This window comes from Pygoscelis adeliae, unplaced genomic scaffold (assembly GCF_000699105.1).
Source record: "Pygoscelis adeliae isolate BGI_AS28 unplaced genomic scaffold, ASM69910v1 Scaffold166, whole genome shotgun sequence".
In the NCBI taxonomy this organism is placed as follows: domain Eukaryota; kingdom Metazoa; phylum Chordata; class Aves; order Sphenisciformes; family Spheniscidae; genus Pygoscelis; species Pygoscelis adeliae.
In genome coordinates this window covers 2,582,645-2,634,883 of record NW_008825156.1, presented here as the reverse complement: position 1 = coordinate 2,634,883, position 52,239 = coordinate 2,582,645, and the positions used below count along the sequence as shown (strand labels likewise).

At 43.0% G+C, this 52,239-nt stretch overlaps 1 protein-coding gene across 1 annotated transcript; it reads left to right on the top strand.

Annotated features, from left to right (window-relative positions):
* Window positions 1-9,843: 9,843 nt before the first annotated feature.
* Window positions 9,844-36,186, top strand: PTPRJ (protein tyrosine phosphatase, receptor type, J). Its single transcript, XM_009328602.1, has 23 exons — window positions 9,844-9,877; window positions 10,485-10,652; window positions 11,434-11,697; window positions 12,258-12,524; window positions 16,324-16,590; window positions 18,174-18,440; window positions 19,613-19,879; window positions 20,807-21,073; window positions 23,431-23,718; window positions 23,974-24,108; window positions 26,831-27,041; window positions 27,183-27,301; window positions 27,884-27,971; window positions 29,621-29,662; window positions 30,509-30,517; window positions 30,608-30,695; window positions 31,796-31,886; window positions 32,762-32,835; window positions 32,986-33,120; window positions 33,528-33,647; window positions 34,410-34,570; window positions 35,056-35,191; window positions 35,912-36,186. The coding sequence occupies exons 1-23, from the start codon at window positions 9,844-9,846 to the stop codon at window positions 36,068-36,070; spliced, it is 3,657 nt and encodes a 1,218-aa protein (XP_009326877.1). The 3' UTR covers window positions 36,071-36,186.
* The last annotated feature ends 16,053 nt before the right edge of the window (window positions 36,187-52,239 follow it).

The window sequence follows — 52,239 nt, the reverse complement described above, 5'->3', positions numbered from 1 at the left end:
AGGAACTCCTTCATGTATCTTGGAAGGAAGAAGAAGCCATGGATATTATTTTTCTAGAATAAAAAGTTTGCAGCTGGTCAGGCTGCAGTGTCAGTTTGATCTCGGGTTCTGACCCTGCATCACCCAGCCTTTTTCCACCATAGCTGGTCTTCCCAGATGGCCATGAAGTTGACCTTTGATAGACATGTCTATTGACTGGTAAGTGAGAGAGAGCCCATGTTGTTGTCAGTGAATAACTTCTCATGCAGCCTCAATGTATTCATAGAGGCGAGTCTGGCGATGGGGTGATGGCAGAGCCAATTCTCATCCCTGTTTCTATTCAGCTTCTGTTCAAAAGAGGAGGAAAAGAGAGACTCTACCAGAGCCCTAGATGAACTTACTGGAGCTGTACAATGAGATCTTTTGTTCCCTCCCAGGAGTACTACTACATGTTTTGAACACTTGCAGTCCATTTGTCTTTTGCTACAGTTTAAATTCATTAAAGGATTAAATGGGCTGACAGTTGCAGGCAAACCTCGAGGGTGTCCCCCCGGCCCCATGTTGCTGCATGTGAAAACGGCATATGGGAAAACATTGTTTAATCAAATTGTTTGTGATAATCTGATCCTTGTAGATCAGCCAGATCTCTGACTTATTTTAGAGTTGGAAAAGGTTTAGCACAACGTTTTTGTGATGAGGCAATTTGCATTTGTTTGAAGAAGTTGATCAAATGCTACTTTGCTTTTAGGGCCCATCAAAAAATGTAGATACAATACAAAACAGTGCAGCTGAAGATGTAAGATATAGTAAATAAGTGCCGTGAAGAAATTCTAAGGTCCAACCAATAATTTATTGTATAAAATTACTTCCCTCATGACAGGTTTGTGATGCTTGAAGATGCACTGAGCCTGCCTTAGCCAGCTTGGCACGGTGTCATTAGCTCCCATGATCTGCATCTGAGCCAGCGTTTACATCTACATCCACACTTATGCTCTAGTGTGGTCATCCTTAGCCTTGTACTTTCCAGAATATGTCAACTTTTTGGGAATTTAGGCATATTTCACTGGTCTTAGTCGCTCCGCCTGAAGTTTGATGGTTTTATTGGGGCCTCTAGTGGTCTCAAGACTGTATTACCAAACCAGAGCTGCTGTTTGGGGATGGTGAAGAAGGATTGCTTTCCTCCCTCCCTTTGGGTAGATTTACCCAGCTACGGGGCAAGGGCAGTGCCATACAGATAATTTATTTGGATTCTAGTGGAGCATTTTACGTGGAGTTACAACTGAATGTGCTGAAGGAGCATAAATAAACGGTAATAAACAGTAACAGAGCGTGAAGGGGGAGATGAAGGTTAGCCTGAGAGGTCTCTGTGTCAGGCAGGTTTCTCCCAGCTGCACACCTCATTGCTTTTTAAATTAGGAAATTTTCAGGACCCTGGTAAGGGCAAGAAGATAAACCTGTCCTAAGAAAAGTGTAGAAGTAAGGCAGGAAGCAACAAGCCCTTCATGTACCAGCATCAAGACTGCCACAAAAAGAGGATTTTCTGTCTAGCAAAACAGTTTCGAGCTCTTTGTGTGCAAGCTGAAGGCTGTCACAGGCCATGGTTCTCCTGCCCCCAGACAGGGTGTCATAGATCAAAAATTTGGTCTTTATTTTCAATATAAATCATCTTTCTTGATGTTGTATTTGAGCTTTTGTATAAGTTTTATAATCCCTTTACAGCTAGTTTTACTTGGAAAATTCTCAAACCAAATCCAGCTCAATGTTGTTCTTATAAAGTGTCTTTTAACACTTTCCTGAGCAAAGACTGTGTAGAGTCTAAAGTGTCCAGCTCAGGAAAGTGAAATCTACTTGTGATAAGAGAGAAACTTGAGAGTCTGAATTGCTCTCAGCTAAGCAGATCTGAAATAGGGCCCTGTCAGGAAATGCCCCTCATTTTCATGACTCTGCTGCAAAGGCCAGGCGGCTGCTGGCTCTGGTACACATTTTCCATGTTGCCTGGGTGGCCAACCCTGCTGATTTGGGGACAGTTAGCATTGTGTCATTGCCTCAGGATTCTTTTTGTTGTTTTTTATTCTTTTTTTCATTGTATCCTTCTTCCAGGGTGTGCCTGAGTAATGACTCAGAGTGAAAAAATAGTGCTGTTAGGCTACATGCAGGAATGTGCCTTGTTCACATGAAATAAACGTTGATGCTTTCTTAGTTTTGAAAGAAAATGACCGGCAGTATTAACTGAAAATTCTTATTAAAAGAGGAGGTTTTTCAATTCAGGCACTGCTCATTACATACCCAGCTGCAGTTCCACCGATGTTGGTATGATGGGCAGCTCGAGTAGGATAACAATTTGGGTTTTAGTAAGTAGTTGTTTTAAATATTACTCATTGCCATTGTCAAATAAGCACACTGTTCTCTTTGTAAACTCCTTTAGCAGGATTGTCTCTGAAGAGACATTACATGTAGGACTTGTTGGGTTACGTGAATAATTTAAACTTGTTGAAACTTCTCAGCCTTTCTCTGGGATGAAGTTTTGTTCTTGTTTTCTCAGTTGGAAGATTGAAGGGTGCTTGGAGGGATGCTACTGAACCGTGAGGTGGTTTGCAGCACCTACTGCCTGTAGTTCATCAATCAGGATCTGCAGCTTTGGGGGAAACAGGGAAGAACTACTGGGTTGTATGGAAAAGTTTTAAACTGATGTTTGATCTGGAAGCCATTGGAAAGTCTAATGGTGCTTCCTAGGGTCGGTGGTGAGAGAGCTAACATTTGCAATGCAGTTGTGTTTTGTGTCTGGGCCTATTGTCAGCCTGTTACCTACCAAAATCTGTGCTGCTTGGTCTTGGCTATTTCTGTTGCGTGTTTGTTTTGTATGTGCACAGGTAGGTGAATCACTTCCTTGTACCAAACCACAGGAAAACTTACCCGAGAAATCTTTTCTTGAAGGTAGGACTGAGGAAGGGGAAACAGATCTAACAGGTACAATTCAGATGAGATCCATTCTATATTTTTCCTCTTTATTTTGGATATGTTGCCATACGTTGCGAGGAGAAAACTCCTCGCTCCTAGGCTAGCCATCTGAGAAGCAGATACAGGTAAAATCTGGAGAAAAATGAGGAGAGGAAGAAAAAACTTTCTCCAGTATGTTTCACCACAAATTTTCATTCGGTGTCTCTTCTTGGCTTTCCTACAAGGCTTTGTCTTCCACAACATTTTTAGTTCACTGGAGGTGCTGCACAAACCAGAATCTCCTCATCTGTTTTCATAAAAGCCAGTGGAAAAAATGATATTTGGTCCCTCTTTGGAGAAAAGCTTGCTTCAGAGAAGACAGAATTTAGAAATGTCAGGGGTAAAATATAAATACATGCAAAGTGGAAATAGTCTTTCCTCTTTCACATAATTGCATAATAGCTCAAAATAAGCCTGTGCACAGTTGTGTATGGCTGTCGACTGCTTTAGGGTTTTACATAGCTTCCTAATACAATGTGGTGCCCCAAGAGGTTCCAGCCCTACCCAATTAATAACAAACATCAGCTGATGTTTCCTTCTTCTGGGTTCTGGATCTCATCTGGTCCCATGCAGTCTCATTAGTGGAGCTGCTCATTTAGAGTTACAAGAAGAGAAGACTCCAAAGATCTTGCAAAAACTTAGTGCACTGCTTCTAAAATTAGAGCTTTTTTCCCCAGGATAAACCCATGTAAACCAAACATTCTGTGAAATGGTGTTCTGTGGATGGGCCGTGAGTGCCTGCCTAACATACCAGAGGGAGAACATGTGGAACTGACACTTGCCACAGCATGTTTTCAGTTTTTTTGGAAGTGAATGTGTCATATTATTGACATCATCTACAGTTAATTTGAATCGAAAAACCTGTTGTGTGTTACAATTAAAATGAATTTAGTAGAGTGTGTGTGACACTGGAAAAGGGGGGAGGGGAAAAACCCCCAAACCTCAAACCCTAGCACCAAATCCAGAAAGTAATCAATCTTAAATGAAACTATATAACATAATTAAATGTTAGCTTCTGACTTAGCCTCCTGTTGACTGTTTCCTCCTTTGAGTAGTAAGGACCTTAGTAAGGACCTGATACAGGAGGGCCGAGTATTCACAAATGCCACTGGAGTTGGTAACTGAACTGTTAGCGTAGCTTGGAGCGAAGCTACAGCACACAGGCTTAATCTACATTGTCTTTTTTCTTTTCATACAATTAGCACAGGGAAAAACGTTTTTCTTGGCTCGGTGTATCTTTAATTGCATATGAATTTCTGTGCATTTTACAGTAGTGTAACAGTATAACGATTTGTGCTTAGAAGTCTGCTTAAATGCAGAGAAATGCTTTGTAATTGAAGACACAACATTTTAGGGAGAAATTAGAAAACAGGGCAAAATATTACACAAGTATATTTTAGCTCATTTTCCAGTATGATATTTTTTCACCCCCAAACCCAGTGATTGCCAAAGTAAGGCATGTTACTTGAACTAGGTTCATATAGGTTTAGGCATATAGTTCCATGCCCCAGTTCAGGTGATCTCATTTTTCTTGCCCGGTGCTTTAAGCCTACAAACTTCATTAATTTGGACATAATGTGGAAGTAGATGAGGTGAAACAGCCCTGAGATGGGTTGCAAGAGACAGAAACATTACATCTTTCCAAACCCCATCCTGTCCCTGAGACTGTTGTCTCCTGCAGGAAGGTGTCACTCCTGCTGATTTAGACTTTACGCTCCCAGTGAAGTGGGAAGGTGTCCCCAGCTGGAATAGCAGTCAATGCCTTACAAATCCTAGAACATCAGCAAGTATTGGAAAGCTGTATCGGTCTGTGGATGCAATACCTGGGCAGTCCCACTTCCATTATTGTGAGGCTTTCCAGTGGCATTGCAGGGTTTAATTTTCACTTACTTTGTGTGATCTTGAATAAAACCTTTCTGTGGGAATGCTTTCAGAAGAAACTATGCCAATTATGAAATATCAGGTGACAGAGCAGTCTGCAGGTGGCCAAGTTACTGTGTCTTTGCTGGCTAACGTTTGTCAGCTGAGCAACGATGACTGATAACATCAGTGAAGCAAAGCCTGGAGTCTTAAAACCATTGTGATGGGTGCAGTGTGGTGGCTTGCCCTAAAGCCCATAGTTACGGATGATAATAGGAGGGCATAGCAGGAAACAAAAAGGAAGCAAGACCAGGGTTACTGGGGCAGTGTATGCTGTTGCTTTTATCAAAGGGTGTTGAGAGAGAGTTTGGAGACCACTGTGATAGCTTGGTGGATTTTTGTGGAGCTCCTCCAAACCTGAGAGGATGTGTGGGTGGAGAAGAGAAGATCTGAAGGTACACATGTGAAGGATCGTTAGCTTTGAGAGGGGTGTGATTAATTTCCTGTCTTTTTGCATCTGAGTCACAAGGCACACACTGGTGAGCACACAAGAAATAGTAAGCAGCAGCCTCAAGTAGTGTTCTCGGAAAGGATTTGTGGCTAAGGGGGTTTTTTGGTTAGGATTTTTTGGTTTGCTCACTTTGACTGTTTAGCCAGCTTCTTAACCTTGTATTTACATGAACCAAACCACGTTGTTTGTATTGGAAACTGGAGCACCCCAGGCAGGTGGGCTGCTGTTGACAAGGGTTTTCCCCCCGGTGCAAGAACCCTAACTTTGTTAGAGGGTACAGTTTGGCAGCAGAACCAAGCTGATCTAAAGTCTTGCGGCCAGCAGAAGGGGAGGCACTCACTACTGCTGCTGACCAGCTCCCGTGGCTCCCCCAATGCATGTGTACAGCAGGCACACTTTAAATCCTGCTCCTGAAAATATCTTAGTCTTAGTCTAAGTCTTATCAAAATATCAGTGGAACTTGGGCTTCTCAGTCACTTAGTATTTTTGAAGTTGTTTTCCTGCAGCACAGCTTATTTCTTCCTCAATAAGGTTATACCTGTGAGACATAATAATTCCTCAGTTAGGCGATCCGCTGTATACTTGAGGAGGATGGAGCTGAATCTTCCATCTATTACACATGACCAGCTCCTGGTCAATAATCAACTGCACACGTAAGGAGCACAGGACAGACCTTGCGCGAGTACAGATTAATTATTCAGCTCCTCTGGAACATACAGCCTTTGATCAGGCTTGAAGCATGGCTGTGTGACACATGAAAAGATTCATTTGCCGTAACAGTTGATGACGGTAATGAGTTTGTGTATACACATCTCTCCTGTTGTACAGTTGAAATGTTCAGTGTTTCGCATTTTGCTGTCTTTTCTTGATCTGTTGAGTATTTTCTTGGGGACAGATATTCCACTCCTACCCCAAGTTCCATTTTTTTGGTTAAAAAAATACCCAACTCTATACATGAATAATATGGATTCATGTCATTCAAAAGAAAAGCGGAAATGGCAAATGCAAGGAGAAGCAGGTATTCAGCACAAATATCCTCTGAAATAATAAACAAATGTTTGGTATAAATAGCATCTCATTAAGTAATAACATAAGGCTGGAGAACAGTTCAGTTCATGGCTTGTGTTGGAAAAATATAGCACGGAATGACTGAGTCAGGCAGGCTGACGCTGGGAATGGGATCGTTTGTTTTGCGTGGTTTTGCGTTTCAGAAGGAGGCTTGCCTGCTGCCGATGGGATGTGCTTTTTTTTGAATTTGGGTTGCACATAGGGTTCTAGAAAGTCAGAGAGATATTGTGAAGGGGGTGTTGCCAAAGTGTGTGATAAACAAAAGCAAGTAAAATGATGGGAAGCTGTTCATTCATCATGTGACAGGAGTTTTAGCATAACTTTTGTTGTTTGAGCATCGTTAACAAAACCCACACGTGACAGTACAACCAAGTTTCTAGCAGCTTGGTAATAATTTGCGGTTAGATCAGATGGCTATAGCTGGGGGTAAAACAGGAATCAACATGCTTCTTGTTTTAGCTGACAGGGAAGAAATGGGGAGGTGAGAAGCAGGGGTGCAGGGGACTTGGTAGTGGCATACCTGTTTCTCAGTCGTATGATGTCTGTTGCTCAGGAAGGATGCTGTGCCCCTGAACTCAAAATGGGGGGAGAACGAGATGAGAAACTCCCTCATCTTCAGGCAGTTTTACAGAAGAGAAAGTAACTGAAGGACAGGTTGTGAATGATGTCAGGCTTTTGCTGTTACATCTGTAGGGCTGCAGAAATTAGTGACTTAGTCCTGTGGCATTTCTTCTTGTTGCTTTTGTTCTTCTTTTTGCAACTTCCCTTTCTTATTAAACAGCATTTTTTTGGCTTTGCTTTTAGATTGCCTGATTTTTCAGGGAATCTCACCTCTTGCTCATCATTCAGCAGCTGTTTCCACATAGCTTAGCACTTCTACTGTGAACGCTGCACGGTAGTGTTTTCCTGCCTTAAGAGTAGCTTTTTCATTTGTAGTCTCTTCTTCCTTGGCCTCTCCTTTGTGAAAGAACACAGAAGGGCTCTTGACCTAAGTGCAGCCGAATGTTTCCTCACTTCCGAATAGCCTTGCAGTTTGGCTGGGCTCTCAAATATTCAGAAAGGTTGAGGAGGAGCCTCACACTTGTATGTAGGACATCTGCATCCCAAGTAATGTCCTTTGGGTCCTGAGTTGTCAGTAGGGCTGTGCTAGAGAAGACCAGGTGTTAGTTCTTTGATGCTTACAAGTGCTCTTTTGCCTAGGAAATGTGCCCAAACTCTTCTTGCTGTGGCACCAAGACCATCACAGGCTGGAAGGGGGTCTCCGCTTGAAGCTTGCTTCTGATGCATTTCTCCTTACTGTAAAGCTGGGGGCGTTGCTTCTAGTGTTGCTTCTAGTCAGCTGGCCTGCCTCAGCTTTGTGGAGAGTGCTTTTTGTAGTCTCTCATACGGAGAACAAGATTTAGTGGTATCTTCTGACTACTTTTTGAGGACGTGTCTGCTTAGGCCCATGCCTTTGATGCAGGGAGCTACTGCTGATGGAGCTACTTGTGGCACTAGCAACATGAGAGCTTGGGGGGTGAGTGATTTGGGATTCAAGCTTTTCATTGGGTGGTTGTGATATGGCTACTTATTTTGAGTTAGCTCGTGGAATTGCAGAAGCAGCTGAGAAACTGTCTAAGAAAACAGGGTGGAAGGAGAAAATGAGACAATTTTAAGTGCTTTAGATAAATGTGTCAACCTCTGCAATCAGCAGGCTTGGTGCTTTGTGTGGGTAACGCGCCATCCGGCATAAAGCTAAGCTGGATTTTCTAGGAGCAACACAATATAAGGTCCAACCAAAAGACTAGCCCTTCTGCAGGTGATGTTAGCGCCACCGGGGCTGGAGACTACCTCTGCCTGCACCCACCATGATGCCAAAAACAGGCCCAGAGGTGCATGGGCAGAAACCTCCCATGCCTGCAAGCCTCCCTGGCACAAGGCACTGTGACCTGTGGATCTCCAGCACCACACTGGGGACCTGCCTGTTCTTGGGACACGTATCTCTGCATGCTTGCTTTTTGCCTTGTCATGTGTAGCTTTGAAAGGTGAATAGTTGTATTTAATCCCTGATAAAATTGCTGAAGTAATCTGTTTGTTACATGACAAAAGTGGCTGCTGCAGTCGGTTGGCGTCAGCTGGCTACAAGCCTCTCAGGAAATCAGTTTTCCTCTCAAGTGCCTGCAGATCTCAGTCTGGGGCTTTTATTTCACTCCTTTAGAAACATTTAATGCTGCTACCTGGAGGGAGATGAAGAAAACAATTTACAGGCCAGTTTGCATGCTAACAGGAACGGAAATGGCTTATTCAGAAGTAAAAGCATGAAGTTGAAAGACTAAAAAACATATTCAAAGCAAAATTCTGGTGTGCTTGTCAGTATTACTAGCAGAGTAGTTTCAAGTTGCAGTTAGATGGCAACTGCTGATACTTTATGGATATGTACACGTGTATAAACTAGATTTCAGAATATTTACTAAGTGTTTTGAACTTTGACTATGCTGAGTTTGTTTCAGAAAATGTAAAATATTATTTTGTGAGAAGTAATAATAAAATTTATACAGCAATAGGATGAAAAGGAAAATCTTACGAATAAAAAAGACCTAATTCGCATCTACTGCTTTTTGTGGGATGGTGTCGAAGGTACTAACTAAACTATTTTTACTAAGATCCTGTAGGTTTTTTTTTTTTTTAATTTATATGTGCAAAATAATCAGCATATGTTATGCAAGCTGGTTTTGTGACAAAATGAACTGTTTGGTTTTAAAAAAAAAAAAAGTGGTAACTAACATTTTACCAGCATGTTTGGTTTTTTTTCCTCTAATAGTTTGGTATACTTTTGGTGTTATTTTTATGTCAGTAGATTTTTAGGGGTATCTTTTGCAGGTTGAAAAGTCTGGAGCACAACAATAGATTATTTTTTTATTATTATTATTTTTAACTGATTCCCCCCCTCCCATGTGGGGGAAGCTTCCAGTAGTTTTAAAGTTTTAATTTCTATTATTTATTTTTGTTTCCCAGGTCAGATGTACGATTGCCTGTAAGTATCATTCTGTTACTCAATTATATTTTTTTAAATATAACTCCCATTAGCTTTATTTCTTTTAAGAAAGATTGAACAGTGTCAACTAAGTATTTAAAAAAAAAAAAAACTTCCTGAAAAGAATTTTTAGAAATAGCATTCAAAAATGTAAACTCGCTTATTTTAGTGACTGTAATTCCTGCAATGCATTTAAGGATATTTAAAGATATAAATGTGCACTGTAATCCCTTTGCTTTTCAGTTTGTAAAGAGTTCTGGTAAAAACAAGTGCAGATATAACGTACTTAGGAAGATTAGAAAACATTCTTAAACGCAATACAAAACAAACAAACCCCAAAACAAAAAAGACACCCAAAGTGATGTGTTAAGGATATTCTGAAGTGAGTATAGCAACTGCTGCTGTACTTGCCAAGATGACAAGTTTTCATGTGGCAAAAATTTCCAAAAGTACTTGCAGATGAGTTCTACCTTAATATTGAACAGGAGGCTTGCATGAGTTAGCCTTGAAATTTTAGGGCCTCAGTCAACTCATTCCACACTTTGAGCTGCACTCTGTCAACCTAAAGTTGTTTTCTGTAGGTGTACCATGTCTCTTCCTTACCTGTGGGAACAGACTGTGTGAATATGAGAACTTTTTTGCTCATACACTGAGGGGAAGAGACAAAATTGCTATGCCAGGTTAAGTAAAGCAGCTAGCTTCTGATAATATGTGAGAAAAATACACACAGAGAATGTGGCTGCGAGTTTGTTCTGTTTTCAAACAAAACTGCACTGAAAAAAAGAGCAGATCGTGGTAGCTTTCATCCAAACCATGAGTAGAGTCAGTGAATGACCGAGATAATGTGGAAATCTCTTAATCTAAATCAAGTCATCTGATGGAAGTTAAAAGTGGTAAAACCAGGAAACGTGCAGTGAAATCTCTGTAGGAGAACAAATTGGGAAAACGGAAGTGACTGCGGGTCTGTGCATGATATCTATAAATGACTGTACTTTTGCAAATGGAAAACCCAGAAGTTTTGTAAAGATACTTATTGCTTTGTATTTTTTCTTTCAGGCATTGAGGATTGCAGTTCAAAAAATGTAACTGTAGAAACAGGAACCAGTAGTAATGATAATTTATCAGTAAACTCTACAAGTGGGAACAAAACCTATGGAGGTGGAATATCGTTCAGGGAAGTGTCACTATCTGACAGCACAATAAGTGATCAGAACAATGTAACACGTAAGTTTGGAATGTGACTGGGATGTGAATCTTCAGGGTGATTTGTGCTTTTATACTGTGTCAGCATTTTAAGCCTGAACTCTAGTCCAGAGTGCAAGGAGCATGCAGGGGCATGGATCCAACTGCTTTACTGGAGTTGAGAATGGGCCAAAGAAATGTATCGGCACAGCTGACTGGGAGTGCGATTTAACACTGTGATTGTTGCGTGGCCTTGAAATAGTTTTATCACTGTTAGACTTGGGCTTCCTTCCCTGCTTATTATGGCTTTTTAGGGTACAGCTGCAACAGTTCAAACATACTGTGACATACAGATTTAAAATACATATGTAACAGAGTATAGCTGAAGTACTCTACCTAGTATAGAGGGTATCAGGTATCTAGAGGAGAGCTGTGTGAATCTTGCAGCTAGAAAGGCTCTTCTCTTTGGGATAGCCACCTTAGGAAAAAATAACAGCAGGTTGTGTCTTCCAGTCTTTCTTAGCACTCTACATGAGGTTGACAGCTGAGGCAGATGGTAGTCACTGCTGCACCTAGACAGTTTTACTCCTTCAGATGAAGTGAAACTTGAGGAGTTAGAGGAAGAGTAGATTGCAGAGCTAGCAAGTGTGCCTTGCAACATATAAGGATGGCTTGATTATTTTCCTGGGCTGATTACTGTTTTACAGAGACCTGTTGTCTGGGTAGGGCGGGGAGAAGAGTGCTTTATGTGTTTGTCAGCAAATATTCTTGCAGGTTAAAAGATTTATTTATTTATTTATTTTTGTTTTCTTGCCTTTCACAGAGCCCAGCCCAATCCATGATCTCAAGGTGGAATATGTTGGCGTGACTTCTGTCAACTTAACATGGGCGGTGAATGACTCTGCTTCCAACTCCTACACGTACAGGATAGAGGTTGTAAATGGTACCTCTATTAGGAACCTGACGTCCAATGTCACCAAAGTCGAAATTACTGAGTTAATCCCTGGGACGATGTACAATTTCACAGTATTTGCAGTAGCGGCTGATGGTGAGACAGAAGAAGGCATGTCCATAAGGCTGTATACAAGTAAGTCACAGTTTCTTGCAGCCCTATTTCTGGTGGGCTGTATTTTGCTGTGCAGCTCAGGGCTCTACCTACCTATGTGAGGATTGTAATTCAATACTATTGTGTATAGACCTGATATTTTAGTCCTGGAGCCTGATGTGGGCTATATGCAAACGATGGGATGCTAGTGTGCAGCAGAAACATAGCCCTATTGTTTTTGGTTTGTTTTTAATTATCTTCCTTCCCCACCTTCCCCTCCATCCTCATCCCTTTCCTGCCCACCTCTCTAGATTCCCAAGGGAAGCCCTGGGAGTGCTGGCACAGTGGTCACCTGTGCTTCTGCTTTGGAGTGTCAAAGGGAGACAAATCCTACTCAAGATGACTTTTCTTCAGTTCTCTCTTAGCTGCCCATTGATGCAAAAGCCTCCAGGAGCACCTGGTGGTGATGTTGGGGTGCTCCTGGGCTCTAAACGACAAGTGATGTGAAGAGAGTGAAGTAGTGGTGTGCCTGTGTTTCTTCTGTTGACGTTTGTGAGCAGATGTTCTTGCAGGTTGACAGATTGTTGTCTTGCCTTTCACAGAGCCCAGCCCAATCGATGATCTCAAGGCGGAATATGTTGGCGTGACTTCTGTCAACTTAACATGGGCGGTGAATGACTCTGCTTCCAACTCCTACACGTACAGGATAGAGGTTGTAAATGGTACCTCTATTAGGAACCTGACGTCCAGTGTCACCAAAGTCGAAATTACTGAGTTAATCCCTGGGACGATGTACAATTTCACAGTATTTGCAGTAGCGGCTGATGGTGAGACGGAAGGAGAAGGAGTGTCCATAAGGCTGTATACAAGTAAGTCACAGTTTCTTGCAGCTCTGTTCTGCTGGGCAGCTCCGAGCTCTGCCTACCTGCCTGAGGGCTGAAATATAAAACTACTGTGTACAGACTTGATGTTTTAATCCTGGAGCCTAATCTGGGCTGTCTACTAAGCATGTGGTCTTAATGTGTGGAAGAGACATATCCCTGCTTTAAAAAAAAAACACAAAGCAAAACCAGCCAAACAAAACCCGCTTTCCTTCCCCTCCATCCTCATCTCCTCATATCTCTTCATATGGGAAATAACTTCTTGTCACAAGTACTCAGTCAGCCAGCCAAATAGGAAAGATGCCCTCTTAGACTTACTATTTGTGAATAGAGAAGGACTCCTGTGGGATGTGGCTGTCTTGGCTGCAGTGATCATTAAGTGGTTGAGTTTAAAATTTTTAGTGTTATAAGAAAAAAAGACAGCAGATTTGCTACCCTGGACTTCAAGAGAGCAAACTTTAAGCTATTTTGGGAGCTACTTAGCAGAGTACCTTGGGAGTCTGCTTTTGAGGGCTTAGGAGTCCATGAGCGCTGGTTAGTTTTTAAGAAGCACCTTTTAGAAGCACAGGAGCAGGCAATTCCACTGTGTCAAAAGTCAAGCAAGCAGGGCAGAAGACCAGCTTGGCTGAACAGGGAAATCCTTGTGGAGCTCAAGAGGAAGAAGAAATTGTATGATCTCTGGAAGCAAGGTCAGGCTTTGTAGGAAGATTATAGAGCTGTGGTTCGTATATGCAGGGAGAAGACATGAAAGGCCAAAACTCAATTAGAGTTGAAACTGGCCAGTGTTGTGTCAGACAAAAAAAAGGCTTTTTTAAGTACGTTAATAGCAAGAGGAGGTCTAAAGAAAACATTGGACTGATACTTGTTGAAGATGGTCACCTGACTAATAGGGATGAAGAAAAAGCAGAAGCATTCAATGCTTTTTTTTGCCTCAGTCTTTAATAGTACAGATAGGGGACCAGGCATCCTAAGATCTGAGTTGGAGGATCACGAGTGCGGGAACAGTGACTTTCCATTTGTGGACACTGAAATTGCAAGGGACCAGCTGTATCAGCTGAATGTTCACAAGTCCATGGGGCGTGATGTGATTCATCCCAGAGTACTGAAGGAGCTAGAGGATGTTACGGCAGGACCCCTTTCGATCATCTACCAAAGGTCTTGGGAGTCTGGGGAGGTCCCTGCTGACTGGAAGCTAGCTAATGTTATTCCAATTCACAAGAAGGGCGTGAGGGAAGACCCTGTTAGTATAACCTCAGTTCCTGGAAAAATTATGGAGAAGATCATACTGGGTACTATTGAAAGGCATTTAAAGAATAATGCAATCATCAGGCACAGTCAACATGGGTTCACAAAGGGAAAGTCCGTTTAACTAATTTGACATCCTTCTATGATAAGGTAACCCGCCTAGTGGATGAAGGGAAGGCGGTAGATGTAGTTTTTCTGGATTTTACTAAGGCTTTTGATACTGTCCCTCATAGCATCCTTCTGGACAAGTTGTCCAAGTGTGGGATGCGTGGGTTCACAGTGTGCTGCGTGAAGAACTGGCTGAAGGGCAGAACTCAAAGGGTTGTAGTGAATGGGGCTACATCTGGCTGGCAACTGGTCACTAGCAGTGTTCCTCAGGGTTCAATTCTAGGGCCAGTCCTGTTCATTTATCAACCATCTGGATGCAGGAGTTGAATGCACCATTAGCAAGTTTGCTGATGATACCAAACTGGGAGGTGCTGTTGACTCTCTTGAGGGACAAGATGCCTTGCAGAGGGATCTAGATAGATTGGAGCATTGGGCAATGATTAATGGCATGAAATTTAACAAGTCCAAATGCCAGATTCTGCACCTGGGAGGGAGTAACACCAGGCACAAGTGTAAATTGGGAGAGGAGTGGCTGGAGAGCAGCCCTGCAGAAAGGGATCTGGGGGTGCTGGTCGACAGCAGGCTCAGTACGAGTCAGCAGTGTGCCCTGGCAGCCAAGAGGGCAAACCGCACCCTGGGGTGCATGAAACACAGTATCACCAGCCGGTCAAAAGAGGTGATTATCCCGCTGTATTCAGCGTTGGTGCAGCCTCACCTTGAGTACTGTCTGCAGTTCTGGGCCTCACAATTTAAGGATGTGAAGGTCCTTGAATGCATCCAGAGGAGGGTAACAAGCTGGTGAAAGAGCTGGAAGGAATGTCCTATGAGGAGCAGCTAAGGACTTTGGGCTTGTCTAGTTTTGAGGGGCGACCTCATTGCTCTCTACAGCTTCCTGAGGAGGGGACGTGGAGAGGGAGGTGCTGAGCTCTTTTCCCTGGTATCCAGTGATAGAACTCGTGGGAATGGTTCAAAACTGCGCCAGGGAGGTTTAAACTGGACATTAGGAAGCATTTCTTTACCAGAAGGTTGGTCAAACACTGGAACAGGCTTCCAAGAGAGGTGGTAAATGCCCCAGGCCTGTCAGTGTTTGAGGCATTTGGACAATGCCCTTACTACCATGCTTTAACTTTTGGTCAGCCCTGAAGTGGTCAGGCAGTTGGGCTAGATGATCATTGTAGGTCCGTTCCAACTGAAATCTCCTCTCCTCTCCTCTCCTCTCCTCTCCTCTCCTCTCCTCTCCTCTCCTCTCCTCTCCTCTCCTCTCCTCTCCTCTCCTCTCCTCTCCTCTCCTCTCCTCTCCTCTCCTCTCCTCTCCTCTCCTCTCCTCTCCTCTCCTCTCCTCTCCTCTCCTCTCCTCTCCTCTCCTCTCCTCTCCTCTCCTCTCCTCTCCTCTCCTCTCCTCTCCTCTCCTCTCCTCCCCTCCCCTCCCCTTCTCTTTTTTCTCCTCTCTTTCTCTTCTCTTCTCTTCTCTTGTACGTGGAAGACAGGGAGGTGATTCGAGACAGCCAGCATGGCTATACCAAGGGCAAGTCTTGCCTGACCAACCTAGTGGCCTCTGACAGGCCTCCCTCGGTGGCCTCTGACAGACTCCTCGTGTCACACCGGCACAGCATCCCAAAGGGCTCCAGGCCTTCTTCCCTCTCCCTTGGGGCTCCGTGCAGAGGACATGGCACCTCCCCACGCTCCAGGGGTAGGGCTGGGGGATGGGGAAGAAGGGCCCACGCAACACCTGGCAATTAGCAATTCTTTTAAGGAGTGCTGGGAGACCTTACGCAGGCTGGCTGCACCTCCCTTTCCTGCCAGCGGGATGTCTGGATGCTTTGCCCCCTCTCATCCACTGTCGGGCATGGGGCCTGTGCCACTTGCAGGGAGCCGGGTCGGTGGGGGGTCACCGAGGACCCCCGACCCTCCTGCAACACCATTGCTGCCATCTCGTCCAGGGGAGCCCAGGCACGGTTTTTTTTTTTTTTTTTTTCTTTTGGGGTGGGGGTGGTGGGTGTTTAAAACACCAAACTCCCTCCAACCCCTCACCCCAAAACAAAAAATCCCCCACAACAACAACAAAATCAAAAATCAACCAACCAACCCAAAAAAACCCCTTCCTTCCCCACCATCCTCATCCCTTTCCTGCCCACCTCTCTAGATTCCCAAGGGAAGCCCTGGGAGTGCTGGCACAGTGGTCACCTGTGCTTCTGCTTTGGAGTGTCAAAGGGAGACAAATCCTACTCAAGATGACTTTTCTTCAGTTCTCTCTTAGCTGCCCATTGATGCAAAAGCCTCCAGGAGCACCTGGTGGTGATGTTGGGGTGCTCCTGGGCTCTAAACGACAAGTGATGTGAAGAGAGTGAAGTAGTGGTGTGCCTGTGTTTCTTCTGTTGACGTTTGTGAGCAGATGTTCTTGCAGGTTGACAGATTGTTGTCTTGCCTTTCACAGAGCTCAGCCCAATCGATGATCTCAAGGCGGAATATGTTGGCGTGACTTCTGTCAACTTAACATGGGCGGTGAATGACTCTGCTTCCAACTCCTACACGTACAGGATAGAGGTTGTAAATGGTACCTCTATTAGGAACCTGACGTCCAGTGTCACCAAAGTCGAAATTACTGAGTTAATCCCTGGGACGATGTACAGTTTCACAGTATTTGCAGTAGTGGCTGATGGTGAGACGGAAGGAGAAGGGGTGTCCATAAGCCTGTATACAAGTAAGGAAATGGTGCCTCTCAATTGCAAGTAAACATGCAGTTTGTACCAAATTGCCCTGCTTTTTTACCTTGAGTTTCCAACTTTGTACTGTTTCTCATTGTAGTGTTGCTTTGCTCCAGGTGCCTGTGAGCATGAGTGCCAAGTGGTCTTTGGTAAAAGGGAAAAGGACTGAGATTGTATGTGTCTGTGTGTATGCATTGCCTGTAAAGCAGTTATTTCATCAGCTTGGCTGCCCAAGACTATGTAGAGATCCAGCTGCTACAACAGCATGACTTTCTCTAGACTTGAGGGCTGAATGGACCACCTACAATGCTTCTGGGAGCAGGTTATCACTGCTTATACCAAAAGACATGGTGTGCAGGGATGTGGTGGCCAGGATCACAGAGGCTTTTTGTTCTTGAAGATTGTTTTGAGCTCTTTGCAGAGTCCCTGGCCTGGGGCTTCTGTGGGATGTGACAGTGCCTAGGGCCACATTGTCAAGTGTAGTGCCATTTTTGTCAGCTTTGTGCCATAGCACCTTTTCCCAGATCAGAAGGACAGATGGGAGGAGAAGATCTTTTTTTTTTTTTTGTGTCTAGCTCAGGAGTGGAAAGGGAACAGGCAACATCCCTACAAAGCAATTAGAAGCAGTGTGTCCTGGAGCTGCTACTGAATAGATGAGCTTGTCTAAGATCCCTGAGGTGAGTCTTTCTAGTGTTGATGCTGAATCAGGCTTGCAGAGACAGGCCCCAGGGTGGGTCAGCTGTTGGACCTGCTCAGGAAGCCCATTTCCTTCTGCTGATGTTGGGGAGAGGCTGGGCTGAAGGGCTCAGATTAAGACTCGCAGGTGCAATTTTCAGTTAACAGACTAAGCTCACCCTGCACTATGCTTCCTTCCTGATTTCATAGAATCATAGAATCATTAAGGTTGGAAAAGACCTCTAAGATCAAGTCCCACCATTAACCTAGCACTGCCAAGTCCACCACTAAACCATGTCCCTAAGTGCCATGTCTGCATGTCTTTTAAATACCTCCAGGGATGGTGACTCAATCACTTCCCTGGGCAGCCTGTTCCAATGCTTAACCACTCTTTCAGTAAAGAAATCTTTCCTCATGTCCAATCTAAACCTCCCCTGGTGCAACTTGAGGCCATTTCTTCTCATCCTATCGCTAGTTACTTGGGAGAAGAGACCGACACCCACCTCGCTACAGCCTCCTTTCAGGTAGTTGTAGAGAGCAATAAAGTCTCCCCTGAGCCTCCTTTTCTCCAGGCTAAACAACCCCAGTTCCCTCAGCCGCTCCTCATAAGACTTGTGCTCTAGACCCTTCACCAGCTTTGTTGCCCATCTATTTCTCCATCTGGAAACCCACTGTGGAAACAAATAATTGTAGCATGTGAAATGAAATAAAGAGAATATCCCCCAGAACTCTTGTGGACTTCCCAGAGATGCCCCAGCATGAATGTCTGAAACTGGGCATTGATACTGTAGAAGTGCTGCTTGGCTACAAATAATGCTCGTTCTATGTGGAATAGGGAAATGTGGCTGTGGCTCTTCTTTCTTTATTTCTCTGTCTTGACAGATTGTTGTTTTGCCTTTCACAGAGCCTGGACCAGTTCTTAATCTCAAGGCAGAATATGTTGGCATGACTTCTGTCAACTTAACGTGGGTGGTGAACAACACTGCTTCCAACTCCTACACGTACAGGATAGAGGTTGTAAATGGTACCTCTACTAGGAACCTGACGTCCAGTGTCACCAAAGTCGAAATTACTGAGTTAATCCCTGGGACAATGTACAGTTTCACAGTATTTGCAGTAGCGGCTGATGGTGAGACGGAAGGAGAAGGCGTGTCCATAAGGCTGTATACAAGTAAGTCACAGTTGCTTGCACACTTGTTTCTGGTGGGCTGTATTTTGCTGTGCAGCACAGGGCTCTGCCTACCTGCCTGAGGGTTGAAATTTAGTACTGTTGCAGGCAGAGGTGAAGTTTTGGTCCTGGAGCTGGAGATGGCCAATCTACCAAGCATGGGATGTCAAAGTGCAGAAGCAGCATTGCCCTGATAGAAAGCTGTCTGTGAAGTTTGTCCCCAAGGCTGACAATGCAGAGAAGAGATTTTTCCCTGAGAACCTCTGTCTTCTAAATTTGGGAAAGGGGGGGTTGTTTTCATTTCTTAGAATATGGGGGCCTCAGGCCCTTATTTTAAGGGCATGTTGCACCAAGGGAACTTTTTGTGATTTGGGGGCCCATAGGTGCCATCAGGCTGCAGCAGGAGAGTGAGATTTAGGCAACGCTAGTTCAGAAGAACTGCTTTGGCCATCTAGCACCTTGCAGTGTTAAGTATCAAAAGTCTTGACATGTGGTGTTGGAGGGAACGGTTTGGAGCTGGCCTGCAAGGCTGCAGCCCAGCCTGGTTATTCCACAGGGTGTATTTGAAAGGAAACAGATGCCTGTTCATGTAATTTGCATTGTCCTGAAATGTACCTGCATGTGTGCTCCTAACTTTCCAGTCGATTCCCAAAAGCCTGTCCTGTGCTGCCTGACTGTAATGGCTAGTTGCCCTGTTTGAAGATGCACAGAGAATAGGGTGCTGCAGAGAGGGTTTTTGGAGATGGTCTCTCTGCCATGGGAGTGAGCTCAGGGCATGAGGGTTGGAGAAGGAGCAGGGTGCCTGGGTCATCACCTCTGGTCCTCTTCTACTGATATTTGATGTTCCTTACGTTTTGCTATGCAGAGATGCACTACCATCTTTCCCCTCTACTGTTTTCTCCTTCCTGCCCACCTCTCTGGATTACGAGGGTAAACCGTGGGAGTGCTGGCAACATGATGACCTGTGCTCTTGCTTTTGAATGTGAAAGGAAGATGAATCGCACTTGAGACTCCTCTTTCTTATTTTTCTGTTATCCAGCCATTGATGTAAAAGCCTCCAGGAGCATCTGGTGATGTTGTTGGGGTGCTCCTGCACTCTGAATGATGTTTCTTCTGTCCATGTTTGTGAGCAGATGTTCTTGCAGGTTGACAGATTGTTGTCTTGCCTTTCACAGAGCCCAGCCCAATCGATGATCTCAAGGCGGAATATGTTGGCGTGACTTCTGTCAACTTAACATGGGCGGTGAATGACTCTGCTTCCAACTCCTACACGTACAGGATAGAGGTTGTAAATGGTACCTCTATTAGGAACCTGACGTCCAGTGTCACCAAAGTCGAAATTACTGAGTTAATCCCTGGGACAATGTACAGTTTCACAGTATTTGCAGTAGCGGCTGATGGTGAGACGGAAGGAGAAGGGGTGTCCATAAGGCTGTATACAAGTAAGTCACAGTTGCTTGCACACTTGTTTCTGGTGGGCTGCATTTTGCTGTGCAGCACAGGGCTCTGCCTACCTGCCTGAGGGTTGAAATTTAGTACTGTTGCAGGTAGAGGTGCTGTGCTTTGCCTGCTTGCAGTCAGAGATGCTTGCATGGGAGGGACATAGCCACCACCTTAAAAACGAAGTAGAAGAAAACCCCTAAAAAACAGCTGTTGTTGAAGGTGATCACCAAGGCCTGTGACACAATGAAGGAACTCCTCCCGAGAACCTGCCTCCCTGGCCTGGGATTTGTGTGGGCAGTTTTGCTGCCTTTACTTCTTGGAGGATGGGGGCCTCAGACTGTTATTTTAAAGGGCTCCCACACAGAGAGCGTGTGTTGTGCCCAGGGAACTTCTGTGCTTTAGGGGCCTGTGGCTGCCATTGGGCTGCAGCAGGAGAGTGAGCTTTCAGCAGCACTAGCTCAGGATTGAGTTCAGGGCATGAAGGGTGGCGAAGGAGCAGTGTGCCTGGATCATCACCTCTGTTCCTCTTCCAGTGATATTTGATGTTCCTTACCTTTTGCTGTGCACAGATACACCACCATCTTCTTTCCCCACCTTCCCCTGCAACCTTGTATCTTTCTTGACCACCTCTCTGAATTCCCAAGCAAAATCCTGGGAGTGCTGGCACAGTGGTCACCTGTGCTTCTGCTTTGGAGTGTCAAAGGGAGACGAATCCTACTCAAGATGACTTTTCTTCAGTTCTCTCTTAGCTGCCCATTGATGCAAAAGCCTCCAGGAGCACCTGGTGGTGATGTTGGGGTGCTCCTGGGCTCTAAACGACAAGTGATGTGAAGAGAGTGAAGTAGTGGTGTGCCTGTGTTTCTTCTGTTGACGTTTGTGAGCAGATGTTCTTGCAGGTTGACAGATTGTTGTCTTGCCTTTCACAGAGCCCAGCCCAATCGATGATCTCAAGGCGGAATATGTTGGCGTGACTTCTGTCAACTTAACATGGGCGGTGAATGACTCTGCTTCCAACTCCTACACGTACAGGATAGAGGTTGTAAATGGTACCTCTATTAGGAACCTGACGTCCAGTGTCACCAAAGTCGAAATTACTGAGTTAATCCCTGGGACGATGTACAGTTTCACAGTATTTGCAGTAGCGGCTGATGGTGAGACGGAAGGAGAAGGGGTGTCCATAAGGCTGTATACAAGTAAGTCACAGTTTCTTGCAGCTCTGTTCTGCTGGGCAGCTCCGAGCTCTGCCTACCTGCCTGAGGGCTGAAATATAAAACTACTGTGTACAGACTTGATGTTTTAATCCTGGAGCCTAATCTGGGCTGTCTACTAAGCATGTGGTCTTAATGTGTGGAAGAGACATATCCCTGCTTTAAAAAAAAAAAACACAAACCAAAACCAGCCAAACAAAACCCGCTTTCCTTCCCCTCCATCCTCATCTCCTCATATCTCTTCATATGGGAAATAACTTCTTGTCACAAGTACTCAGTCAGCCAGCCAAATAGGAAAGATGCCCTCTTAGACTTACTATTTGTGAATAGAGAAGGACTCCTGTGGGATGTGGCTGTCTTGGCTGCAGTGATCATTAAGTGGTTGAGTTTAAAATTTTTAGTGTTATAAGAAAAAAAGACAGCAGATTTGCTACCCTGGACTTCAAGAGAGCAAACTTTAAGCTATTTTGGGAGCTACTTAGCAGAGTACCTTGGGAGTCTGCTTTTGAGGGCTTATGTCTTCCCAAGTAACCGTTACGCATGAGGGAGCCCTGCTTTCCTGGAGATGGCTGAACACCTGCCTGCCAATGGGAAGTAGTGAATTAATTCCTTTGGTTTGCTTTGCTTGCGTGCACGACTTTTGCTCTACCTATTAAACTGTTTTTATCTCAACCCACGAGTTTTCTCACTTTTACCCTTCCGATTCTCTCCCCCATCCCACGGGGGGGGGAGTGAGCGAGCGGCTGCATGGTGCTCAGTTGCCAACTGGGGTTAAACCACGACAGATTCCCACACAGTGCATTGTGCCTGGGGAACTTCTCCTGTTGTAGGAGCCCGTGGCTGAAGCTGGGCTGTGGGCAGCACTGGGCTGTGTGGCTCTCAGCCACACTGCTCTGCTCAGCTCGTCAGCAGAGAGGAGAATGTTGAGGTGCTCCTGCGTTCCTCATGCTAGGCACTGTGTCCATTTTTCCCCCTTGTTGTGAATATGTGTTGCTGTGTCCTTTCCTTCGTTTTGTCCCATTTTAACTGAGGTGAGGTGAATCCGTCCCAGAGTTCCTCAGTGGGGTTTCCAGAGGTGCCCCAGGATGAACCTGTTAAGTAAGTCTCTGATACTGGGAAAGTGCTGCTTGGCTACTCATAATGCTCAGTCTGTCCAAAACATGGAAGTGTGGCTGTACCTCTGCTTTTTCTGTCTGTGTTTGTCAGCAAATACTCGTGAGCATTGATGGAGTCTCAGCTTGACTTTCACAGAGCCCAGCTCTGTTTTCCATATCTGGGTGGAGTAGCTGGTCTCTGATTTTTTTCCCCATGGAGCACAGATGATACTTCTTCTAACTACACCTACAGGATAGAGATCCAAAGTCATGGTTCCTCCTCTAGAAACCAGACATCTAGTGTCACCAGAGCTGTTATTACAGACATAAACTCTGGAACCTTCTATAATGTCACTGTATTTGTAGGCGTAGCTGGCAGTGTTACTGAAGGGAAAGAAATATTTATAAAATGCAGTAGAAATAAGTCCCAGACACTCATATCTATCTTTTAACCAAATCTGTTTCTTCTAGTACACAATTGTGCTTCTCCTTAGTTTCCTAAAATAATACCCCTTTTTAATAACAAAATAATTTAGTCCATGAGCCTTTTACCCCTGTATTTGGAAGTACTAAATACTTCAAGAGAGGAAATAGATTTGCTCTGTTACAATTGTAGAAGTTATAAGAGTTTTGGTCTTGAAGGCTAAGTTTTATAAGATGTTTAGTTTAGAGGGACCTTTCTTCTCAGTGTTATTGCTATGTTAACTTTTTAAATAACTTTTTGTATCTGGTCATAAGGTTGCAATTTTTATATTGTGTCTTACAGGACTCTCACACAACTGACATGTTGTAGTTGCTGCTCTTAAGAATGGCTACTGCTATGCTTTTAATGCACAGGGCTTATATTAGTTTTCTTATTTGTTGGCCACTAAGAGTTTTATGTAATTATACAAAGAGTTAGTGTCAATCTACATACTACTTAAAAAATGTTCTTTGAGTGGTATGTTTAATGGTTGAACAGTATTTTGAAAACTTTGCTGATCTTGACAGATACTCAACCTAAATTTTCTGAGTAAACCTGTTTGCAGAAAAGTTAGAGAGCACAGAAGAGGTCTGTGTATTTAATGTGCTAAATGCTTCTCTTCCTTATAGGGTAGCAAGTCCTTGTAGGCAGTAGTTTCATCTGTTTAAAAGTGGAAAGGAATACTGAAGTTTTACAAATGTTTGTACACTGAACTTGCAAATAGACAACTTTTTCTATGTACTACAATACTTGATTTCTTACTCCTTTTTTTTTTTTCTTTTCAGTTCCTGCCTCAGTAAATTTATTTCAGTGTGAACCAGTGGCCAAGCAGTCTTCCCTAATGCTTAAGTGGGAATGTCCTTCTGGTAACAATTCTGGCTTCAAAATTAAAATATTTAATAATACATGGGAAAAAGAACAACAGGCTCCATCCTGCATGAGAGAAGGCTCAGAGAAAACCTTCAGAACAGCATCTTTAGATTATTTCAACACCTATAATGTTACTATTGCAACTCTTTCAAATAGTTCTGAAAGCCCTGCAGTGCAGAAAATGTGTAATACGAGCATTACTGGTAAGCATTAAGATTTGAGAATGAAAGATATTCATAGAACCAAAATATTAACTTCATGGTTGCAGAATACCAGACTTGATATGCAGTACATTATCAGCCTACAGATTATGAATAAAATACTATATTCATTGAAAATCTAATGTGATGCACAATAAATATGCTTTATATGAACAGCATCAGTATTACAGCATTTTCTTGTTTGGAAAACTTTTCTTTATCAGTCATTAAGTTACTAAAAAATATTTCTGTTTGTAGACCCACCTGCTCCAAGCAAAGCTCCTTCAGTCAAGGCAGTCAGCCACAGCTCGTTGTCTGTTGAATTCTCTGATTTTGAGTCAGTGAATGGACCATTAAAAGCCTATGCAGTAATGATCACAACAGAAGAACAAAGTAAGATGTTATGATATTCTCTTGTAGCTGTGTGAAACAATTTATCAGATAGCATTATGTTTTAAACTGTCAATAGGTGTTAAATGGTTAGAGAAAAAGCTGACAGTATTTTCAATCACCTTTCAAAAATTATGAGGCAAATACCTTGCTTACTTGAAGTCAGATCACTCCTTGTTTTCAGAAAGCCACTGTTTTCACTCAGCCTTTTCCAGCCTGACTTATCCTTCTATATGTCTCATATGTATTGCCACTGTGCTGTTGCCATCTTGATTTGCCAGTGATTCCTGCCACAAGATTGTGTAGTATCCTTTTTTTTTTACCCCACAGAATAATTTTCAGAGCTACTAATATAAGCAGCTTTGGAATGTATATCTTCAGCTGGAAGATATCTGCAGTAAGATCTTAAAAAAAAAAAAAAAAGTGCTTTCCTTCTGATTTTACTTAAAATACTTTATTAACTGAGAGAGATGGAGTGCAGGTGGAAGACTTGAATAGCATTGTCAGCATTATGTGCCATGGGAGGTTGAATGCCAGGGAAAACTAGAGGGTAGTCTATCAAACTCACCTCTTTAAAGCATCAAAACAGAGAAATGTCTTTAACTGGTGAATGTCTAATGATAAATCATAAAATTAAGGAACTTACCTTTGCAGTGTAGGTTCTAGTTGAACTTCTTTTCATTTCTGCCAGTGCACTGGAGGAATAAAGCAGCTGATGGAGATAGTTTCCCCCAAGTGGGATTTGATAGTCATGCTTATTCTTTGTCTTAACACTGGAAATTCATCTTGCAGCAGTTTGACTGTAGATCTTTCTTCTGTGGTTTTCCATACAATATATGTCCAAGAAATATGTCCAAGAAATGCCCATATATATATATATATATATATATATATATATATATATATATATATATATATATATATATATATATATATATATATATATATATATATATATATATATATATATAATGTAGTACATCAGTGCAGAAAATTCCTATTTTTCACATGCCTACTCAGCTGCCCCAGAGTTGCTGGTTTGCATGTCAGTCTCTTGCACACAGCAACAGCTCTGCTTGTACCTTCAGCCAGTCCTGTTTAGTCTTGATGAGATTCAGTGCGTTCTTCTGTGTAGTTTTGATTGCAAGATATTCAAGAAAGAAGACTTTCAAGGTGTGATTGAGAGAAATAGGGAAGGAAGATCACCTGTATTTATAATACAGAGTCTGAGTCTTGATAGGAGCAGAAAATCATCCTTATGGCCAAGCATTGCTTCAGCTTTATAGTGTTGAAATAGCCTTAATATGTTTGAGATGTGTTTCTCTGTCTTAAAACAGACATCATTACCTTTAGGATAGACAGAGGGGACTTTATTCAGTTGTGTAAGCAATGGTGTCTAAGGCTGTTTGAGATGTCCTAGGGTGATGTCCAAGACATCCACAAGGAGCTGCAATTATAACCCGGGATGTACATCCTTTTGGAAGAATGGAAACTAAGGACCAAACAAGACATATAACGTATGTCAGGTAGTATTGAACACCCATTTCTAGGCAACTGAGTTAATTGCAACCTCAACTGCTTTTAATGTAACCAAACTAGTGCTTTAGAAAAGCTGTCTTGCACTCTGTTCCTGCACAGTTATGGTTGATGAGAGCTTCACTGCTGGTGGCAGTGAGCCACCAGCTCACTGGTGGCAGATCAAACCTTGTCTACGCAACTGTAGAAAACTTACTAGAGCTTTTCCACCTTTCAGAGCTCCTGCAAGACTTCTCCTTTTTAAAGGTGAATTCAATACTGCATCTGCTTTTAGAAGGAGCTTTTAGCTTTGTAAAGGCAGTCAGTCAGTAGAGAGCAATATATGCAAACTTCAGTCAAATGAGCAAGATTCTTTTTCCTCCCATAACACTTTGAATATTTACGTCAGTTTACTTGCTCTTGAGTTGTTGGATAACTGGTAATTTGAGCTGCTTTATTACCTCTTAGGTCACATGTGCCTCAACTGTATAATCTGCCTCAAGTTTCTAGGGTCCATCTTCTTACAACAGACACTATAAAGTGATGCTGTTCTGCAGATGGTGTCCTGTTGGTCGCTGTTTGACTGCGATAGCATGTTCTTCTTAGTCTTCTGGAAGAGAAACTGTTCTGATCACTGGTCTGTCCAACGCTTATCTATGTCAAGAAAAGGCAGAAACTAACTCCTTTGTCTCTTAGGGTTTAGATCTGAGACTTCTTGTAAGACACAGCAAGGAAGTATAGGTCAGGACAAGTTTAGTGTCACCCTGAATGAGGCTTGATGCTGTTTGGGTAGCACAATGTTAACAAATACCAATTGACTACTTCTACACTGTTTGCATTATACTCTCTACATATGATAGTTGATAGAGTGTGTATGGATATGAGTGACTTGTCTAGTGAAGTTTGTCCACGAGGATACCACTAATGTACCTTTACAGAGAAGCTTCACTGTACATGGTAGAAGTAAAACCAAAAGGAGATTAAAACAAATAACACTGGGGAGTAGGGAAGTAGTTCAGTAGATTGCACTGCAGTAGAAGAGATTTCTGAGATTGTCTGTTGCACTCAGCCTTTCATTTCAGGCAGTATTTATGGAGTAATGACAATTGTGGTTAATGTGACACACTGTATTACCACTTCAGCCACTGTGCTGATTGATAGAAAATCAGCGGATGATGTATACCACATATAGCCTTGTTTTTTCCTGAAGGTTGTGAGTCTTTGAAGTCTGAATTGAACAACACGTATAAAGATTTCAAGAAGAAGATGGCAGTCGCCTATGTAACATATGTTATAGATACAGAGCAAACAAAATCACCTTCTTTCCATTCTCAGAATGGTACAAACATCGTTAATGTAGGCAAGGGAAACACAATGTATGGCTACGAAAATGGACCATTGATTCCACTTCATTCATACAGGTATTTATGTCAAACTGCTGTTTGGTTAATTTTGCTGCAGTTGAAATCTAAAATCATCTAACAAAAAGGTTACAGATCTTGCTTAAGGCTGTTAAAACCATCTAATGCACCTGTGTTTTTTTTCTTCTCCCTTATCAACAGGGCAAGTGTTGCAGGTTTCACTAATATAACCTTTACTACGGCCAATATCATTGTGGGGGAAGATAGCTATGTATCGTTTTCACCCTGTTCTAAGGCGGTTTTGCTACCCCAGGATCCAGGTATAGTTAATGTCAAATATAGGACTGGCGGCTTGGCACATACACACTGTGTGGAGATCCCTTAATAGTGGCAAGTTTCATAATAGCAAACCAGCCATTGGTTTCCCTGTGATGGACTGTTCCTTTCTAGCTTTGCAGTGACACTGCTCTGTAAATTCATACCTTGCTAGTTCTGCGGGCGACCTCTTTTTTCTGTGTGTGACTTCCGCTATGGAAGTAACCAAAAGCTGTGCCACTTACGGCATGTTAAAAGGAATTGGATGGCACAGTGAGACTTTGGTACAGAAACAAGTAGCAAAAAGCAGCTGATGTTCTAACAGTTCTGGTAAATTAGAAGCGGGTGTGTTGGAATGTAAATACTGGTCCTTTGATCCCAATTTTTTATTAATTTATCATCCTTGTGTTATTATTCCTAATGAGCTTTCAATACTGGTACTGCTAAAGGACACAGTAAAGAAAAGATCTTTAGTAGAGCGGGGTGTGTTCCGTGACTTGGAAGGTTCTCTTGTAGCATGTGGATTGAGTTAGATCATTACCAAAGAGGTAAATCAATAATGAGTAATACTTGTTCTCTTTTATCAGGTGTTATTGCTGGAGCTGTTATTGGATGCCTTTTAGCTATATTGGCTGTAGTTGCTATAGGGGGTTTCATATTCTGGAGAAGGAGAAGGTAATGTGTGTTCGTTATTGTATTTGTTGTGATGAGGAGCACCAGTATTTCACTTCTGTATATTTCTCCTAAAAAGGCCTCTCTTTCTGTTTTAGAATCACAGAATCATAGAATCGTTTGGGTTGGAAGGACCTCTAAAGGTCATCTGGTCCAACCCCCCCTGCAATGAGCAGGGACATCTTCAACTAGATCAGGTTGCTCAGAGCCCCGTCCAACCTGACCTTGAATGTTTCCAGGGATGGGGCATCTGCCACCTCTCTGGGCAACCTCTTCCAGTGTTTCACCACCCTCAGTGTAAAAAATTTCTTCCTTATCTCTACTCTAAATCTACCCCCCTTCAGTTTAAAGCCATTCCCCTTTGTCCTGTCGCAACAGGCCCTGCTGAAAAGTTTGCCGCCATCTTTTTTTATAAGCCCCCTTTAAGTACTGACAGGCTGCAACAAGGTCTCCCCGAAGCCTTCTCTTCTCTAGGCTGAACAATGCCAACTCTCTCAGCCTTTCTTCATAGGAGAGCTGTTCCATCCCCCTGATCATTTTCGTGGCCCTCTTCTGGACCCGCTCCAACAGGTCCGTGTCTTTCTTATGCTGAGGGCTCCAGAGCTGGACGCAGTACTCCAGGTGGGGTCTCACCAGAGCAGAGTAGAGGGGCAGAATCCCCTCCCTCAACCTGCTGGCCACGCTTCTTTTGATGCAGCGTTTTATACACTTCTGTCATGGTGCTTTAAAATACTTTCTATTAAAAATCTTGTTTGTATGTTAGAGATTAGAGTTGATGTATCAAAATAGTTAAATGACTTTGTTCAACCCCATAGTTACAAACTAACAAGTTAAGATTTGTTTTGTTTAACTCTTCTGAAATCATGCATGCTGATGAACTAATTCAGTCAGAAGTGAGCAAGCATCACAAATTATTTTGCTAAAAGACATATGTAATTGTATCTTAGATGGTTTTATTAAAAAATACCCATTAATCACACTTTTTAATTGCTTGATGGCCTGTCACATGAAACTTCCATTCTGGAGTTTCCAGAAGCTGATGAGTTGCCTAGGGTTTGAGCTGGCCTCTTAGTTTCCAATCTTTTCCAAATAATCTGGGACTTCAGAGTCCACAAAGGCTTTTTCCTGCTTCTGATCATGTGGTTCATCCTTTCTAAAGAGTTAGCTGTAGGGCCCTTAGTTCAGTTTTCTTAGCTTCTTTGATTAACTGCTGTTATTCTTACAAGTGTGTCCAGTAGCTGTGGAGAATAAAGAGCTTTCTTTAAAGCTAGGAACACTTATTTTCATTCAACTACCACTTTCAGTACCACTGACACATCACTGTTGAACACTCACTGTAGGGATTCTGGGATTAGTAGCAATTCTCCTGAGATGTTAGGTAGCAGTGCAGATCCCTCGGATGTGCTTCTTCCACCAAACTATGTGCTCTGGTTCCAACAGTCCCATTGCACAACATCACTGAATGAAGGATGAAGTATTTTATTCGTAGTGCAGGTGTAAGGTTTTCCTCAGGAGGCTTTTCTTGCACGAAATGAGATGCTTTAAAAGAAATTGTTCTGAACAGGCATAGGAAATAGCTGTGTGAGAAATTTCATATGCGTTCCATTAAATTCTACTGTGAACCTATTGTGTTGTTTTTTTTTGCCTTATAGGAAGGATAAAAGAAATACTGAAGTGTCCTTTTCTCCAATTAAGTAAGTCCATATCCTTTCACACATTGTTTTCTGAGCTCAAGTGATATTTGCAAAACTTACTCTGAACCCTGATACTTGTTTTCTGTGCAGTTTTATACAGAATTTTGCAGTATTAATTCTTCATGGAATTTAAAAACTCCAGCCTGCAGACTCAAAATAATCATATTGATCGAGACGTCTAGAGTTGCCGCAGGGATTTGAGTGCTTGCTTTATGGATTGCTATTAGATACACAAATGCTCCATGTAGTTTTGAAAAACAGGATATTTGGATGAAACGTAGGCTTCTGTGCACGTTGAGGAAACAATCCAAACTGTTGATAAAGTGCACATAAGCAAAATTCTGCACTGTGGCCTGAATTTTCCTTTGCTTTATGACTACTTTGTGCTGAGCCATTAGTTCGGGCAATGTTGAGATTGTAAAAGTTGGCCATGGGAGGGTAACCACAATATATTGGAAGTCCCAGGCAGTGCAGTTGAATCACATTATTGGTTCTTGCACCAATTCTTGTATTGATGGAAAGGCGTGGCTGGAGCATCCCATGAAGTCCCACCTGTGTAGACTTTGATAGTTGACATAAAATACACCAGGGAATGGGGCCAATCTGATGGAAGCACAGAGGCGGCTGACTGACACCTTCTGTGATATTCTTCTCCTGAAGGATGTGCTATTATCTCCTTGGTTTAACAGATCAGCTCAATGCTATGCTTGATATCCTGTCCCCTGTAAATGCACAGTTTTGTGGCTGCTACTAACAGTCATGCTTTCATTCTTAGATTCACGTAGTGAAAAATACAGCTGCATGTGTCTAATCAAACTTTTTTTCTTCCCCCACCCTCCCCTGAAGAGTCAAGAAGTAAGTAAAGCACACTTTCTAACACATTAACTGAATTCATGGTTTGTTTACCTAATACCAGTTACCAACACATGACTTTTCTCATCGTAGATCAAAAATGATTAAAGTGGAGAACTTTGAGTCCTACTTTAAGAAGCAGCAAGCAGACTCCAACTGTGGTTTTGCTGAAGAGTATGAGGTATGTGCCCTCAGTGGAGGGAGCTTCATGATAAACATTTTTGGAAAGACAAATTAGCTTTCCTATGGAGTATATGTGAGGCTTACTGAAGGGGAAGAGAAGAGACCTTTATTATAGAGATTATTAAGCTGCATGTATAGCCTTCCCTTCCCTCATTCAGCTCCAAGTTTAGTTGAAATGCATGATAAATACTTCACATACTGAACTGTTATCTCTACCTGTGAGCTTATAGCATGGCCTGCTGCTCAGAGCTCTCACCAGAGCCAGGATCTCCAGAGTCCTAGCCCTAGCTGCACTACAGAGTTAGCCTCGGGAAAGCTATTTAACTTTTCTGCGTGTTGGTTTTTTTATCTTGTTTTTGTTTTTCTACACAGCAAGACAGGTGTCTTGCTAATATCACCGAGTCCTTGAATGTATAGGTGTGATCTGCAAACCACACCTGTGAATAGCTCAAAGGAGCAGTCAGAGAAACAGCAATTATGATTTCCTTAGTGACCATAACTGTTTTTCTATGAAATGTGCTAAAGCTCAATTGTTATAAGGTACAAAAGACAGGAATCAAGTGTTAGTAAGGATTCTGTGTTGTCATGTCTGCTGTTAAAGAATCTCATTTTTTTTCATCTCCTTGAACCTATTAATTGACTTTCTTCTTCTTTCCAGATCAAATTCTATTCCTTTTATTGTACTTTGCAGGCTGGTGCTCCGCCTTGCCTTCCTCTCAGATTTTGCTTCCTTCAGTCCTTTCGTGATGTACTTGCTCCTTTTCTCCCTGTAATGTCTGCAAAGCTTACCCTAAGTAGTTCACTGCCTTGGGGTCAGAATGAGTGTGCAGTTGATGTCAGTGTCTGCAAAACTGTTTCTGCGTTTTAAATACACTAGTATTCCTGAATTCTGTGTTAATCACTCCACTCCTCTAGCTGGTTTGCCACTGTCGCCCTCCCACTCTGTAAAAAGCTGATTTTTATTGTCATTTATTCCAGTTTAACATGCCTACTTTTACAGCAAAGGCCAAGAGTGTTTGGAGTATTTGTCTGTTTCAGTCATGTGTGTATGATTCCTAAACCAGAACCAGGTGCTCACGAATCCTTCTTTTATTGTAGGAACTCAAGTCAGCTGGTGTTCATCAGCCCAAATTTGCTGCCGAACTTGCGGAGAACAGGGGAAAAAATAGATACAACAACGTCTTACCATGTGAGTTACTCTCTTTGGTTTTGCATCTTCTACTGGTTGAGTTTTTAGGTGAAAAACCTTGGGTTTGGCTAATCTGTCTTTAATAGTACCCAGAGGTTTCAAAGAGGGATTAATGTTGTTGGTTTCCAAATTAATGAATTTGGGCTGCTGCTTTCCCAAAATCACTGTATAAGCAAACCTAAAGAGCTTTCCCTCAAGAATGTTCCCTGAAGTTCCCAAAGTTTCCCTCAAGAAAGCTCCTTACAGAACTTTCCGTTAATTAAATAATTTTAATTTTCCATTTGTGAGAAACTTGCAGTCCAGATTGAAAAAACAAGAGGTTGATGGTTGACTATGGACAGACAAATGTGCAGAGCTATGAGAAATATTAAGACCCTGCTGACCAGCTTTGCAGACAAACTAAGAGCTGAAGCCCTGCCAAGCTGTCTGTGGGCACCCCAACATAGCAGAGTGTAAGAAGGAATTGGAAGGTGAACAGTGATGGGTACTTAGGGATGCTTTGGAGGAAAAACATCAGCTGCAATGGCAGCAGAAGACAAATTACCTAGTTTTCTCCAGTAATTAAAACTATAGTACCTTTCATGGTGGATTAAAAAATACACAAATATGCAAAAACAAACCATGTTTAAAAAACAAATAAAAATGTGTTGAGTATTCTGAATTTTTATTCTGATCACTCATTTTTCTGAAGTCTTTCATTATAAAAATTCTAAATTACTGCTATTTATGATTCCTAAAGTTATATCCTTATTCTTAACAGGCACATTGTTCTAAAACACCTTTTATTTAGAAACCATGCATTAATTAAGCAGTAATTTGCTGAAAGGTTCTAGTTCTAAAATTCATAATTTTCTTTTCCTTTTTTCTTTCTGCAGATGATATTTCTCGTGTTAAACTTTCAGATCAAAGCTCTGCAACTGATGATTATATTAATGCAAACTATATGCCTGTAAGTGCTTCATTAGTTGAAATAAGATATAACGTGCATTTTTATGATGCAGGCTTAACAGGTCATAATGACGTTTAAAATTGGCTTTTTATGTCTCATTGATGCAAGTGTGTGTGTATGTATATATTTTGTGTTTTTTCTTCTTCTTAGGGCTATAACTCAAAGAAGGCGTTTATTGCTGCACAGGGCCCTTTACCCGATACTATAGAAGACTTCTGGCGCATGATTTGGGAAAAGAATATCTACTCTATTGTTATGTTGACAAAATGTGTTGAACAAGGCCGGGTATGTTTTTATTAAAACTGAACTGTCTCTTGAAGACGATTGGATCTCTTCTAATTTTGTTGTTACCCTAGTAGGTTGGAGACTGACCACTTTCTTTTAACAACCATCCACTTACTGGAAGACTGTTTTCTAAATTAAATAAGCCAAATCTTTTTAGCTTTTTCCCATTTTTATATCTGCTGACTACCAGAATAGATTGTCTCTATAGGAGAGTTGTGGAATCACTATCTTTAAGGGTGGGGTCTTCTCCCAAAAGAATGGTTTTGGCAGAGCTTCTCCTGCCTTGGGATAGGCTATTGGGAAGGGTGACAAGCTTTCTAGCCCTGCTTCAGCTGGTGTGTTATTTAGAACTGTCAGTTGCTTCGTTTCTGTGTGTATTGTGTCTAACCTTGTAACTCTCTTTTTAGACAAAATGTGAGCAATACTGGCCAGATAAACAATCCAAGAGCTATGGTGACATTATCGTGACAATGGTCTCGGAGATTGTCCTTCCAGAATGGACAATAAGGGACTTCACTGTAGAAAAGGTGAGTACCCCCTCAGTTGTTCGTTATGTATAAGTATCTCTAGAAGTGGTTTATCGTATCGCTGTGACTTCACAGGTCAAGCAACACTGGAGTGACAGAATATAGTAATTTCACTAAAACTTAATCAAATTCAAAGTTATCTGAGGGAAAAGGACAACAGTGGTTTATTTTAATTTGAGGCTTTGATTGGTCTGCTTTCTGCCAAAAGTCTGATCTAAAATCGTTCACACTATTTACTGACAATGAGATTCCTGTGATATTTATGTATATGCATTTGCTCATATGCCCTGGCTTCCCACAACAATGTGTTAGTAACATATCCAGAGGTGGGAATGAGTTGTCAGTAAGACCCTCCCTGTGGCAGAAAGGGATCTGCCAGCAAAATCCAGCCTGCTAATGGGAATTACTGATTGCCCCATCAGTGAACCTGCAGCTCATGTTTCCCTGAGACTTGCACCAAAACTTGTGCTTATGCAGATACTTGTAATATCTGCTAGACTGAACAATTAGCCCCATCTCTCTCAGCAAATGTAACGCAGCAGAGATCTTGGAGTAAAATGAAAGGTAAAAGGAAATTATTTCAAAGTATTCTCTACCAGAGCGGAAGGAAGTGGGAAACTGAAATATCATTGATCAAATTACTGCACACTTTGTAACAGGCATCTCTAATGAAGCTGAGCTTTGCCCAGTACATACGGCAGGAACCCTACTGTTGCTCCTCTAAAGCCTATTTTCTTTTGTCTTTAATGTGTATTCATCTAGTCCAACACACCAGAGAGCCACACAGTGCGCCAGTTCCATTTCACCTCCTGGCCAGATCACGGAGTGCCAGAGGCAACAGACCTTCTCATCAACTTTAGACACCTTGTTCATGAGTACAGCAGTCAAAATCCGATCGACTCTCCTACTCTGGTGCACTGCAGGTAGGAAGAACGTGTTTCTGTTAGACACGCTTTTTCTTGTGGCTTTTTTAAGAACAATTCTTTTTCAATTTGATTTAAAAAAAAAAAAAAAAGTCTCTTTGCTTAAGAACATAGGCTATTCACCCTGCTGAATTAAAACCTTTGCCCTGTGCTTCAGAAACATAGCAATGCTGTGTAGGTAGCAAAGTACATGATACAAAATGGCATTAGAACAGTCTCTCCTAGCCTGGAAAACTTAGCTGAAAAAGTTGCCTTTTCCAGTGCTTTTATATGTAATCTTGTACAAGTGCAAGGCTGGGAAGCCCCGAAGTGTGTCCTCCCTCCCTCTTGGTGATGGTAAGAACCACCCTGCTGGACTGCAGAGACTTGTAATAACGGTGCCTCTGAAATAATAGCATCTTACTAGCTTCATTGGCTTTTCATCAGGCCACCGGTGAGCAGGTGATTGAGAGAAAGCAGTAAATAGCTTCCCTGTGTCATTGCAGTGCTGGTGTCGGGAGGACAGGGACTTTCATTGCCATTGACCGCCTGATTCAGCAGATTGAAATGGAGAATACTGTGGATGTGTATGGAGTGGTATATGATCTTCGCATGCACCGACCTTTAATGGTGCAAACGGAGGTAAGGCATCCAGCAGCGTGTTTTTCAAATGTGCATAATAATCCAGGAAAGGTGGATTCAAGATGTAGCTCAGAATTACAGAAAGATGAGATATTAAGGAGCAATCTGAAATTGCTCTTTATTTAACTTCCCTCCTTCCTGTCTCATCTCTTCCCACAACAGTAGTTGCAGCCAGGGGCTGTAGTATATCCAAGCAATCTCTTTACAGAGTACTTTGCAGTACTGGCATTTGCAGCTGGAGGAAAGAATAAAATCCTGAAAAAGTTTTTTTGCAGCTTGTTTTACCCATGTGAGTTTTATCTTTATAGCTGTGCGCCAGAATTATCTTGTCAAGTGGTCTCAGTGTACATCTTTTCTTTTGTGTTCTGCAGGAACACATGTGTTCCTAAATTATCACTTTGATCCAAAAAGGTGTGCGGATTAACTCAAGCTGATTTGGAAAAGGCTGTAAAATATCCATCATGAAAGTCTCTTAAGAGGATGTTAGGCATGACAGTAAATTTGATCCTAGTTTTTTAGGGGGGGTTGATCAGATGACATCATGAGGTCCTTTCCAGCCCTATTTTCTATGAACTATACATACAACTTCTAAAAAATACTCTGTGATAACATTCAGCACAGTGCATCCAAAAACCAAAACCTATATTCAGGAGCAGGATTACTTCCAAAATCAGGTATTTTCTAGAAATATATTACCCTCCTTTTTCTTTCTCCCATCAGGACCAGTACGTTTTCCTAAATCAGTGTGTTATGGATATTATTAGATCACAGAAAGACAAGAAAACTGATCTTATTTACCAGAACATGACAGCAATGGCAATCTATGAAAATTTCACACCTGGGCCAGACTTCGGGAAGGCCAATGGCTACCACGCATAGTCTGGAAGGAATGCAGTGTCTCCAGGAGGTGTTATCTGCGCATAGGAAAGGGAGATGTTCTACTCATGTTTTCCAGGATTGTGTGCAGTATCTCATGTCTGGCTTCTCCAGTTCTGTCTGCATTCGAAGATGTGATCTACAGGAGGAAAAACACAATGCTGGCAGGAGCTGCAGATTATATTTAAAAAAAACAAAACAAACAAGCAAAACTAAAGTTAACAGAGGAATCTTGCTTTTTCTTGGGAATTTAACAGTGCTGATAGGTGAAATAGCATTTGCAGTATGAACAGTGAACTAGAATTTAAATATTAAAATAATAACACAAGCTTTTTATTACAATTTTATATGATTTCATTTACAGACACCAGGCTTGTGGGCTGTTTTAATATATTTAATTATAAGTTTCAGGAACATATTTTATCTACTGTATCTGGTTACTTAGCTAATAGATATGTGCCTCTGATTTATTTTTTTTCTGTGTTCCTTTTTATTTAAAAAAGGAGTATGAACAGCTCCTTCAAATGGACATTAATACTTGGAAATTGTGCCTTTTCTAGTTGCTACTCTAGAAAAAAAAACAGCAGAGATTCTATTTTTGTACTGAAACTCTTAATGAGAACACAGATTTTTAAATAAGGCTTTTGTCAAACTTAACTGTAGTTGCACTGTTGGCAGGACTCTCCAGAAGTTTGGAGATGAGCTTTGTTTTTGCATTTCACCACCACAGATATCCCCTGCCTTAATGTTTTGGTGCCTCTGCTAGAGGAAAAGGAGTATGGTCTGTCACTCCGAGCTTTAACTATAGTAAAAAAAATGAGCAAGTGAGTATGTGAATGTGTGCGTGGGGGGGTGTGTGGGTGTGTATGAAGGACAGAATAGCTCCTCCCTGTTCCTGGCTGATATTCCTGTTTTTATACAATTTATAATGATTTATTTAAAGGTGCAATATATGATTTACTGAATAATGATCACTCTATTCTAATAGAGTTTTTTACTCAGGTTGGTGTCTTTTTATCATTGTTGTTGTTTTTCCTCAAATATATAAATCTGTGAAAATGTCGAACTAAGGTTCCAAGTGTCCAAGCACTCCCAAACAGATTGACTGGCTTTACTGTTTCTACCAAAACAAATTGCACAAAATTCTGCTGTAAAGACCAATTTCTCGCTTGTTTTACCCATTCAAAACTGAGACACATCTTACCTGCCTGCATCTCATTGATCTAATGTAATTGTTTTATAATTATTTGCAATATACTGCTGCTGTTGTTTCAACTGGTCCTTTTCAAAACAGAACAAACAAGCAGAAAACCCCTAGTTGCTGATTTTACAAGTCAGGGATTAGATTGGCTTTATTTTGCTGGTACGTAACTGTTAGACTTTACGAAGGCATTACCAATGAAGGACTTCTTAAGTAGCTTGGGGGGGTGTTTTTTGGTCTTTGGATCATTGCACTGGTTGCATTGCAGAGGAATATGAAGTTTATGAATAATGCTATAGAATAGCTATAAAGTGGTGAAAATCTTATGAAGGTTTAATAACCAGAGTCCCTGGAATTCTGCTGCTTTTTTTTTTTTTGTTATTTGTTTGTTGTAGCAGAGTTGTTGGAAAAAGCTACAGATGCTAGGAGTGTATGTGGCATTACAGTGGAACCTGGTGACCTCGCAGATTCCACTGTCAGCTGAAGGAAAACATAGGAATTCCTGGTGCACAACGGTAACTACAGATATGCAGAGGAATTTTTTACAACCTGGTGTGAAATTGTGGTGTGCTGTGTGAGCAAAACTGGAGGACAAACCACAGTGCGCTTCAGCTTTTTTTTTTGTAGCAGCCACTTGTGCGTTCTTGAATATATTTTTTCTTTCTCTAAAATACTTTAAAATAAATAAATAAAATGTTAATGATCCTGCCCAACTCCATGCAAACTGGCAGTCCACATAGTGGATCTCTCACCCGGCATTCTTCCTAAGCTGCTGTCAGATGACAAACAAGGATAAACCACTTGGACCAAACAGAACCATTCCAAAGGAACTGGGAGGTAGGAAAGCCTGCCCCTTATGGTCACGTTTTTTTTTCCTCTCTTAATCTTTTAATTACTGCACATCTGTGCAGAGCACAGAGACAGTATTCATCATTCCAGGCCTCCCAAGAACTTGCTGCCTTAGGGTGGGCGAATGCTCTCTTGCTTCAGAAGGCCCTTGTTTTATATAGCACAGAAGAGAGGGACGTGAATCTTCTATGCTAGATCACGTGCTTGCATTATATTGCAGCAGAACATCAGAAAACTAGCTAGAATGGTATGTGTTTCTGCCTAACCACTGCCCAGATACTCTTACAGAAAACAAACGTATCTGTCCCATCGTTTTGATGTTGGAAGCAGGCGCCATATTCTCACTTGTGTCATCATCTAATGAGTATCCATTTTTAATATAATTTTATGCATGTGTTTTTCCCAAAACTGACTCATTGTGAGAAGAGACTGAAATTTGAAGTAAATGACCTGCTAATCCCAGGTATAGATGGAAAAAGTTGGTAAGGCTTAAAATGTTGTAAACATGAAGTGGCCGTAGTGTCGATGTGAATAGGTAGGACATGCCTCATAGGATATCTCTGCAGGAGAAGGAGGATTGCAGGTAATGCTCTACTACCTTGTGGATCTGTTTTGGTCAAGATGACTTGAATTCCTGCAAATAACTTTTCCCTGCCTTCTGATGTTCTCTGTGTTACGATTGCTGAGTTCTGTCTCTTTGGTCAGTGTTTTCTCTTGTCATTGCTTATCTAAAGCTATCCACTTTGCAGGCTGAAAGCTCCACTGTGTGGCAATTACATCTCCTGCATTTCTGTTCTACGCTTTTTCCTATTTGGGGCCTGCTTAAGAAGGGAAAAGTTGATGTGTTTCAAATAAGTGACTGTTGAATATCTTGAAATGATGTACAAATTTTATTGTTTTCATATTTGTTGTACAGGAAATTTCAGCACATGTCTATAATGTTTTTAATGGTTTGATTTGTTTTTAAAGATATAAAAATAACAATTAAAAAGCATTATCCTACAGCACTTTCTGTCTTGTTTCCTTTCTAGGGGTTCTCTTTTCAGTTCCTTTTGAAAAAAATTAATTTGCCAAAATACCCATTTCATTTGGAAGGACTTTGGAATGGACAAGGAAAGTGGGCTCCCATCCTCTAGGGTGGTACTTGAGTTGGATTTGTATTACGGTCGCTGGGGCTCCCTGCAGGAGTGTTAATCTGTCATTGAGACTTGCCTGGCGGGACCAGGGCCCAATGCTTAATGTGTCCTGGCAGTTGGTGGTTTCTCTAAATGAAGAGCTTGGTACCAGTTAAAGGAACAATACCTTCATCCAAGGTCAATCAAAAGATTTCCGCTCACTGAAATAGCCTTGGGGGAGGACCAGTGTTTCCAGGACTCATTTACTTCCAGAAAAAGAAGAGGGAGGACTTTTTGATCCCTTGAAGGGGATGTTCTGTTGTCAGGGGGAGGTGATATAAAGATATTTCTGCACCCCCTTCTAATGTTATAGCTGGCTTCTTGATTACAGATTACCTGACTGTAGATACATATAAAATTACCTCAGTTAAGTACATTTCTTCTAAAATTCTTAGTTTCCATTCCTGGTTGCCATCTGAATCACTCCCAAGGAGGATCACATGCCTGGAGGGTGATACTGGAACTCAGCAGCTCTCCAATTCGTCACAGGGTGCTGACACTTACTGCAGAATCTTGTGATCCTCCATGGTAACTCTGCTGCATTTTCTGAAACGACTGCATGGTGAGATGGGAAGAGTAAAGCGCGATTGTCTCGTCATCTTCCAGTGGGAGCATGTGCCAGCCACATGATGGTTGTCCGAGTGCTCTTGGTGAGACTCGTGCTGCAGAAAAGAAGCTGTGACAATGAACCTTCCAGTGCAGGACCTGCAGCAGGTGACCACCACTGCCAGGGGCAATCAGCCTCAGGGAGACTTTTGGGGAGCAAAATTCCTCACTTTTTTTGCCTTAAATCGCATAGGCTTTTTGAAATACCAGAACTTCAGTAAAGCCAACTTGTTCTGGCTGTCACTTGGAGCGTTGGTCTGTTCAGCTGGGTAGAGTTGAACCCATGTATCTGGAAATCGCATTCTGTACCTGATCTTGTCATTTACTAGTTTTTACTGCCTTTGAGACTAAAAAGGTGGAGGTCAGAAAGGAGAGGACGTAATGTTTCTGTCCTGTTTTTTGCTTGGTAAATGGATTGTAGTCAGAAATACTGCTGCCCTGGCATGCCCTTCCTGGCTGGGTGTTACCATCTGGCAGTGAATGGAGTTTGGAGATGAACAGATGCGGATGTTCTTGCAGAAGAGGGCAGAAATGGGAGCTCGGAAGGGAAAAACACCTGAAAACTTTGCACATTCTGCTTTTCTCAAGGAAAAAGAAAAACCCTCTTAGTGATGGGAAAGATGCTAGGTCCTAACAGCTCCTTGATAAAAACTAATTAAAAAAAAAAAAAGCAGATGCGATCACTTTTGTCCAGGGGCAGAATAAGGGGCAAGCAAAGATCAACAGTTTACTCGTTTCTGAGGTAGGTACAGTGTTCTCCCACTTCTCATACCCGCCAGAGAAGTCCGTTTACTTCCTTTTTCCAGTTACTGTGGCTCTGCTTCAGGGAGTCCCTTTCAGCTCTTCACATAAGAGAAGAAACCTTGTGTTGTTGAAACCTCTGCCTTTAAATCGTTCCGTGTTCAGCACTTTGCAGAAGTGTTTACGGAGTTGGTACCAAACAGTATCCCTTTCCAGTGTTGTGCTTCGTTCCATTCTCCCTCTTTTCGGGTTGGGCAAACTCTTTGCCCATGCCAGCCTCCTGCCTGCGAGGGAGGAGGAGGTAAACAAAGTAGAAAACCTGGCTTGGAAGCACCAGGAGGAGCTGCTTCCTGCCTGCTTTGCTGGCAGAAGGGAAGGAGCTATTTGTACATCTCACAAGGGGGAGAAGCTGGGAGCCCCTCTCAGACTGCTTCTTAGACCTGAAGAAAAAGATTCAGGATCCAGGCGTGTTGTTTTTTGTCCCTGTTCCTTAGCAGAACCCAATTTATTCATCCAAGTTGCTTTTCCTGGGTTTATTTCATTTTAAATTAATAGACATCATCTCCTGACAGCCAGAGCAAACCTAGCCGATAGGCTACTCTCACTGAGAAAAGGTAGCCTAGTTTGATCCAAAGCGAGTTACTTTAACTCACATTTTACCACCAACTTTCCAAGAGACTAGGGAAAAGCCAGATTCTTTGGAACAATGTTCCAGATGTCATGCTAGTGTTTCATGGCCATCCCTAGTGTATTAATAGTGCTTACAAGAAGATTGCTAGGGACACAAGAGCCGGGTGCTAGGGACGGAGCGCTCTCCACACGCTATGCCGTGTCTCTGCCCTTGTTTCAGTGCAGGGCAGGATGGGCAAGAAGACATGAATCTTCTGTAAGAGATTTCTGGACTCGGTGGTTTTTTTTGATCTGGCAGTTTTCTGATGTGGTGCTTCCAGTGTTGGGAATGTATTATCAGAAGGAAAACAGGCTCTGTGATAAAGGCTGATCTAATGTCAGCTCTGATTAAGGTATGTATCTACCTAAAAGGCGATTGCTGTCTCTCCAGAAAGGAAATACAGCCTGTTCATTTCTGCTTTAAGCCTCCAGATGGCACATGATACCACCATTCTTTCCAGGGAAAGCTTTTCCTGCCAGGCTGCTTGCTTTTTCACTTCCTTCCCGGACGCCGGTAACCTCCCTCCACCCCATGGGCTGTTTTCCCTTCCTTCTCCCCATGCTGTAGGTGCAAAGCCTGTGCCCTCCAGCCCTGACCCGTGTCAGTGGTTAAGCCCAGGCCGCAGTGCCTGGGTAAGGCCATCTGTCTGCTCCACAGGGGCTAGGCACCTCGTGCTCAACTACAGAGCGTTATACACCTGATCAGATGACTTTTTTCAGAAACTCTTAAGTTCAGCAATAGCCTGACAATGCCAAATAATCCTTTGCTTCCTTAGGAAGTGCTCTTACACTCGAGTCCTGCTGATACCTAGACATTTTCCGATGGTGCGCGTAGTCCGAGGTGTAAGGGCTCTGGCTCGGACCAGCCTGGAGCTGGTTATTCAGCACTGCTGGCTGTGTGCTCATTTCCCAGCTTATCAGTCTGCTCTGCAGCTGTTCCCAGCAATAAAGGATTTACAGGATTGCTGAACACAGTGCATATACATCAATAAAGACAGCAAACAACGATGTGCTTGCTCAATCTGAGTAACAGTTAAAAGGCTATCTCAGTTAATGGATCTGTTTATGTGTGTGTGCGTAACACTAACTGTGATTCTTCTGTGCCTTTTTTTACATAGGCCTTTAGGGAGGTTTTAAATGAACTTTTTAAAGCATCCAGCAACATCTGCTGAGTTACTTTGGCTTCTTCCATCTCCAGTCTGAAATACAGTGAGATTTCAATGCAAAGCTTTAGTGATAGATTTTTTTTTTTTTTTTTTAACAAGCACAGCTATAATGGAAATGGGTGTGTGAGGGAGCTTCAGCAAATTCTCTGAATCTACTGGAATACGTATCTAAAACTACCCAGCTGCTTATGAACCCTTCTGCCTTTGAACGAGGAATAAATCAAAACTAGAAATAACACTTCACATCCAAACTTCCCATGCTCGTATATCACCATTGGTCCCATGGAAGGTCTGCTCTGAGCAGGCTGAACGGCTCTCACCTGCTGTCCCCTGGCCTGAGCGATGCTCCCAGCGCTGACGGTGACAGGCCAGGCTGGCACGTGCTAGAGGAAAGCTGAGCCCTGGAGGCCATTTGTAGGCCAGTTACCAAAACAGTGAGGAAAATTGAACAACAAGGATCAACCAAACCTTTTAAACCATTGTAATTCAAAAATAAGCCACGTTGAAAGCTGTTGAATTGTTCTTCCTCCACATGATGATCTCCTCAAGTGTGGCTGAGATGCCAACAAAATAGATTTCATAGTGTTAGCTGCAGTGAGACCATCAATATTTTCATTTGTCAAGCTCACTGCCAGCACATTAGTACCAGTCATGTTATTTCTGTTAAGACACTTGATGTTGCCACTTGGTATTTTGAAAATGAGCTTTTTAGGGTTTTAGAAAGCATTGCCTTTAAAAAATGCCACCAAACAAAGATTTGAACAGTTCCATGCTACCTGAAAAAAAAATCTTTCTTGGGAATTTCCTTCTATTTTATTTTTTCACCATTTGGATATTTTTTAAAGCAATTTAAAATAAAGATGAATATTGACTGTTTCAATCAGGATTTAAGAGTATATTCTACTTTTATTTCTCTAAAACGTCTTTTGTAGTCAAGGGGACTGAAATACTGAGCAATCCAAAGAAAGCACCAATTTCAGTCACATGTGGAACATGACCTTATCCCTTGCTCCCCTACCCTTGCAAGTCAGATGAGAGAGGGAACGGAGGCATACCTGGAGCAAACAGCTTGCTCAGGGCCTTGGCAAACTGAGCTTACTTTTTTTCTGGAGCAAAACTAAGCACCCAGTTAGAAAATGGTGGGACAGAGAATAGGGAATCTGGATATATACGAATGTCAATCAGTAATATCCCTTTAAACTCTCTGCAGATGGTAACTTGCGCTATCTAGAATGGCAGACAAATTACCGTAACAGTGATAGCTCTCCTATATGTAGATTTTGGTACTGAAATAAGTCAATACATATAAGACATATTTTTTCCACAGTATTCTCTTATCTGATTTATAGATTTGAGTTAGGGCCTCATTCTAAGCAGCGGTGGAAAGTATATGCTTTTTCCTGAAGAGCGTTGCACTGAGCCATCCACCATGTGTATTTAGGTACTTAACTTTCCATTTCACAGACAGAAGTTAGGTACCTTTTTTAAAATTTTTTGCCTCTGGCCAAGTTATTCCAATGCAATGTAAGTGTGCATGGCTGGGTAGGCTGAAATTTTACAAATCAGTCTGAGGAAGGCAAAATGTTATTACCAAACCAGGGCCTTAAGGCTCTCTCAAAGTCACCTGCTTTAAATGCTATTAGAAGTACATGGAAGTATTATTCTATAGAATATGGCCAATTGGTTCCAGATGAAACATGACTGTGCTCGCAATTTATTATATAAGGTCATCAATATATTGTAAGTGCTTTTACTAGGTAGAGCCAGAATCTATGTGAAAAGACAAGCACCAACCCCACAGTCTGCAGAGGCTGCTCTCTCTGCGCTCAGAAAAAACATGACACTGCAATTTTTCCTGGGATTGGTCTTTCACGCAGTGAACATTTCAACTTTCAAGGACTTTGCTATTTAGTTTATTTTGGCAAAGGCAGGATGGCTCTGGGGGAGTCAAGCTCGATGCTTTCTGGGCTGGGGACAGAGCTGCTGAGGAGGGAAGTACCATCTCCTGATGAGAGTTTGCAATCAATGATATGACCAAAGGCAGGAGATAAATGTAACCAGCAGCTGAGTGAGGCACAAGAAAGCAGCGTGATGGCCATCACGTCACCCTCATAAGCAGCGTTTGTAATTGTCTACCATTTTCTGGACTTCTTAGACACAAAATTTTTAGGAGACATTTGAAGGCAGTTTTGCAAAATGTTCACAAGTAGTTCCTTTCAGGAAAATGGGTGGGGAGTGGGAATAAAATCAGAGGGGTTTGTGGGCGATTCAAAGCCTGGACAATGAATGTTGGTATCATTAACAAAGACACACAATCACCTATGAAATACTACAAAAAGGAGTGGCAAAATGAATGGACATCTTTGCCAGCAGCTGCGTTGTGGGGCTGAGTCGCTTTCCCATGCACTGGGGAAGCAGAACGCGCTCTTGCTGTGCTGGAGCCGAGGGGCTGTGATGGGGAAAGCCTGCATGTTTCGCTGCAGGTGTACACTGCAAATGTTTGCAGAAGTGAGGCTGTGGTGCCTCTTCTCGTTTCACGCAATAGAGAAGAGGAAAAATAAAGCATTTCCATATAGTTAAATAATTCCATTGCTACTAATATAACATCTTAATCACCCGGGACTGTACCAGAAATCAGCAGGCAAACAGCAGGGTGAGATTAGTGTGGGGTCTCTCATTAGCCTCCATAGGGAAGGCATCATGCTCCAAGCTGACAGTGGCCTTTTAACTTTGCTGGCGTGTAAGGAAAATTCTTACGTGCTAATAGTCAAATTATGATTTCCCATGATTGAAAGGCAGGAGCTGCTAAGCATAACAAAGTGAGCTTCCCCTGCTCACTAGGACATCTGCCAGCACTGTGATCAAATCATGGGTTTCCTTGGCCCACAGTCAGGAGCAAATTGCATATTCTTGATCAAAAGCGCAGTCTGCTTGGGTGGGGACAGTTTAATTATTGGTAACAAATCTGACAAAAGTCCTCTGAAGTGACAGTCTCGGGATGGCTCGGTATTCACATATGGGGGAATCAATTGACTAATTACAGCAAAATAACCTCAGCGATGAAACTGAAAGGTAAGGTGGGGGTCGGAGCTGCGCAAAGTCACAGGCAGCAGGCGTGAGGGTAGCCAGGCTAGGGGGACTTGCCGGTGCCAAAGACTGTGGGTGGGGGAAGAGACGTTTGGGGTAAATCAGTCATCTGAGGATGTGCCTGGCTTTTTGATCTGGTTCTTGCTATGCAAAAGCAGCTGAGGGGCCAGCCCAAGAAGTCGCAGTGGACAGAGCAGTGTTTCGCTGTGGTGCCTTGCCAGCCTTGGCAAAACAGCTGGCAGGGCTCTGTCTCCCCGGCATGGGCCAGTCCCCAGGAGCCGCCCAGGGCCCTCTGTGCGAAGCAGAGCCCAAGCACAGGAAACCAGGAGGTACAACAGGGCTGCAACAGATGGGAAAACCCAGAATAACTCATACAGTTACCTGAAATGCCACCACTCCTAAGTAACTTCACAGCAAAGGCAGAAAGCAAACAGAAAACATGGTGGTGATTAGGGACTTGCTACACCTGGGCAAATCCCTCTGCCCTGGAAGCTGACTTAGTTGCAAGGAGGGGTTTATGAGCAGCCTGAGTATGCCTGTTGTCTCCAATCCCCCCCGCTCCACTGGTAAACCAAAACCAGGTAGGCATCCTGAATGCAGCCGCAGGCCTGCTGCCTGCTAAGGGTGCGGGGAGGACTCATTTCAAAGGGCGGAAGTCACGGCACCCAGATGGATTCCCCTTTGGCAGCAGCTGAAAGCTGCGCGCTTTCAGAACAAAGAGCTCTATTTTTGCATGTAGGAAATTAAGAGATCAGCTGTGTAATGTTATGCAAGCTGGAGGGGAAGCCTTAAAAGTTAAAAAAAAGCACATTATACTTGATGCATTCACCAGTGACGCTGACTGAAGCATTCTGCGCTAACTGAAGTTGCAATACGGTGCAGGTGAGGGCGCTGGGCCAGCAGAACAGCGGTGACAACAGATTTATACCTCTTCTACACTGTAGCACATCACTGTTACTAAAAGGAGGAGAAAAGTTTTTTTTTTTAACAGGAATCTATTTATGGCTGTTTGGAAATGAGGGCTGGAATAAAATGCAAGCAATGGTATCTGGTACTTAAATTACAGAAGCCAGTAACAATTTCCTGCTTTTCCTCAGTTTGGCTGTGCCCATGGACTTGCATGCTGGGGAGCTGACTCAGGAGGACCAGGCCAGCGTCAAAGGTTTTCTTCTAAGGAAAGCTTCATGGCTCCCATGCATGATCCTGTTGAGCACATATGTGAGTTAAAGCAAGACTCCTGTGCACTGGCAGTTGAGAATGGCTTTTAAGATACTGGCTCACAGAAAAAGCTACTGTGCTGTACGTAGTACCTTATTCCATGGGTTTATACATAAGAGCGCCCTGAAAACAGTGGACTAAACACAGAGGTGGTACTACTGTGGGAGCAAAGATGTACCTGCCACCCTGAGGGAACGTACCTGGAGGCACAGAGATGTGGAGAAACCCAAGTGCACTGGAGAGAGCAAAACACAGAGGAAAATTGTCCATGTTGCCCACAGAAACACGTACAGCAAATCTAAAGGGGAATAAATAGTGGAGAAACAATCATAAAGCTAACAGGAGAGAAAAGAACAAGTGCAAGGCTTGTAGTTTGATAAATAATAATATGCAGTGGGTTGACCTCGGCTGGCTGGACACCCCCACCCAGCTGCTTTCTCACCCCCCCTCCCTAACAGGACTTGGGACCTTCTCCTCACCACCACGCAGCCATTAGGCCCAGGCTCCTCGTCAGACCTGGCCGCCAGGTCAAATCCACCCCACTCCCTCCATTGCTCGGGACAGGACAGGCATGGCCCTGCAAGCTGTCACCTGGCCCTGAGGTGGCACCCAGCCCTTGTGTCACCCAAGGGTGGGTGACAGGTAGGTCTACCTTCTTCAGACATCTCCCTCCAAAGAGAAATGAAGTGAAAACGTTGCTGAGAGAAACAGGGAGTCCCATCCCAGGCGAGCGTGCCCTCAGGGCCTGCTGGGGCTGGCGTCTCCCTGGGGTGGACAGGAGGGGACACTGAGGTGGTTCCTCGGGGCCCCTTGCTGCCTTGGGGGCTGAGGGGAGGTTGTTTCAGACCTTGCATCGGGGTTTGTGGGGCATGCGTTTGTGGCCGCACCATGCTTTTTGGGGGTACACCAGGTCTCCCCAGCCCACAGGAGCACCTGCTCAAGGGGCAGGACGGTTGTTAGGGAGCCCACAGGGAGGCTGACATTTCCATGCATCAGCCTCCTGGTCTAACACGGCGCTCCTACGCCTTCCCAAGGTCTGAACCAAACCGGTCAGTAAACGTAGGATTTTGGTTTCTCTGGCAGAAGTTAGCAATGCCCAGAGCTGGGCCAGGCTGCAGGCTCACACCCTTGAGGGCTGGTGGCGATGCAGGGCTTGAGTTGATGACTCGTGCTGATTGATCCTCGTGCAAGCGGAAGGGGAAAAGGGATGAGGGTGGAGGGATTAATGAATAATTAAACACTGAGACAGAGCAACATACATAATGCATGATAAATTAGTCCAAGCGCAGCAGAGAAAGCATGGGTAAAGTTTGTTTCAACAAGCATAAAATGGGATGTGACAAGGTATTTATGCCAGAACAGCTGTTTGCTAAAATTTTTCATTTATTTATACAGATTTCCTCCCCCTCGCAGTTAGGTGTTCTGCCTAGGGTGGGACAGAAATCAGCAACTGAGCTGGAAAATAAATTTGGTTCCTGCTGTGTCCCAGTCCAGCATGCTCCCTGCCTGGGAGATCTCCCTCCTTGCTTAATACTAGACTTTCCTATTTGATAATCTGATGCAATATTTCCTGTGCTAAGAGTCGGCCCGGTTGTTTGGGCTGCAGTTTGATTGCACTTAAGGCGCGTAGGGTAATGCTCATAATTCCATGGAAACCGAGAGGCCTGTGTTGACTCACTCTAGCCTTTCCTGATCCCAGTTTCCCCAAATGTCTTCTTCCTTCCAAACTGTATTTGCTGTTACAACATAAATTATTTATGTTTTAAGATGTTACATTCATTACAGATGGTAATGAGGCTGCCAACCAGAGGGTATCGATTCTATACTGCAGTGTCAAACTGATTTAAGGGGGGGGGATGTGTAAATAAAAATCCAGTCCCTTCCTTTGTTTGAACAAACCTGGCAGGTCTGTTCAAATTTTTCCTGCAAATAACACAAAAGGCCAAAAGCTGCATTATTAGACTTGCAAAGTTGCTTCATCTGAATCAAAGTGAGTTCTGAGCAACATGACTTTTTTTTTCCCCACTGTGAATCACTTAAGGTCTCCTTTCCTGTGTTAATGGGTAAGCTAGGTATTTGTCATGACGGATCACAGGACACCATACGCAGAAGGTGTTTATTACAGATAGCTGGTACAGCTACTCTGACACACAAAAACCCCAGCTTTGACAGAGCTGGCTTCATCCCTTTTGCTCATCGTCGGCTGCACCTGGAGTAGGATTATGTGAAGCCACGAGGAGCTGAGCCTTTCCTATCACTTCTGCACCCTTCACACGAGGGTTTACTGAAACACCAGTCCTTCGATCCTGTCTCTCCTTCCAAGCTCTGCCTGCTCCAAAGCAGCCTACCCCCTTAAAGCAAGGGCCACTGGATGTCATGCCTGCTGACCTGCCTGCTCCAAGAGAGGGTGTCCTACTTCTCACAGGTGTAAACAATGAACAGGGAAATAATTTTCTGTTACTCTCTGCAGGCTGCATTTTTCTACTCTAGGACTGATGATGCATGCTTTCTGGTACATATTGCAGTTCTTTGCCTAGGATTGCACTTGGATTTCTCCGTGTTTCTGGAGGTGACACAACAGTACCCTCAAGCAAGGACTGCTTACACATGAGGTGGGGAAAAAATAGTCTGAGTTCTTCCAATTGTTTTACTATTTTTTCCTATACATGCTCTTTCACCATTCCTTGCTAGAAAGGGTAAAACTATGGGAAGTGACACTGTCCCGCTGTCACTGGTGCGCGAAGTAGGTGTGAAAGGTTGAGTATGAGACAGCTGTTCCCCCCCCCATCAGTATGTTTTCTTTAAACATTAAGGTCATCTATATAATTAAAAGATCTATATTAAAAAACATGCAAATACTGAGCCCATAAAATATGCAAAATCAGGAGACTGCTGTTAAAAGGCTAAGACTGCACAACCCCCTCACTGAGGACACACCAATGCAGCTGCAGATTCAGTTGCTGGAAGGGATGGGGAAGAGGGAAGCAGCTTTTGATCTTGCATTACAGCGAAACCCAATGCAGTTTTAAGAGCCTTAGCCGTAACTACAAAGATATGTCTTCAGTTCCCTGAAGTGTCATAGGCTTCCTGCATGCTGCTGGGCTCTCCCAGTAGTCACAAAGTGATGTAACTTTCCCAGAAGTAATGCCCTGCTTCACAAAGCCATCCGAAGGATAAATGCTCTAAAGAGAATAAAAACGTGCTATGGCCAGGCAAAGCACAAGCATGGATGAAAGGGCAAAGATTCTCTGTGCCTCACTCCCTGTAGTTCTGCTTTTTTTTTTTCTTTCTTTCTTTCTTTTTTTTTTTGGTAGGGTTTTTCCCCTTCAGCTGTTGCAATGACTCACTGATTTGCATGGCCACTCATGTTATGGTTTCTGAAAAGCTTTGAGCACATGATTTTGATGATGAAATGCCCTGTCAGCCACCTCTAATTCAGTTAGATTTTTTTTTCTTTCTCTCCTTTCTCCTCCTAGTGCCTTGATCTAGATTGGCCTTACCACTTTAAAAGTAAAGTGGGACACAGGGATGTGAGCGAGAAAAGGAAAATTTCTGAACTCCTTTCCCTGTTCCAAATTAATTAGAGCCAAACCCACCTCAAATACGTGTAGAAATCAGCTTAGAAAACGTTCTCCATTACTGCATTTAAACACTGAAACTGAAGTTTATGATGAACGATAAACCAAATCCTGTGTTAGCAGCTCTCTGTGCAGTTTGACTACACTCCAGATACACAGGAGGAGAAAATGTAGGTATTTAGTGTGTTTCCAGCGCAATGTGCACAGCTTGCAGAATAAATCAACCCAGTGCTTGCCAGTGGGATGGGATACCAACACAGCTGCCTGGCCAACTGATTTTTCTTTTATCAGCTATATGAAAATTAAGAAGTTCCTGGAGGCAGGCTGCTGTGGTAACCTGCTTGGCATTCCCCTCTTTCGTATGCCACTGGTGTGGGCCCTGGCCTGCTGCTGGCTTTGTGCTCTCCTACTCCAAAAGGTATGGGGGCTCCTCACTTGCTTGTCATGTTTCCCTTAGTTTCCTTAAGACAGCTGCTTCCAGTAAGTATATGTCCTGCTCCTCTTTGCAGCCAAGATGCTGCTTTCCTAAGCTACTATTTGACAAGCCTCTTTCCACAGCACCAAGACCCCCTTTAAGGGAGCACCCAGTGTGTAATTGCCTTCAGGGTGGCATGTGCTCCCTGCCCAGCACTGCCATTGAATGGGCAGTATGGCAGCGTACAGTGGCTTCAAATGAAACCCCACATTTTCCAAAGATAGCAGAAGATTCCCGGCTGGAAGAAAAGCCTGTGTGAATTGGCGTGGGTCTATGCCAGTTGACATCAAAGGAAAATCCAGATCATAAATGCTTGCACATGTAGCTTTCCAAGATCAGAGTACAAAGTCCAGGCTGTTGAATGCAGTTAGGCTGTGCCTCTGTGCTGCCTGATTTTAGCATACTGTGGCTCTTCGGGAGCCTCTTTTCCAGCTCCAGCGTAACACAGCCTTCAGAGCTCTGGGGGTAACGTCTTTGGTTTGTCGTCCCCCAAAGGGCATTAGTATCAGCATCTAAAGAAAGCAGAGGTAGCACTGTCTCACATAGATAAGTAAAAATACATCCATATCAAAACAGGAGATTAAAGGCAATGGCACATGAAAGGGAAAAGTGGTTATTGCTAATGACAGTCTTCTGAACCTACGCTAATATAACCCTTTTTTCCTTACCATTTGCTTTTTCATTAAGACACCTCTCCCATTTCAAGACATGGTGTAGCTTTTTGCAAAGTCTTAACTTTCCAAGGGGTTGTCTGCACTACAAACAGCTTTGTCCTCTAAGGCACGTAGGTGAGGGTATGTAATGTTACTGGTGAAGACTGGCTGGTATTTGCTTTTTACTTGTATCAGGAGACTGAAATAAATGTTGCTGGAAACGTGGGCCTTGGCCTGGACTGCCCTCAGATCGGGTGGCGAGTCAGCTTTGCAGATGAAGCACCTTGGTGCAAAACTTCTGTGGAAACAAGTCCAAATAGTTTTTACCTCAAAGAAGTTAGGAGAGGTAAATGCCAGCAAGGGAGCAAAGAGTGTGCAGAGACCACCTGGGCTTTTTCTCTATTAAGATTTCATAGCAAAATGGGTCATCTGCTATCAAAATACACATTTTCAGACTGGTGACATATAGGCCTGGTCTTCCTCCTAGTGTTAATTTAGAAGTAAAGACCTCCTAAGGCCTTTCCTGACCTGATAAAATGCATAACTGCAACAAATGCCTTGTCATCCTTAGGATTTACTGTAGGTTAGCTAACACATACTAAGACTGACTTTTTTTGTTTTTCGTAGTAAAGGCAAGGCCTAAGGGTCCCCAGATGTCAGCCAGCTCCAGCTGCCACCTCTGCAAAGTTTTGGTGCACACTGGGACATTTTTCTGCTGCCGTAGGACCGGGAGGGTGAAATCAAGGGCTCTTCC

Bases quoted from the DNA above. Each gene is read 5' to 3' on its own strand.
- PTPRJ (XM_009328602.1), top strand. From the start codon at position 9,844: ATGACAAGTTTTCATGTGGCAAAAATTTCCAAAA. The intron at 23,719-23,973 runs GTAAGCATTAAG...TTCTGTTTGTAG, and splicing joins GTGTAATACGAGCATTACTG to ACCCACCTGCTCCAAGCAAA. The intron at 27,972-29,620 runs GTAATGTGTGTT...TTTGCCTTATAG, and splicing joins ATATTCTGGAGAAGGAGAAG to GAAGGATAAAAGAAATACTG.